We start from the raw sequence: 72,089 nt of genomic DNA on the forward strand, positions 1-72,089 counted from the left end.
CACAGTCATTGAGATCTTATCTGCACCAAACAATCAATATTAAGGTGATCATTCTTAATATCTCAAGTTAAGCACGAACATTCCCAAAATGAGCACTCAGAGACATTCATGCCAAATGTATCTTAAAGATTCCCTAACGGCATGAGACACACAAGTAGAGTATGCAGTAAAGCATAGTCAGTCCACTCCCCAGGCTCTACTGGGAATGAACTGCTCTGATACCAAATTGTAATGACCCAATTTCTAGTACGTCATGGTCATACTAGAAATTGAGCATTACCAACTTGTCTTCCGAATTATTATCTATTATTTATTATATGAGCCTGATTCATTGTTAAAAGCGTAGTTATTTTGCGAGGTACCTTTTTTTTAAATGTTTGGATTAAAAAATAAAATCATTCATAATTAAGTCACAACTGATAACAGATAAAATAGTAATAAACAACCACACATAAATACATCACAAGCAATTGACAATATTCGGTGATCCAGCCTTTATTAGAGTATAGACTTTTAGTTAGAACACCCCTAGATATAGCTTGATAATAACTATATACATATATATACATACAACATCCCAGGCCCTGACTTGTTCAAGAAGTCCCTAAGCTGGCGCCCAGGCTAGCCTAGACTCTATACTTACCTAGTCCCTTTAAACTACTAATGCGAGGAAAAGTACGTTCTAAGTCTTCAAAACTCAAGTCTGGTGGAACGTCATCAAAAGGTAGAACATCATCTACTACTCCTCTGCACGATCAGACATTGCCATATGACATCTCTCTGGTACCTCATCAAGTAGTGACATAACAGGAGTCTCGTGCGCAAGATTTAGTTAAAGTTTGCATACAAACAGGGTGCAGACGTTGGCTGGTCTCACAGTATATACATATAAATAGATAACGGAGTTTACTCTAGACTCAAAAAACTACCTAGAGCAGAATCCTCTTTGCAGAATGATCATCAACGAACTACGGAAACTCTTACTTCCATCTCAAAGGGGGAAAGGACAGAGAAGGGGTAAGAACTGGGGAGTTCTTAGTAGGGCCGGGGTTATTAGTTAAGTTTATTAATTATATGTTGTTCAGCAGACGAAAAGTAAAATACCGAGAAGCAGTAAATAGAAAAAATAGATAATTAGAGAAAACAGAAAGTAGAACACAAATAGAAGAATACAAGAAAATAACACAAACACAGAGAATAGAATACAAACAAAAAAAGCATAGATTCATAGAACGATCATAACAGAGGAAATGCATGATGCACAGAAAACTTGTCTCTCAACAAATCTCCCTTCGGCAAGTGTACCAAAGTTGTCGTCAAGTAAAAACTCACAATAGAGTGAGGTCGAATCCCACAGGGATTGATTGATCAAGCAACTTTAATTAGAAGAATGTTCTAGTTGAGCGAATCCAGGATTTGGGTTGAGAGTTGCAGAAAATAAAATGGCGGGAATGTAAATAACAGAAAAGTAAATGCTAGAATTAAAGGACTGGAAGTAAATGACTGAAAATAAATTGCAGAATTGTAAATGGGAATGGGGGATTTGCTCATAAAAATAAATGGCAGAAATTAAAGAGAATGGGTAAGATCAGAGATGGGGAGTTCATTGGGCTTAGGAGATGTTGCAATTCTCTGGATCAAGTTCATTTTCATCTCTTCCTCAATCAATGCACTCATTGATCTCCTTGGCAATCTTAAGTGATTGAATTACAATTTCTTGCAATTCAATCTCTCAAATCTTGATCAATAGCCAATTCCTTGGTCAATTGCTCATGAGAAGAGATGAAGTATGGTCACTGATTATACCACATGCATTTCCCAAACCAAGTATTGAGAGGGTTATAGTCACATACCCATCCAAACCCAATTTGGTCCAACATGAGTAAGCATTTCTAGCTTGATCTCTTCATTCCTCTTCCAAGGTTCAAAAGAGATCCAAGTTTGAATAGCTTCTCTTCCAAGATAACTACTCAATTGGATGAAGATCGAAAGCTTTCAAGTAAAATCAAGAGGAAAGATAGAAGAAGAATAATGAAGATTAGTATTGATCCATCAAATTACAACAGAGCTCCCTAACCCAATGAAAGGGGTTTAGTTGTTCATAGCTCTTGAAAATGAAAACAAAGATGGAGAATACATCATAAAACTAGAAATTACAAAGAAACTAAAATACAGAGAGTAGTTCTCCTTTTTCCCAGCTTCCAGCCCTTTTTTTACAATTCAAATCTACTCCTATATATACTACTCTTCTCAGCTTCTAGTTTACTCTTTAAGTCTTGGGCCTTTGGATCTTGATTTTGAAGCAGTTCCTTTCTTTATTTGGGCTTGGCTTTACTTGCAGAGAGAAAGTGCGAAGTGGGCAGAGACTTAAGCTCAGGGCATAAGGAGTGTTAATCATTTAGTGAAAGTCTAAGTTCGGGAACGTTAGTGACACTTAACATTGTCACTAACGTTCCAATGCACCCCTTTGCCTCACGTTAAAACCCACGTTAACTAGGTTAACGTGGCTTTTAACGTTGCCTTGTCAACCTTCGAGAACGTTAGTGACACTCAACATTGTCACTAACGTTCCAGTGTGCCCCTTCTTGCTTCACGTTAAAGTTCACGTTAACTAGGTTAACGTGGCTTCTAACGTGGCCTTTGCCATCCTTCGAGAACGTTAGTGACATTCAACATTGTCACTAACGTTCTAATGTGCCCCTAGGTCTCACGTTGGAGTCCACGTTAACTAGGTTAACGTGGCTTCTAACGTGGCCATCTTTTAGCCATCCCAACGTTAGTGACAATGTTGAGTGTCACTAACGTTGGCTCATCCTTCATTTATCATCGTTAGCTTCCACGTTAACCAAGTTAACGTGGAAGTTAACGTGACTCTTGGGGGTTGTGTGGTTGCTTCAACGTTAGTGACAATGTTGAGTGTCACTAACGTTGTCGACAACTCTTCATCCTCTACGTTAGTTCCCACGTTAACCAAGTTAACGTGGGAGTTAACGTGGTACTTTGCACCATAGGCCAACGTTAGTGACAATGTTGAGTGTCACTAACGTTGGCTTCTCTCTCCCCCTTTAACGTTAGAGGCCACGTTAACTAGTTAACGTGGCTTCTAACGTGGCCACTTATGAGTAATTGCCAACGTTATTGACAATGTTGAGTGTCACTAATGTTGGCTCAACTTCTTTTCTCCACGTTAGAGTTCACGTTAACTTGGTTAACGTGACTCTCTAACGTGGGCATTGATGGCTTTTTGAGAGTGTTATTGGCAATCACTTTTCTCATTAATCTTGCAAGTTACCTCCCCTTTTCTTGCTTCCTTTTGGTCCTGAAATCAAGCAACAAAGTGCATCAAAGCTCTAGTCCAAGTCATGAGTAATGCAACATAATATTTGTCACTAAACTTATGCAAAATTCTCATGAAATTATGTAAAATGCACAATGTATGCTTGAGTCAAGGCATAAGTGAATATTTACCCAAAACTAGCTTATTTCCTAAAGAAATGCATGAAACTAACCTAAAAACAGTAAAGAAAAGGTCAGTGAAACTGGCCAAAATGCCCTGGCATCACAACACCAAACTTAAAGCTTGCTTGTCCCTAAGCAAGTACTCGAACAAGAGAATGATGAATGGAATATCCAGAGGAATGAGTCATCCTTGTGGAAGTCATATTACTGATTTTATGGTGGTTTCATGCATAGCAACTTAGGTTCATTCCATTACTGGCTTTCAAACCTATATTCTGTCCTAAAACACCCACTTTGTTCATATTCCATGAGACTTTTATTCATTGATCTTTTTATTGTTATTACAAGGGTTGTTTGTGTTATTTAGGCTAAGTGCTCTGTAAGGGGGCAATTCTTTAAGATAAGCTTTCAGCCAACAGTCCCGAACCAGTTGGTTCAAGGTGCTAGGTGTTGAGACACCCCTAAGGACTTACTCCCTCAAGCCTATCCCCCATACATACACACTACAGGCATTTAGTTTATTTATTTTCTTTTCTTGAGACCTTGGTGTCCAGCACCTCTTTGGGTTACTAAGTATTCTGTAGTGAAGGTTACTCTTGATAGTGGACTTTCAGCTGATAATCCCGAGTTAGTTAACCCAAGTTACCAAGTGATAAGGCACCCCTAAGAGCTTATTCATCCAAGTAGATCCCTCACACAGGAGCACCACAGACACTTGCCTCAAGCTTAAAACCATTGATGCCTAGTCTTATTGCTTACTCTTTTTCTTTTGTTTTTCACTTCCATTGTTCTTTCCCTTTTCTCTTCTTAGGATCTTGTTATTAACTTAGTCTCATGAGTATATCCAAAGCAAAGTATTCAGGATAGATAGTTGTCCTCCTAGCCTTGTGGTTGAACCAACTTAGCTAACTTATGACTACCCCAAAGATTCATGAATGCACTTCCACAATATAAACTCCACTCTGGTCTTTTACAAACATAATCATTCTCTTTTTATTTGATTTAAAAGGGACAAGTTTACAAGTAGGTTAAGTGATGGTACAGTGACATAAAGACCAGTGCACATAGACTCTCTTCAATACCAAAAACTAAAAAAAATAACATGATTTGAAAAAGGTTCAAACATAACATGGAAGCAAGTTCTATTTCATACAAGATCTTCCTTATTTAAAACACAGAGAAAGATGGATCAAAGAAGGAACTCCACCACCTTTTACTGTTGTGGATGTCCACGCTCTTTTCCTTGCTTGTCCTCCTTGTTTCCTCTTGCATTTCCTCACATCCATGCCAATCTTGCTTGCTTCCAATCCTCAAGTGCCTTCCTCACTGACTCATGACTCTTTTCCACCCTTTGTCTTTCCTTTCGTGCTAATTCATCCTTCATTTCATCATACTTGGCTATTCTTGGATGCAATATTGGCAGCTGTCCCACTAAGTAGCCGAGCCTGGCTTGAGTATTTATCTGATGTCCTGTTTGACTCATGTAAACTCTTTCTGCGAATGCCCTTTGCTCGTCCAATAGTTCTGCCTATTCTATTTGTCTTCGATGCATCTCATGTATGTGTGCCCCTTGATGTGCTTGGATGTTGATTAGCCTCTGGATGGATTCTTGTTGCTCGTTTTGCCTTTGTTCCATCCTGTTGAATGCTTCTCCCCATTGTTGTCCTTGGCTTAGTTGCTGTTCCATCATTTGCCTTTGCCACTCATCTTGCTGCCCCATCATCTGTAGTTGAAGCTCTTTCTGTGCTCCTTGGCTTTCCAAATATTGTCTAGATAAGCCATCAATGGCTTCCTGTAATTGGTGCATATCCAAGGTCTGTGGTGCTTGTCCCTCTAAGACTTGTCCGTCAACCACTTGAGGGGCCGTCCTCTTTCTTTGCTTCCATTGAGGCAGGGAGAGTGCTGCAGCATTCATCCTTCGGACCGTTATTGGAATGCCTTCCTTTATCCAAACGGGGTCCTCATCTTCAAAAACTACCCTAGCTTTCTTGCATATTCGGTAAATAGTGCTGGGGTAACCTAATGTTCCTCTTGAGTCACTTTTCTCTGCCATCTTTCTAATTCCTTGAGCTATGATCTCATGAACTTTGATTTTTCCTCCCTTGAGTATACAATGCAACATTGTTGCTCTCTCGAGATTCACCTCCGAGTTGTTTGCAGCTGGGAGAATAGACCTCCTCACTAGCTCGAACCACCCCTTAGCTTCAGGAGTGAGATCTGTTCTCTTAATGAACTTTGGTTTATTTCCTGCACCCCTTTCCCAGTCAGCTCCTGGTACACAAAGGTCTAGTAAAAGCTGGTCATAATTGGGGTTGTTGTCCAATCTTGAGTGGTAACTTTCTTCTTCAAATGGTATAGACCGTAGCTTCAATGCCCTCATTACACTCATGGGACCAAAATCCACCATTGTTCCTCTCACAAAGCTTGTATATGACTCATCTTTCTTATCATACCTGACTGCATTTGCATAAAATTCTCTTATGAGATTTGCATTCACTTTAGTGACCGGGTCAGTGAGGAGCTCCCATCTTCTCCTTTCTACCTTCTCTGTGATTTCGGGGCATTCAATCTTCTTAACTTGAAATCCCAGCTCATAAATGATTTCCTTATCAACCATCCACCCGTATTGCAATGCATGATGCAAGCTTCTAAATCTCTTCTCATCATATGGGTGTTCTTCCATGGGTTCCTTCCCCTCCCTTCTCTTAGAACTTGAAGATGCCATGAATGATTTAATATGTGAAGGTGGTAAGGTTGTGGAGACTTTTGGTTGTTTAGGGTTTTATGGCAATGAGGAGAGTGAGGGGAGGAATGTTTATAATCGGATAGGGGGTGTATTGTACCGAAATGAAGAGTGGTGAAGGTGTGTGATGACAATGAAGGGTGGTATGGACAAGGGTTGTTTATATAGAGAAGTTGTGAGAGAATGGAGGGTGTAGATTGATAAAGTGGTCACTTGATGGACGGTTGGGGTTATGCATGGCTAGAAGACAAGGATCATCACTTTATGATGGGGATTGCTCGGTCTTCTAGGGGTCCTTTTTTTTCAATGTTGCATGGCAACATTTTCCAACGTATTCCCTCTTTAGAACAAGTGTGTAACCCCTCTTCTTTAAGTGGTGAAATCTCCCCCATTTAATTGTCCAATCCATCCCTTTTTATGCTTCTTTTCCTTTCTTATAAAGATTTGAAATAACGAAATTAATATAAAAAACATTAAAACTCTACGGCTAGAATAAAATGAAAGAAAGGATTTGATTGTTTGTTTATGAATTCCAACCAACTAACTAACTATTGGTGGTTCCTTATATACATTTTGGTGGCACCATGGGGTGACACCAAACTTAGTTTGAAGCAATGTGATGAAAAGTTTTGTTCAAGCTCCCAAGACCAGCATGCATCTTGGTTTGCTTTGAACACCAAACTTATTCTTCACTATATACTGCATGATAAAGAATTCACCAAGTGTTTGTCAAGTTTGGGTTGAAATCATAAAGATTGACTTATTCATTATCATCTGAAAGCATATAAAACATGGGTTGCCTCCCATGAAGCGCTTCTTTAGCGTCACTAGCTTGACGTTTTTCTTTCATCATGGTGGTTGGTAGTGCTTAAAGTTCTCCCCTCTTGCTGTGGACTTGTATCCATTGGTTGGATCAATGATCTCCACATGTTCCAGGAAAAGAACTCTGTTGATAGTGAAGACCTTAGGTAATTGAGATGGTACAGTAGGGAGATTAGGAGGAATATCTGGGAAGTAAGATGAGACAACTCTATCCCTTGGAGAGAAATCTTCCGTAGGGATCTTCTTGTTCTTCCATCTCCTTGGTACCTTCTTCTTTGTTTCTTTTGAGGTTGCCTTCCCCTTGGTGACCTCTTTTCTCCAAGGAGTTGTGATGCTGTCTTCACCTGCCTCTAGAGGTTTGGGTTCCTCCAACTTTTCTTTGAGCTGTGGCAATTGCTGTTTTCCTTGTTTATCAATTGAGGGGGTTTCAGAATGAACTGGCTGTGCTTCAGTGCTTGTTTCCTCCTTCAGTGTCTCCTTATCGTTTGTGCTTAGTTCCTTGTCCTCTTGATCTGTTTCTTGTGAGAAGTTGAAGACATTGAAGCTGAGTCGTTCATCATGAATTCTCGATATTAGCTCCCCTTTCTCTACATCGATAAGTGCTCTGGCCGTAGCTAGGAATGGTCTTCCCAATATGATTGGGTGAGTGTGACTCTCTTCCATGTCCAGAATGACAAAATCTGTTGGGAGAAAGTACTTCCCAACCTTTAGCAACACATTTTCCACCACTCCTATTGCTTGTTTTTGAGTTTTGTCAGCCAGTATGATGATTACATCTGTGGGCATTATCTCATTAATCTGCAGCCTCTTCACCAGGGATAAAGGCAGTAAGTTGATGCTGGCCCCCAAATCACATAGTGCTCTATCGAACATAGTCTCACCTATGGCACAAGGGATATGAAAACTTCCTGGGTCTCTTCTTTTTGTAGGCAACTCAGGTTGAATAAGGGCACTACATTCCTTGTTCATCACTATAGTCTGCCCTCCCTTGAGTGAGCTTTTTCTCGGAAGAAGTTCCTTCATATACTTGATGAATGCAGGCATTTGTTGAATTGCCTTGATGAATGGTATGTTCACATGCAGAGATGCAAACAAGTCTAGGAACCTTGAGTATATTCTTTTTCCCACAGCACCATTTAGCAGTTGAGGGAATGGTGCATAGAGCTTCAGCAGCTCTTGTTGTGAGATTTCTGGTTCTTTGTGCTTTCTATCCTCCTCCTTTGTTGAGTTGTCTTCAGGTTGTTTGCGCATTTTGCCTTGCTTGTCTTCAATCTCTTGATCACTTGTAGTGACCATTTTGCAATCTTCCCATGTTACTTTCTTTGCTTCTCCCTTGGGGTTTTTCTCCGTGTCACTTGGGAAGCTATCAGTAGGTTTGGGAATCTTCTCAGCTAAATATCCCACCTGGAATTCCAGCTTCCTAATGGTCTCTCCCTGGTTCTTAATATTGGCTCGCACCTCCTCTTTGAACACCTTATTTTCTTGAATCTCTTGGCATATTCCTTCAAGTAAGGCTTCAATCTTAGAGAGCTTGTCATCAATTGATGAGTGGTTCGGAGTAGCTGTGCTGTTTTGGTTTTGATAAGTATGTGGAGAAGTGTTGTTTTGGGGGTGTTGAGATGTCCTCTGGGTGAATTGCTGGTGAGCTGCATTGTTGTTGGAGTTGTAACGTCTCTGGTCTGGGTTTTGATCTTGCTCACTTCCCCACCCAAAGTTCGGGTAATTTCTCCATCCAGGATTGTAAGTCTTGGAGTATGGGTCATAGTTTTTCCTTGGTGAATTCCCAATGTAGTTGGCTTGCTCTTGACTCCCCTCTGCTTCTTCGTTTACTCCTTCTTGTGTTGTTGATGAAGTGGAGATTGCTGCTACTTGGTTCCTCTCCATCTTCTTGGTGAGGTCAGCCAGCTGCTGGGTAATGAGCTTGTTTTGGGCCAACAGAGCATCTACATTGTTTAGCTCCATCACTCCTCTTGTGTTCCCTCTTTCATAGAAGTAGTCATTTTCTGCTACTATTTCAATAACATCTATGGCTTCCTCAATGGTCTTCTTCTTGTTCAAGGATCCTCCAGATGAATGGTCTACTGCCTTCTTTGACTCATAAGAGAGCCCTTCATAGAAAATGTGCAGCTGGACCCATTCATTGAACATGTAAGGTGGACACCTCCTTGTTAAGTCTTTGAACCTCTCCCATGCTTCATACAGAGTCTCACCATCTTGTTGCTTGAAGGTTTGAACCTCAGCTCTCAGCCTATTGATTCATTGAGGAGGGTAGAATCTTGCTAAGAATTTGTTCACCACATCCTCCCAAGTTGTCAAGCTCTCCCTTGGGAAGGATTCCAGCCACTTGGCTGCCTTGTCTCTGAGTGAGAAGGGAAATAAGAGCAGTCTATAGGCGTCAGGATGAACACCATTAGATTTCACTGTGTCACATATTCTCAGGAAGGTGGTCAAATGTTGATTGGGGTCTTCTTGAACACCTCCTCCAAACGAACAGTTGTTCTGAACAAGGGTGATGAGCTGTGGTTTAAGTTCAAAGTTGTTGGCATGGATTGTTGGCTTTTGGATGCTACTTCCACAATTGCCTGGGTTTGGATTAATGTAAGAGCCCAAAACTCTTCTATCCTCCCCAGCATGATTTGCTCCACCTCCTCTGCCATGGTTGTGAGTCTCTTCTTCATGATGATTTTCCATGTTTTCTTCCATGTTTGGTTCAAAGTATTCCTCAAACTGTTCCTCCTCTTCTTCAGCACCAACTACTCGTTTTTCTTTTGCCTCCCTCCTTAGTCTAAGGAAGGTTCTCTCCGGTTCAGAATCAAAGGAAGTTGAAGCCCCGCTTCTTCTCCCTGTCATACAACCAACAAGTACAAGCAGAGAAAATAGGTGCAAACAGTATTTGTGTCAGAATTGCTGTTAGTTGTGGGTGATGCAATATATCAAACAGTTAGTGGGTTAGCAAACAGAATTGAAAATAACAAAGAAAAACAAAAGAGTAGGGGAAGAAGGGAAGAAGTTTAACTAAAACAAAAAGTAAATCACTCAAACAGAAAATGAAATTCACAAAATAAAATGCTCAATCTAGTGATCTTCCAATCTAATCATTGTTGATGCACAATCAATCCCCGGCAACGGTGCCATAAACTTGATGCACGGAAAACTTGTCTCTCAACAAATCTCCCTTCGGCAAGTGTACCAAAGTTGTCGTCAAGTAAAAACTCACAATAGAGTGAGGTCGAATCCCACAGGAATTGATTGATCAAGCAACTTTAATTAGAAGAATGTTCTAGTTGAGCGAATCTAGGATTTGGGTTGAGAGTTACAGAAAATAAAATGGCGGGAATGTAAATAACAGAAAAGTAAATGCTAGAATTAAAGGACTGGAAGTAAATGACTGAAAATAAATTGCAGAATTGTAAATGGGAGTGGGGGATTTGCTCATAAAAGTAAATGGCAAAAATTAAAGAGAATGGGTAAGATCAGAGATGGGGAGTTCATTGGGCTTAGGAGATGTTGCAATTCTCCGGATCAAGTTCATTTTCATCTCTTCCTCAATCAATGCACTCATTGATCTCCTTGGCAATCTTAAGTGATTGAATTACAATTTCTTGCAATTCAATCTCTCAAATCTTGATCAATAGCCAATTCCTTGGTCAATTGCTCATGAGAAGAGATGAAGTATGGTCACTGATTATACCACATGCATTTCCCAAACCAAGTATTGAGAGGGTTATAGTCACATACCCATCCAAACCCAATTTGGTCCAGCATGAGAAAGCATTTCTAGCTTGATCTCTTCATTCCTCTTCCAAGGTTCAAAAGAGATCCAAGTTTGAATAGCTTCTCTTCCAAGATAACTACTCAATTGGATGAAGATCGAAAGCTTTCAAGTAAAATCAAGAGGAAAGATAGAAGAAGAATAATGAAGATTAGTATTGATCCATCAAATTACAACAGAGCTCCCTAACCCAATGAAAGGGGTTTAGTTGTTCATAGCTCTTGAAAATGAAAACAAAGATGGAGAATACATCATAAAACTAGAAATTACAAAGAAAGTAAAATACAGAGAGTAGTTCTCCTATTTCCCAGCTTCCAGCCCTTTTTTTACAATTCAAAGCTACTCCTATATATACTACTCTTCTCAGCTTCTAGTTTACTCTTCAAGTCTTGGGCCTTTGGATCTTGAGTTTGAAGCAGTTTCTTTCTTTATTTGGGCTTGGCTTTACTTGCAGAGAGAAAGTGCGAAGTGGGCAGAGACTTAAGCTCAGGGCGTAAGGAGTGTTAATCATTTAGTGAAAGTCTAAGTTCGGGAACGTTAGTGACACTTAACATTGTCACTAACGTTCCAATGCACCCCTTTGCCTCACGTTAAAACCCACGTTAACTAGGTTAACGTGGCTTTTAACGTTGCCTTGTCAACCTTCGAGAACATTAGTGACACTCAACATTGTCACTAACGTTCCAGTGTGCCCCTTCTTGCTTCACGTTAAAGTTTACGTTAACTAGGTTAACGTGGCTTCTAACGTGGCCTTTGCCATCCTTCGAGAACATTAGTGACATTCAACATTGTCACTAACGTTCCAATGTGCCCCTAGGTCTCACGTTGGAGTCCACGTTAACTAGGTTAACGTGGCTTCTAACGTGGCCATCTTTTAGCCATCCCAACGTTAGTGACAATGTTGAGTGTCACTAACGTTGGCTCATCCTTCATTTCTCATCGTTAGCTTCCACGTTAACCAAGTTAACGTGGAAGTTAACGTGACTCTTGGGGGTTGTGTGGTTGCTTCAACGTTAGTGACAATGTTGAGTGTCACTAACGTTGTCGACAACTCTTCATCCTCTACGTTAGTTCCCACGTTAACCAAGTTAACGTGGGAGTTAACGTGGTACTTTGCACCATAGGCCAACGTTAGTGACAATGTTGAGTGTCACTAACGTTGGCTTCTCTCTCCCCCTTTAACGTTAGAGGCCACGTTAACTAGGTTAACGTGGCCACTTATGAGTAATTGCCAACGTTAGTGACAATGTTGAGTGTCACTAACGTTGGCTCAACTTCTTTTCTCCACGTTAGAGTTCACGTTAACTTGGTTAACGTGACTCTCTAACGTGGGCATTGATGGCTTTTTGAGAGTGTTATTGGCAATCACTTTTCTCATTAATCTTGCAAGTTACCTCCCCTTTTCTTGCTTCCTTTTGGTCCTGAAATAAAGCAACAAAGTGCATCAAAGCTCTAGTCCAAGTCATGAGTAATGCAACATAATATTTGTCACTAAACTTATGCAAAATCCTCATGAAATTATGTAAAATTCACAATGTATGCTTGAGTCAAGGCATAAGTGAATATTTACCCAAAACTAGCTTATTTCCTAAAGAAATGCATGAAACTAACCTAAAAACAGTAAAGAAAAGGTTAGTGAAACTGGCCAAAATGCCCTGGCATCAATGCACAACCAAGTGTGATGCATGTCTGTCCTATGTAGGCCATGAGCTCATGTGTCGGTTGTCTACCCGAATCCCAACATTATCCAATCATGAATCCACGTTATTCCAGAAATAATTTTCTAACCCGTGTACAAATAAATAGCTACTCTTCTGTGGTAGCCTCTGCTCTACTATGGCAGTATCTGCTCTACTGTGGCAAGATCAAACAAACAGGCAATATTTGCTCTACTGTGGCAGACTAAGAACTTTCTGCTCTACTGTGGCAGAAATCAAGCAAATAGGCAATATCTGCTCGAATGTGGTAGACAAAGAACTTTCTACTCTACTGTGGCAGAAATCAAACTAATATCACTCTGCTCTTTTGTGGTAGACCAATAACTTTCTTTATAAACATATTCTTTAATTGATACATTATCTTTGTTGTTACTACTGCTTAAGCATCACTCCTTCATTCTTCTCTTAATTACATCTTTACTTTTTGTCTCTTTATTCAACTCTGATTACTCTTTTCACTTTATCTCTTTACTTTGCTCTGGTTCCCCTTTCTCTTTGTCTCTTTACTCCACTCTGTTTCCTTTTTCTCTTTGTCTCATTATTCTGCTCTGAGTACTCTTTTCTCTTTGTCTCTTTACTTTGCTCTGCTTTCTCTGTTTAACGTATGTATTTATAACTTATGTAAATTTCGGTATGAATAGTTATCCTGTCCCAAATATAGGTCCATTAAGTCTATACTGAAACAATTTAACTTTTCATATTATACCTAACCCTAGGTGTAACTTAAGAACTAACTATGTTGCTCCTAGTTCGTTCGCTAATCTCTATTCGATTCTGTCATTAAAACTTTACAGACTTGTTCCTCGATTTTCATCTCTTCTTTAAATTTTTAACTTTCCTTTATCTTTGCCTCACTAATATATTATTACCACTCCCTAAGTGTTTTATGAAGGTAACTATGAGATTCTATGCTTAAAGTTGTCTTTCTAAAGCTTTTACGAAAAAATGCCTTTTCTGTAATATTTTATTATTTATAATAAAATATTATTATTTAATATTTTATTATTATTTAATATTTTATTAATATATTTTCAAAAATTACCCCTTTTTACCTTTTAATCTTTAAAATTTACTTTTTACCACCTGTAACTTTTAATATTTCTACTTTAACCACCCTAATTTTTAGAAATTACAAAATAACCCTCCAAACACCAAAATATTTACTTCTTTCCCCTTTTATGGATCAAAAAGGTGTTCTTGATTGTTCTTCACCACACTAAAAGTGTTCTTCATATTCTTCGTAAACTCTTTAGATTCTTTCTTTGTTTTTACCTGGTTTTCAATCTTTTCAGTAACCGATTTTTACCATAATTCATAATAAATTAGCAGCCACTAAAACCCCATCTTTTTCACTTGATTTCAACACAAAATAAACCCCAATTTAAAGGTTAGGGTTTAAAATTCCAGCAGCCACAAGAACATGCATTCATAGCTTGAATATCATCAAATTTTATCAAATTTTCACCAAAATTTCAACAAGAATCACTCATTTAAACAATCAATTTCAAGCATAACCAAACCATATCATAATCACACAACTCAAACACAATTAATCAAGATTAAAATTTTACCAAACCCTACCTTGATTTGCTGCCTCAAATCTGGTTATGCTTTTAGGTGTTCTTTTTGCACGTTTTCCTCCTAAAATACATCAAGAACAACTTTGAATCCATAAAATCTCAACTGACCAAACCTTAGTCAACATGTTAGGAATTAAATATTCTTGGCTCACAAGTCAAGCTAAGCAAGTGATCTAAGGAAGAACATCAAGAAAACACATGTTTAGCATGGTTTTCCTTGAAAACTGAATTGAAGAGGGAGGGAGACAGCCATCTTATCTTATTTCCTGCCTTGATATGTTATATGGTTATGTAGAGAAAGAAGGGATGATCATTTTGATTGGATTGGAATTTTGATTTGAGTTTTAGTTTTGAAGAAATCAAGCTTTGAAGATTTGGAACTAGGAACTTTTCTCTCTTTTTCTCTCTATCTATTTTTGGCCACAAGGATCAAATGAGATAGCCTTGGAGGTCCTGGGGGTGTGGGGTGAGTTGAGATTTGTTTGCTTGGACGTGGATTAAAATAATATTAAAATATCTCAAGTGTATAACTACTAAAACTAGATGTATCGGAACATTCTTAAAAATATCTCTAAAAATTCTTTTCTATTCTACTAGTATAAATGACACTAGTAACATATTTAATATGAGAATAGAACATGTATGATGAGGCATTAGCATTGCTAAAGTCATTAGAGAGTGTTGGTGCTAAGCTGCACCAGTAAACTGTGAACCCGGTTAAACCGATTTCCTGTTTTTAACTAAAACAAACCAGGTAACCTTATAATATCATTCAAGCATCTTCTAATAATAATATAATGATAATATTATACTATTATCTCTCTTCTCTCATGAATCAAGTCCAGTTCATCAAACAAAGACTATTTACGAAAACTAGAATAAAAATTCCTAACCGATACAGTTTAAAAACTAGGTTCTTCGTGATTGCGTTATCGAGCTTGCCTCAGAGGAGCTTCTGGCTTAAGGATGACATAATGATAATGAGGATTGAGATGCTTGATGATACATCAGAGGTGTTCCCTTTAGTGATCTTCCGGAGAAATCCGTGCCTTCAGAAAAGATCTTGCGTACTCAAAAAATGGGGTTGTTACATTCAATGCCAGGAATTCTTCTTAATGGGAGTTGGATGCCTAGAGTGATCCTTCTCTGGCGTTCAACACCAGTTCTTCTCTCCTTATTAGGCATTGAACACCCAGCTTCCTCCTTGCCTGGTGTTCAACGCTAGCAAGGGGTTCTCCCCAGGGTGTTTCGTTTTCAATTCTCAATATCTCTGTCTCTATTCTAAGTGATGCGCATGATCACAAACATTAAAAAGCAAAAGAAAACTATGAAAATTAATAGGAAATGAACTGAAAATGAATTTGAATGAGAATAAATAAAAAAATAAAATAGTAATACACTACTTATGGTTGGGTTTCCTCCCAAGAAGCGCTTCTTTATCGTCAATAGCTTGACTTGACTGCTATCATGTCAGCAGCAATATAGACATATCTTGCTCAAGATTATCCCCTAGGTAATGCTTGACTCTCTGTCTATTCACTGTAAATCTTTTATCAGAGTGTTTGTCTTGGAGCTCTATATGACCATAAGGTGATACATTAGTGACCTCAAAAGGTCCCGTCTATCATGACTTCAGCTTTCCAGGGAAGAGCTTGAGTTTGGAATTGAAGAGTAAAACCTTCTGGCCAGGCTCGAAGACTCTCGAAGAGATCTTTTTATCGTGCAATTTCTTGGCCCTCTCCTTGTAAAGGTTAGAATTGTTAAATACAGCTTGTCGAATTCATCCAACTTATTTAGCTGGAGTAGCCTTTTTTCTCCGGTAGCCTTGGCATCGAAGTTGAGGAATCGGGTTTTCTAGTAGGCCCTGTGTTCGAGTTCCACCGGTAAATGACATTCTTTGCCATAGACCAGTTGGTAGGGTGACATCCTAATAGGGGTCTTGAAAGCTGTTCTATACGCCCAAAGTGCATCATCATGCTTTCTTGCCCAGTTCTTCCTGGAGGTTCTCACTGTTCTTTCCAAAATTCTTTTGAGCTCCCTGTTAGAGACTTCAGCTTGTCCATTTATCTATGGATGATAGGGAGTTGCCACTCTGTGGCGAGCGCCATAACGGTGTAGGATGGAGTCGAGTTGCTTATTACATAAATGACTGCTTCTATCACTAATCAATGCCGTTGGGACTCTGAATCTGATGAATATGTATTTTTGGAGGAATTTCATCACCACTCGAGTGTCATTAGTGGGTGATGAAGCCTTTAATGATAGCTGTGGGAGCAACATAGGAGGGTACAAGCCTTAATATACACATATCCGAGGATTAATGATAGTTGTGGGAGCAACATAGTAAGGCCTGCTATTGAGGCTAATGATTTTGAGTTGAAGCCTTACCTCATCCAGTTGGCACAGCATGACCAATTCAATGGCAATCTGCAAGAGGATCCGAATGTGCACATATCTAGTTTCTTGCAAATATGTGACTCGGTCAAGAGCAATGTGGTTTCTCAAGAAGCTATAAGGTTGAGGTTGTTCCCATTCGACCTAAGGAATAGAGCCAAACAATGGCTCCACTCAACCCTTGGGGAGTATAGCAACTTAGGATAACATGGTGAACAAGTTCCTGACAAAGTACTTCCCCCCTCAAAAGCTAGCAAGATTGAAGAATGAAATTTATACATTCACTCAGAAGGAGGAAAAGTCTCTTTATGAAGCATGAAAAATATATAAGGAGATACTTTAAAAAAATGCCCTTATCATGCATTTCCTGAGTGGCTACAACTCCAAACATTCTATGATGGAATGTCTCAAGCCTCTAAGACCTTAATTGATTCCTCAACTGGAGGATCCTTGCATCAGAAGACAACCAAAGAGGCTTTAGAATTAATAGAGACAGTGTCTAATAACCACTACATATATAGCAGTGAAAGGACAATAAAGAAACGGGTTATGGAGCTAGACACTTTCGATACTCTACTGGCTCAGAATAAAGCCATGTCTCAACAACTTAGTTCACTTACTAAGTAAATTGGTAGTATGCAAGTTTCAGCCATAAGGGCACAAGCCACTACATGTAACTTGTATGGAGGAGGCCATCAAGATAAAGAATGTGAACTAATCAACAATGACCAAGCTTCCTAGGAGCAAGTAAATTTCATAGGCAACTTCTCAAAGAATCCATAAAATGATCCTTTCTCTAAAACATATAATCCAGGTTGGAGGAACCATTCATATTTTGGTTGGAAAAATAAAGGACAGAGGAATTTCAATACTCCATACCAACAAGGAGCATCGTCAACACAAGCAAAAGGCCATCAAAAGTCCTCTGCTGAAGTTTCCTTGGAAAATTTGGCTAAGTCAACATTCACGTTCGCTCAACAAACTAAGGAGTTTATGATGGAGACAAAGGCTAATTTCAAGAATCAGGAGGCCTCAATAAAAAATTTGGAAGTACAAGTGGGACAAATAGCAAAACAAATGGCAAAAAGACCCCCAAATGCCTTACCAAGTGATACAATTCCTAATTCTAAAGAGGAGTACAAGGTCATTAATCTGATGAGTGAAAAGGTAGTTAGCAAGGAACTCACAATAAGCAAGGGAGATGAAGAGCCATCAAAGAAAGAGAACAAGCACCAAGAAAAAGTTCACACTCCCCCACCTCAAGCCCCAAGAGAAGTCAATAGGGAAAGGACATATGCTCCTAGGATTCCATTCCCACAAAGGGTGCAAAAAGAGGCTCAACAACAATAATATTTCAAGTTCTATGGAGATATTTAAGAAATTACAAATCAACATTCCATTAGCAGAGGCCTTGGAACAAATGCCTTTTTATGCAAAATTTATGAAGGACTTACTAACCAAGAAGACTCTCAAGGAAGATGAAACTGTAGTCCTCACTAAGGAATGTAGTGTCATTATTGAAAGGAAGTTACCTCAGAAATTAAAGGATCTAGGGAGTTTCCAAATCCCATGCACTATTAGAGACATCACTATTAGGAAAGTACTATGTGACCTAGGAGCAAGCATCAACCTAATGCCACTATCCATGATGAAGAAAATGTAAATAGAGGAAGTCAAACCCATAAGAATATCTCCCCAACTAGCTGACCAGTCAATAAAGCTCCCTCATGGAGTGGTGGAGAATATGATAGTTAAAGTAGGAGATTTTATCTTCCCTGCAGATTTTGTTATTCTTGACATGGAAGAGAGTATTGGTGCCTCTATCATTCTAGGGAGACCTTTCCTAGCCACTGGATGCGCACTCATAAATATTCAAAAGGGAGAGTTAACACTAAGGGTCCATGATGAAAAATTGAGCTTCAATGTCTTCAAGACCATGCAATATCCTAGTGAGATGGAGAATTGCATGAAAGTTGATATAATTGATGTGTTAGTGGAAGAAACCATCAAAGAAGGGTTACTCACTGACATTCTTGAAGATCATCAACCCGTGGAAATAGAGAATAATGAAAAGCCCATATAAGAGAAGGTCACATAGGGACAAGCATGGAAGGAGGTGATGCAGGCTAAATGTCAGTTATAAATTTTACAAGTTATTAAAATCAAATTTCGTTGCAAGTATAGTTCCAAACCAACAAATGGCCCAAATCAAAGTTTAGAAAAATTGTCATAACTCAAATTAAATAACCAGGAGTTTTAAATCCCGGGTTGTCCCTCAAAGGAATTGCAGTGAGGTGTGTATATCATTGGTTATGAGAAAAAGGGGGTTTGAAGATCAATAACCAAGAACTTAAATAATAAGAAATTAAAGAAGCAATGTAATAAGCAAAAGACAAAGGGACTTAAACTAAAAGTAATTAAGGAAATTAACTAAGAAAGATCTTGGTAAGAGATAATGGTTAAGGATCACTATTCTCGTCACTAACCATAACATGATAATTACAAAGAGCAAACCCAATTTGTCAACTTTTTAAACAGTGAGGAAAGTCAATCAGGCTTAATTAATTTTAATCCATAAGTCCTAATCAACTTTCTGATTGAATTAGCAAAAGATTAACTAAAATCTCTAAATTATCAATCAAGTTGGATATTAGTAACTCAAGGTCATCTAAGTTACCACCCCAAGCCAAGAATGCAAAATTCTACTCAAAAATTAAAAGAGACATTTTATCAAACACTTGGTAGGCATAAAAAAAGTATTATCAATTGCATAAATTAATAAAATTTACAACTACTCAATGCAAGAAAAATAATAATAACAACTCAAACAAGCATCAATAAAGAAAAATAAAGAGAATAATTGAAAATTCAACAAGAGTTCAAAACTAAAGAGTAGCAAAATAGAGAAATTAACAAGAGAAATTAGGCAAAATAAGATAATAAAACAAGAAAACATAAAGAAGACTAAACTAAAATAAGATTAAAACCTAAAACTAAGGAGAAATTAAACTAAGAAATCCTAAAAATCCTAAAATACTAGAGAGAAGTTGGAGCTTCTCTCTCTAGAATCACCTAAACTATAATCTAAGATTAAAACTATACTAGTTGATTGATCCCTTCATGATCCATGCTTCAAATGCTCCAGAAATGAGTTGGATTGGGCCCAAAATTGGCCTGAAATCGTGAGTCATGTGCCATTTTAAGTGAGGTTCGAGATTGGGGTCATGCGTACACATCTACCATGCGTACGTGTGAATTTTGAATGATGCGTACACAAGACCCATGCGTACTGATGAGCGGATATTTTATACGCTTTTTGGGGTTAATTTCATATAGTTTTGAGTATGTTTTAGTTGGTTTTTAGTCTATTCTCATTAGTTTTTAGGAAAAATTCATATTTCTGGACTTTACTATGAGTTGTGTGTTTTTCTGTAATTTCAGGTATTTTTCTGGCTGAAATTGAAGGAGCTGAGCAAAAATCTGATTCAGGCTGAAAAAGGACTGCTGATGCTGTTGGATTCTGACCTCCCTGCACTCAAAGTGGAATTTCTGGAGCTACAGAACTCGAAATGGCATGCTTCCAATTGCGTTGGAAGGTAGACATCCAGGGCTTTCCATCAATATATAATAGTTCATACTTTGCACAAGGATAGACGACGTAAACTGGCGTTCAACGCCAGTTCTCTGCCCAATTCTGGCGTCCAGCGCCAGAATAGGATCAAAAGCTGGAGTTGAACGCCCAAACTGGCACAAAAACTGGCGTTCAACTCCACAAATGGCCTCTGCACGTGAATGACTTAAGTCTCAGCCCAGCACACACCAAGTGGGCCCCAGAAGTGGATCTCTGCATCATCCATCATAGTTTACTCATATTTTGTAACCCTAGGCTACTAGTTTAGTATTTAAACAACTTTTAGAGACTTATTTTGTAGCTCATGACATTTTAGATCTAAACTTTGTATTCTCTGACGGAATGAGTCTCTAAACCCCATTGTTGGGGGGTGAGAAGCTCTGCTGTGTCTCGATGAATTAATGCAAGTATTTCTGTTTTCCATTCAAACACGCTTGTTCCTATCTAAGATGTTCATTCGCGCTTAACTGTGATGGAGGTGATGATCTGTGACACTCATCACCTTCCTCAAATCACGAACGTGTGCCTGACAACCACCTCCGTTCTATATCCGATTGAATGAGTATCTCTTAGATTCCTTAATCAGAATCTCCGTGGTATAAGCTAGAACTGATGGCGGCATTCATGAGAATCCGGAAAGTCTAAACCTTGTCTGTGGTATTCCAAGTAGGATTCAAGGATTGAATGACTGTGACGAGCTTCAAACTCCTGAAGGCTGGGCGTTAGTGACAGACGCAAAAGGATAGTAAATCCTATTCCAACCGGATCGAGAACCAACCGGTGATTAGCCGTGCTGTGACAGAGCACGTGAGCGTAGTTTTCACTGGAAGGATGGAAGGTATCCATTGACAACAGTGATCCACCAACACACAGCTTGCCATAGGAGGATGTGCGTGCGTGAACAAGAAGACAGAGGAAAGCAGAGATTTAGAAGACAAAGCATCTCCAAAACTCCAACATATTCTCCATTACTGCACAACAAGTAACCTTTAATTTATGCTCTCTTGGTTATTCGCAATTCAACTGATAAACATAATTAACTTCCTGACTAAGATTTACAAGATAACCATAGATTGCTTCAAACCAACAATCTCTGTGGGATTCGACCCTTACTCACGTGAGGTATTACTTGGACGACCCAGTGCACTTGCTGGTCAGTGGTACGAGTTGTGAAAAGTGTGATTCACAATTCGTGCACCAAGTTTTTGGCGCCGTTGCCGGGGATTGTTCGTGTTTGAACAACTGACGGATTATTTTGTTGCTTAGATTAGGAAAAAAATCTTTCTTTTTGGTTTAGAGTCTTTTATTATTTATCCCTTGTTAAAACACTTTAAATTTATAGCTCTGTTAGTTAGAACGTGGTGTTTATGTTCATGGTAATTGGCTATCATATTTTTTAAAAACCTTTTTCAAAAATAATTTTTCTATTAAATCCTGTGCCAAACTTTAAGTTTGGTGTTTTCTTGTTGATTTTTCTTAAAATTTTCGAAAATTTCCATAACTCATTTGGCTAGAGCGTTAATCTGTGTTCTTGGTAATTGGGTTAAAGTCTTTTATATTCTTTTCAAAACCTTCTTTTCCATAAATAATATTTTCTCTATTAAATTTTGTGCCAAACTTTAAGTTTGGTGTTTTCTTGTTGATTTCCCTTTGGTTTTCGAAAATTTTGGTGGTTTTCTAAAAATTTTAAGTTTGGTGTTCCTTGGTGTTTTCCCTCCAAAATTTCCGAAAACAAGGAGCATTAGATCTAAAAATTTTAAATCTTGTGTCTTTTTTTGTGTTTTTCTCTTTCATAAAAAAAAATAATAATAAAAATATAATAATAAATAAATAAATAAATAGATAAAAAGGTAAATCAATCCAAGTTATATCCCTTTATCTATCATGGACATAAGTGGAAATGAACAGTTCAGGAGGACTCTGGGGTCATATTCTAACCCCTCTACTGCTTCATATGGGAGTAGCATCTGCATACCCTCCATTGGAGTCAGTAGCTTTGAGTTGAATCCTCAGCTCATTATCATGGTGTAGCAAAGCTGCCAATATTCCGGTCTTCCACAGGAAGAACCTACAGAGTTTCTGGCACAATTTTTACAAATTGCTGACACAGTACATGATAAGGAAATAGATCAGGATGTCTACAGACTATTACTGTTTCCATTTGCTGTAAAAGATCAAGCTAAGAGGTGGTAATATACATATGGACGAACAGTTTAAGCAAACAAAGCAGCAGCTATCAAGGCAAATAGCAGAAGAATGCCAAACAGTTCAATTAAGGAGTGGGAAAACATTAAAAACCCCACCTCAAGGCATCAAAAATTCAAGAAATGAGCAACCCACCAAAGATTCACCTGAGGACAGTAAGAGCCCAGGGAAAAATAATTCTGGCGCTAAAACGCCAGAAAATGGGTGGGAGGCTGGCGCTGAACGCCCAGACCATGCCCAAAACTGGCGTTCAACGCCAGAAACAAGGCAGAATTGGCGTTCAACGCCAGAAATGGGCAAGAATCTGGCGTTGAACGCCCAAATGGGGCCGAATCCAGCGTTGAACGCCCAAAATGGGCACATTTCTGGCGTTCAGGCGCCAGGAACAGACAGTGAGCTGGCGTCTAACGTCGCTCCAGCTTCTGACTCTGGCACTCAATTGCCAGTGAGGGATCAGACACACACAAGTGCTGATAACAACCCCTCTAAAAAGGCTTCTTTAACCACTAAGGTTGAGGAATATAAAGCCAAGATACCTTATCCTCAAAAACTCCGGAAGGAAGAGCAGGATAAGCAATTTGCTCGCTTTGCAGATTATCTAAGGACTCTTGAAATAAAGATTCCATTTGCAGAGGCACTTGAGCAAATACCTTCTTATGCCAAGTTCATGAAAGAAATCTTGAGTCATAAAAAGGAGTGGAGAGAAACAGAAAGAGTTCTCCTCACTGAAGAATGCAGTGCAGTCATTCTGAAAAGCTTTCCTGAAAAGCTTAAAGACCCTGGGAGTTTTCTGATACCATGCATATTAGAAGGTGATTGCACCAAGACAGCTTTATGCGATCTTGGGGCAAGCATCAACCTAATACCTGCATCCACTATCAGAAAGCTTGGTTTAACTGAAGAAGTTAAACCAACCCGGATATGTCTTCAACTTGCTGATGGCTCCACTAAATACCCATCAGGTGTGATTGAAGACATGATTGTCAGGGTTGGGCCATTCTCCTTTCCCACTGACTTTGTTGTGCTGAAAATGGAGGAACACAAGAGTGCTACTCTCATTCTAGGAAGACCCTTCCTAGCAACTGGACGATCCCTTATTGACGTCCAACAGGGGGAAATAACCCTGAGAGTCAATGATGATGAGTTCAAATTGAACGCTGTCAAAGCCATGCAGCACCCAGACACATCAACAGACTGCATGAAAGTTGATCTCATTGACTCCTTGGTAGAAGAGATCAACATGGCTGAGAGTCTCGAATCAGAGTTGGAAGACATCTTTAAAGATGTTCAACCTGATTTAGAGGATACAGAGGACATAAAAGAGCCTCTGAAATTTCTTCTAAAAGAGGAAAAACCTCCTAAACCCGAGCTCAAGCCATTACCACCATCCTTGAAATATGCATTTCTGGGAGAAGGTGACACTTTTCCAGTGATCATAAGCTCTGCTTTAAATTCACAGGAAGAGGAAGCACTTATTCAAGTGCTAAGGACACACAAGACAGCTCTTGGGTGGTCCATAGGTGACCTTAAGGGCATAAGCCCAACTAGATGTATGCACAAAATCCTATTGGAAGATAATGCCAAACCAGTGGTTCAACCACAGTGGCGGCTAAATCCAGCCATGAAGGAAGTGGTGCAGAAAGAGGTCACCAAATTACTAGAGGCTGGGATTATTTATCCCATTTCTGATAGCCCCTGGGTGAGCCTTGTTCAAGTCGTCCCAAAAAAAGGAGGCATGACAGTGATTCATAATGAAAAAAATGAACTGGTTCCCACAAGAACAGTTACAGGGTGGCGCATGTGTATTGACTACAGAAGGCTCAATACAGCCACCAGAAAGGATCATTTTCCTTTACCATTCATAGACCAGATGCTAGAAAGACTAGCAGGTCATGATTATTACTGCTTTCTGGATGGCTACTCAGGCTACAACCAGATTGCAGTGGATCCCCAGGATCAAGAGAAAACAGCATTCACATGTCCATCTGGAGTGTTTGCTTATAGAAGGATGCCATTTGGGCTATGTAATGCGCTTGCAACCTTCCAGAGATGCATGCTCTCTATTTTCTCTGACATGGTGGAAAAATTTCTGGAAGTCTTCATGGATGACTTCTCAGTATATGGAGACTCATTCAGCTCCTGTCTTGATCACCTGAAACTTGTTCTGAAAAGATGCCAAGAGACCAACCTAGTTTTAAACTGGGAAAAGTGTCACTTCATGGTGACTGAAGGAATTGTTCTTAGGCATAAAATCTCAAACAAGGGAATAGAGGTGGATCAAGCAAAAATAGAGGTAATTGAAAAATTACCACCACCTGCCAATGTTAAGGCAATCAGAAGCTTTCTGGGGCATGCAGGATTCTATAAGAGGTTTATGAAGGATTTTTCAAAAATCGCAAAACCTCTAAGCAATCTGCTAGCTGCTGACACGCCATTTGTGTTTGACACAAAGTGCCTGCAGGCGTTTGAAACGCTGAAAGCTAAGCTGGTCACAGCACCAGTCATTTCTGCACCAGACTGGACATTACCATTTGAGCTAATGTGTGATGCCAGTGATCATGCCATTGGTGCAGTATTGGGACAGAGGCATGACAAGCTTCTGCATGTCATTTATTATGCCAGTCGCGTTCTAAATGATGCCCAGAAAAATTACACAACCACAGAAAAAGAACTACTTGCAGTGGTTTACGCCATTGACAAGTTCAGAGCATACTTAGTAGGATCAAAAGTGATTGTGTATACTGACCATGCTGCTCTTAAATATCTACTCACAAAGCAGGATTCAAAACCCAGGCTCATCAGATGGGTATTGCTTCTGCAAGAGTTTGATATAGAAATAAGAGACAGAAAAGGAACAGAGAACCAAGTAGCTGATCATCTGTCCCGGATAGAGCCAGTGGAAGGGACGTCCCTCCCTTCTCTTGAGATCTCTGAGACGTTTCCTGATGAGCATTTATTCGCCATTCAGGAAGCCCCATGGTTTGCCGATATTGCAAACTATAAAGCTGCAAGGTTCATACCCAAGGAGTACAACAGAATACAAAAGAAGAAATTAATTACTGATGCAAAGTACTGCTTGTGGGATGAACCTTATCTCTTTAAGAGATGTGCAGACGGAATTATCCGTAGGTGTGTGCCTAGAGAAGAAGCACAGAGGATCCTGTGGCATTGCCACGGATCTCAATATGGAGGCCATTTCGGAGGTGAGCGAACAGCCACCAAGGTCCTCCAATGTGGCTTCTATTGGCCCACACTCTATAAAGATTCCCGAGAGTTTGTACGTAATTGTGACAGTTGCCAAAGAGCTGGTAATCTGCCTCATGGTTACGCCATGCCTCAACAAGGAATCTTAGAGGTTGAGTTGTTTGACGTATGGGGAATTGACTTCATGGGACCCTTCCCACCATCATATTCAAACACTTATATTCTGGTGGCAGTTGATTATGTATCAAAATGGGTTGAGGCCATTGCCACACCCACCAATAATACTAAGACAGTGCTGAAATTCCTCCAGAAACATATCTTTAGCAGATTTGGTGTCCCTAGAGTACTAATCAGTGATGGAGGCACTCACTTCTGCAATAAACAGCTTTACTCTGCCATGGTTCGGTATGGAATTCGCCACAAGGTGGCCACTCCATATCATCCACAAACCAATGGGCAAGCTGAAGTCTCTAATAGAGAATTGAAGAGAATCCTGGAACGGACAGTAAATACCCGTAGAAAGGATTGGGCACGGAGCTTGGATGATGCTCTGTGGGCTTACAGGACAGCATTCAAGACCCCTATAGGGACCTCTCCATACCAACTCGTGTATGGTAAGGCATGTCACCTGCCCGTGGAACTGGAACATAAGGCCTACTGGGCAACCAGATTCCTAAACCTTGATGCCAAACTAGCAGGAGAAAAATGATTGCTCCAGCTAAATGAGCTAGAGGAATTCAGATTCACAGCTTTCGAAAATGCCAAGCTTTATAAAGAAAAATCAAAGAAGTGGCATGACAAAAAGCTGTCATCTAGAATCTTTAAACCAGGACAGAAGGTCCTGTTGTTTAACTCTAGACTCAGGCTATTCCCGGGAAACTGAAATCCCGGTGGAGGGGACCATACGTGATTACAAGTGTGTCACCATATGGTTATGTGGAGCTTCAAGATATTGATTCTGATAAGAAGTTCATTGTCAATGGACAGAGAATCAAGCATTATCTTGAAGGCAACATTGAGCAAGAATGCTCAAGGCTGAAGCTAGATTAAAAGCTCAGCCAGGTCCAGCTAAAGACAATAAAGAAGCGCTTGCTGGGAGGCAACCCAGCCATGGGGCAACAATCCTCTGAGCATTTTGCCCTATTTCTATTTCTATTTTTATTTGTTTATATAAAGTTCATTGACACTAAGGTACAGAATCATTTTCATAAGTTTACAGGGTTACAGAAGGAATCTGCACACAAAACAGAGATAGGGAGCTCAATGGCAAGAAAACGCCAGTAAAGGGGCATTTTGGGCGTTCAGCGCCCAAAATGGGCATCCACTGGGCGCTGAACGCCAGTAAGGGCAGCAATCTGGGTGTTCAACGCCAGAAACAGGCAACCACTGGGCGTTGAACGCCAGTAATGGCAGCAACTGGGCGCTGAACGCCCAGGAGATCAGCATTTGGGCGCTGAACGCCCAAAACAGGCAGTGTTTGGGCGTTCAAATGCCAGGAAGACAGGGAGGAGCCAAATCCATTTTCCCACATGTATTTCCATTTTAATTTCAAATTTTATGCTTCAATGCATGATTTTTACATGAACATGTCAAGAACCCTGATTTCTAAAATCCTTAATTTCTAAAAATCCATCTTTCCAAATTCAATCCAACTCTTTTCAAAATCTTTTCTGAAAACAAATCTATCTTTTTCACTCAAAAATATTTTCAACTAATCCATATCTTTTTCAAATCTCCATATTATCTTTTTCAAAATTCAGAGTTATCTTTTTCAAAAATCTATCATATCTTTTCAAAATTAAACTCTATCTTCTATATTATCTTTTTCAACTCAATCTTTTTATCTTATCTTTTCCAATTTTTCGAAAACCCACCCCCATCCCTTTAAAATTGGGTTCGGCCCCCCCTCCTCCATCCACAATTGCACCTAGCTCTCCTTCTATCCCTCTCCTTTCTTTTCTTTTGCTTGAGGACAAGCAAACCTCTAAGTTTGGTGTGTTTATCCGAGATCACTAAGATCATGGCTCCCAAAGGAAAACAACCCACTCCAAGAGGCAAGAAAGAGAGCGTTCCAAAACCACTTTGGAATCAAGGGAAGTTCTTATCTAAAGAACATTCAGACCATTATCTTAAAGTAATGGGTCTGAGATCAGTGATCCCGGAAGTTAGATTCGATCTGAAAGAAGATGAATATCCGAAGATCCAGGAGCAAATTCGAATCAGGAACTGGGAAGTCCTAGCTAATCCTGAAACGAAAGTAGGAAGGAACATGGTCCAGGAGTTCTATGCTAATATGTGGGAGATCTTAAAGCTACCTCAACTAAAGGATGATCCAGACTCCTTCAACAGGAGGATGATGAGAGCAGACACTGACCTGGATAAGATTCTAGAGGACATATGTATCCCTGGAGCCAGGTGGACCACCAACACAAAGGGTGTCCCAAATCAACTCAAGAGAGAGGATCTCAAACCAATCGCCAGAGGATGGCATAAAAAAAGTATTATCAATTGCATAAATTAATAAAATTTACAACTACTCAATGCAAGAAAAATAATAATAACAACTCAAACAAGCATCAATAAAGAAAAATAAAGAGAATAATTGAAAATTCAACAAGAGTTCAAAACTAAAGAGTAGCAAAATAGAGAAATTAACAAGAGAAATTAGGCAAAATAAGATAATAAAACAAGAAAACATAAAGAAGACTAAACTAAAATAAGGTTAAAACCTAAAACTAAGGAGAAATTAAACTAAGAAATCCTAAAAATCCTAAAATACTAGAGAGAAGTTGGAGCTTCTCTCTCTAGAATCACCTAAACTATAATCTAAGATTAAAACTATACTAGTTGATTGATCCCTTCATGATCCATGCTTCAAATGCTCTAGAAATGAGTTGGATTGGGCCCAAAATTGGCCTGAAATCGTGAGTCATGTGCCATTTTAAGTGCGGTTCGAGATTGGGGTCATGCGTACACATCTACCATGCGTACGTGTGAATTTTGAATGATGCGTACACAAGACCCATGCGTACTGATGAGCGCATATTTTATACGCTTTTTGGGGTTAATTTCATATAGTTTTGAGTATGTTTTAGTTGGTTTTTAGTCTATTCTCATTAGTTTTTAGGAAAAATTTATATTTCTGGACTTTACTATGAGTTGTGTGTTTTTCTGTAATTTCAGGTATTTTTCTGGCTGAAATTGAAGGAGCTGAGCAAAAATCTGATTCAGGCTGAAAAAGGACTGCTGATGTTGTTGGATTCTGACCTCCCTGCACTCAAAGTGGAATTTCTGGAGCTACAGAACTCGAAATGGCATGCTTCCAATTGCGTTGGAAAGTAGACATCCAGGGCTTTCCATCAATATATAATAGTTCATACTTTGCACAAGGATAGACGACGTAAACTGGCGTTCAACGCCAGTTCTCTGCCCAATTCTGGCGTCCAGCGCCAGAATAGGATCAAAAGCTGGAGTTGAACGCCCAAACTGGCACAAAAACTGGCGTTCAACTCCACAAATGGCCTCTGCACGTGAATGACTTAAGTCTCAGCCCAGCACACACCAAGTGGGCCCCAGAAGTGGATCTCTGCATCATCCATCATAGTTTACTCATATTTTGTAACCCTAGGCTACTAGTTTAGTATTTAAACAACTTTTAGAGACTTATTTTGTAGCTCATGACATTTTAGATCTAAACTTTGTATTCTCTGACGGAATGAGTCTCTAAACCCCATTGTTGGGGGTGAGGAGCTCTGCTGTGTCTCGATGAATTAATGCAAGTATTTCTGTTTTCCATTCAAACACGCTTGTTCCTATCTAAGATGTTCATTCGCGCTTAACTGTGATGGAGGTGATGATCTGTGACACTCATCACCTTCCTCAAATCACGAACGTGTGCCTGACAACCACCTCCGTTCTATATCCGATTGAATGAGTATCTCTTAGATTCCTTAATCAGAATCTCCGTGGTATAAGCTAGAACTGATGGCGGCATTCATGAGAATCCGGAAAGTCTAAACCTTGTCTGTGGTATTCCAAGTAGGATTCAAGGATTGAATGACTGTGACGAGCTTCAAACTCCTGAAGGCTAGGCGTTAGTGACAGACGCAAAAGGATAGTAAATCCTATTCCAACCAGATCAAGAACCAACCGGTGATTAGCCGTGCTGTGACAGAGCACGTGAGCGTAGTTTTCACTGGAAGGATGGAAGGTAGCCATTGACAACGGTGATCCACCAACACACAGCTTGCCATAGGAGGACGTGCGTGCGTGAACAAGAAGACAGAGGAAAGCAGAGATTTAGAAGACAAAGCATCTCCAAAACTCCAACATATTCTCCATTACTGCACAACAAGTAACCTTTAATTTATGCTCTCTTGGTTATTCGCAATTCAACTGATAAACATAATTAACTTCCTGACTAAGATTTACAAGATAACCATAGATTGCTTCAAACCAACAATCTCTGTGGGATTCGACCCTTACTCACGTGAGGTATTACTTGGACGACCCAGTGCACTTGCTGGTCAGTGGTACGAGTTGTGAAAAGTGTGATTCACAATTCGTGCACCACGTACGTACAAATAGGAAAATATGTGTATGCATAAGGCATGCATATGCTCAACCCAGAAATAATCCAATCTTCATTTCTTCATGAGTTCTCCATTTTTGCATGCTTTTTCTCCATTTTATCAAGTCATTCTTGCCTTCTAAACCTTAAATTATTCAAATAAACACATCAAGACATCGAATGGGAGAAAAGTGGATTAAATTTGGCAAATTTAAGCATAAAAAACATGGTTTTCATAATTAAGCATAATTAGGGAGAGATTCACAAAAACATGCAATTTCAAGGAATAAATCCAGGGTAAATTGATAAAATCCATTCTTTTCAAGCCAAAAATAATCGTAAAATATGGATTTATTAGGAGGCCATAGACTTCATTCAACAAGAGGGTGAAAGACTTCATGACTCCTAGGAATGATACAAGAAGATACTCCAGAAGAATCTTCAACGTGACATACCCAAGGGATTCCAAATTTTTTTCTTCTATGATGGTGTCTTTGTGGACTACAAAGTAATACTTGATGGATGGGCTTAGGGCTTATTAAAGAAACAAACAGTAGAGGAAGCTTAAACTTTGATAGAAGAATCGGCAACTTGCATCAAGAAGAGAATTGGCATGAGGGTAATGGATGCATGCATCAACATGGATGGTACTGAGGTACGATGTGAAGCTCCTCAAGCTTCCCAAGCCCCAACCTAGCGGAAGAAACATTAAGGTAGTGACGATAAAAGAGTGCTTGTTGGGAGACAACCTACCCGTGGTTAGTCAATCTTAGTTCTTTCAATTTAATTTTGCTAGTATTTGCATCATTCTTTTCTTTGGACTTTTCTTTCATACATCTACTCGTACATCATGCATGTCTCTTGTCTTTGCGTTATCCATACTTGCTACTATGCTTACCCTTCGAGCTTTCTAAACTTCATGAAGAAAGAGTTGCTTGGTGGAGGAAATATTAAATCTAATGGATAAAATCCCTCTTGTGAAAAGTGGTGGTCCATAACTGTGTGATTATATTCTATGGAATGTGGTTAAAAGGTTAATAATCTTGGAGGAAAGGAGAGGATGATTCTTCATGAGTAGAGGCTTAAAAAAGTATTATGAGATATCAAAACAAATAAAATAGAATATCTTTGAGTTGAATTAAGAATAAAAAGAAAAAGAGAGAAAAGAAACCGGAAAGAGAAAAAAGAAAAATGAAAAGATTAAAAGAAAATCAAAGTTGCAAAGCTCTGAGCATCAATGGTTAAAGAGCCTAGTTATATGTCTGTGGTGTTGATTGTCTAAGGATAGGGCTCGAGTAATTAGATCCGAGGGGTGCTTCATCACTCGATAACTTGGGCCAACTGGTCTGGGATTATCAATTGAAAGCCCACAATCAAGAGTTTTCTTGAGACAACATTTAGAAGTCCAAAGAGGCTCTGGACATCAATGCCTAGGAATTTAAAGTCTTTAGCTATATGCTTGTGGTGCGACTGTGTCAAGGAGAGGCTTGGGTAACTAGATTTGAGGGGTGCTTTATCACCAAGTAACTTGGGCCAATTGACTTGGGATTTTCAATCAAAAGCCCACTATCAAGAGTTGCCTAGAGACGGAATACTTAGAGTTGTCAATCGAAAAGCTTTCTCTGTTATAAATAAAGGATTCAAGGATCACTCAAAGCTTAAAAGAAAAGGTCTCATAAAATCATCCAAGCCTCAGTTCTAAAGGATTCTTCACTCTCAAGACCTCAAGATTCATTAAGAAAGACGAGAATATGATTATAATCATATGGTTTGCTAAACCCCACTCTTAAGAGGGACATGAGTTTTAAGAAGATTCAATTCTTCTTCATTCATTCAATTCCTTTCTTTTCTTTTCTTTTTGCTTGAGTACAAGTAAAGTTTTAAGTTTGATGTTGTGATACACTCGCCTCATTAGTTGTTTTTCTTTCTTTAATTCATTGTTTTCCTAGGTTTAATTACATTTTTATCTTCTAATCTTGTCACTTTTAAGTATCTTGTGCTACTAAGGAGTTTGCTAAGTGTTTTCAAGGAATAATGATCAAAAGCGAGGTAAATCAAGTAGCAAATTGAAGGTTGATCAAGGAGCAAGCTTAGCATAAAGAATGGAGAGCCAAGCACGTGCGGGGGGGGGGGGGGTGAAGCCATGCAAGCCATGCACCAATGCAAGAAGCAGCGCATGTCGTGCCCTGGAAGAGAAGAGAAGGGGACGTGCCACACCCCAACATCATTAAGCTTGGCGTGACACACCTGGGCAGGGGCGTTGCACACCCACATGAGGAGGAGCCAGGGCATGTCACATGCATGCCACGCCATGGAACAGATGACTTGGCATACCACACAACCTCAAGGGCATGCCACACTCTAACACTTTTAACAAGGGCATGCCATGCCAAGCCTCAGGCATGCCACGCCTCAGCACCACCAAGGAGGGGCGTGCCATGCCAAGCCTCAAGCGTGCCATGACTTGTCAAAGTCACTCTCCTGGGAGAAACTCAAGAAGAGGGCATGCCACGCCAAGACTTGAGTGTGCCACGTCTTAACCCAATTCAACTCCTGTTAGTGTTGTCCGCTTCAGGTGTGCTATGAGGAAGATTGGGCATGCCACACTAGCCCATAATTGCCTTGTCCAGCGTTGATTCATCACAAGCCCAAGCTTGAAGATTTGATTTTGAAATGAAAATTAACGAAGATTCTGTAATTAATTAATTTTAAATTCCTTTTAATTCTATTTTGAAATTTAATATTTAAATTAGTTAGAGATTATCTTAATTATACTGATTAAGATGAGATTATGATTTGAATTGGAATTAGAAAAACCTATGTATAATAAGTGAATTAGATTCAAAGAGGAGGGCATCCGGCTTCCTCCGTAGACTGTTCACCTTTGAGTTTTTTTATTCTCTATGAGTCACTAATTCCTTGTCAAATGGTTAGAGGCTCTATTTTTATTTTCTATGAATTATTAATCTAAGTTTCCTTCTATTTTAAAGCTCGCATTGATCCATTTTTTATTGAATATTTTGTTCTTCATCCCTAAAGGATTAATAGTGACTCGACAGAGCTTATATCCAAATTGTGCTTGAAAACTCTTCCACGTGGCTTTCTAAATTTACTAGACATAGCGTTTTCAAAGCGTGTGACACAACGCACAATTTTTTATTACCCTAGTTTTGAATACGTGACATATAATTCGGATTAGGACAATTTTCGAAAATTATGTTTTCGCATAAGATTCAATTGGAGAGGACTAGTTTGGATACGTGACATATAATCTGACCTGTGGACTACTCTTGAATCTTATGTGGAATTGAATTGGTTTTTAGACTTAACCTTTTCTGTTAGTCAATTGAATGAGACATTGGTTGTTGATTAATTAAGGAGAAACCGAGGAGCCAAGGAATTGAAAATTGGTTAATTAAGATTCGTCGTGAACGATCCTTGCTTGCTTTGAATAGAGAAAATAAAGTTTAATTCTTCTAAAGAAATAAGCATCCCCAAAGCCCTTGACTTCTCCATCATATATATTTTCCTCCAACAATCACACGTACTGCCTCAAGCAATTTAAAGCCATGTCCTTCAAGTTCCTTCAAGCTGTTACTTTTCTTATAAGTCATCAAGATTTTAACACTAAACAATTCTAAGTTTTATTTATCTAATTAGTAGTTTAATTTGATATTTACGTGCTTAATCTATTAATCCTTGTGGGAATGATATTCACTCACCATGGTATTACTCGAACAAACCGGTGCACTTGCTGGTATTCGTGAGCTTTAGTTTTTGCTCATCAATTAACAAAAGAATCACCAAACACAGAGAAATCATCCAAAAAAAAACTTCGATGAACTTTTCAGCCGTATCTAAAAAAATAGATAGCATATACCTTTGAAATGTGACAGGAGCATTGCACAATCCAAAAGGCATGTTCCGAGAAGAAAATACACCAAATGCGCATGTGAATGCCATTTTCTCTTTATCTTGAGGATCCACTGTGATTTGATTATATCTAGAATAACCATCTAGGAAGGTAGAAGGCATGCCCAGCTAGTCTTTCAAGCATTTGGTCAATGAAGGGCAATGGAAACTGGTCCTACCTTGTAGAATTATTCAACCTCTTATAATCAATACACATTCGTCATCCAGTGACAGTTCTTGTTGGGATAAGCTCGTTCTTTTCATTGGCTACCATTGTGACTCCCCCTTTCTTAGAAACCACCTGAACTGGGATTACCCAAGGGCTGTCAGAGATTGGATAAATAATCCCAGCATCCCACAACTTCATCACTTCTTTTTGCACTACTTTCTTCACATTGGGTTAAGTCTTCTTTGTCCTTGGACTGCTGGTTTTGAATTTTCTTCATGTAGAATCTTGTGCATGCACATGGTTGAACATATCCCCTTAAGGTCATTGATAGTCCATCCTAGAGCTATCTTGGGAGATTGGAACACTTTGATCAATTCTTCTTCCTCCAACTCACTCAATGAAGAACTCATGATCACTAGAAAAGTGTCATTTGAACCAAGAAAGGCATATTTGAGAGTTAGAGGGAGGGTCTTTCATTCAAGTTTGGGTGGTGCTTCCAAGTTCTCCTTCCCAGGGGATTGCACGCATGGGTTTGAAAGAGCTTGCATAGCTCCCTTCTTCGGTTTCATTTCTTCTCCCTCTTTTATGCATGGGAGTTGAGAGCCTTCCAATTCACTGGAGAGTGGTTCTTCTTCACGAATTTCATGCACTAAGGGGTCAATCAAGTCAATCTTCATGCAATCATCAGAGTCACTTGGATGTTGCATGGCTTTGAATATATTAAATACCATTTGTTCATCATGGACTCTTAAGGTTAGTTTACCCTTTTATACATCAATTAATGCTTTTTCAGTGGCTAAAAATAGTCTTCCCAATATTATTGAAGCATTAGGGTCCTCCTCCATGTCTAAAATAACAAAATCAGCAAGGAATATAAATTTTTTCACCTTCACCAACAAATTCTCAACCACTCCATGAGGGAATTTCAGTGAATAATCAACTAGTTGGAGAGAAATTCTTATTGGCTTCACCTCCTCAATTTGCATCTTTTTTTTATCAAGAAGAGTAGAATCAAATTAATGCTAGCCCCCAAGTCATAGAGGGCTCTCTCAATGGTGATCTCACCAATTATGCATGGAATTAGGAAACTTCCAAGATCCTTCAACTTTTGAGATAAATTCTTCTAGATAACTGCACTGTACTTCTTGGTAAGGACCGCGATTTTATCTTCCTTCTAATTCCTCTTCTTAGCCAATAACTCCTTCATGAACTTTGCATAGAGTGGCATTTGCTCTAAAGCCTCAATAAAAGAATGTTGATTTTTAGCTTTCTAAATACTTTCAAGAACTTAGAGAATTGCTTGTCTTTGTTATCCTTTTGTAGCCTTTGAGGATTGGAACTTCTTGGTTTGTATTCTGCCACTTTTGGCTTCTCTACTAGTTTTTCTTGTGGGATTTCAGTTAAAGGTGCAGGGACATGGTCTTCTTGATGAAGGGCATCCTCCATGACTTCTTCAAGTTGTTTATTTTTTCTTGGGGTTCCTTCACTTAAAACCTTACCGTTTCTCAAGGTGATGGCTTTGCACTCCTCTCTTGGGTTTGTGATAGTGTCACTGAAAAAGGTATTCATAGGTTTCTCAGCAAATTATTTAGCAAGTTGGCCCACTTGCACTTCTAAATATCTTATGGATACTTCTTGGTTCTTGAAGTTAGCTCTGGTTTCCTGCATGAAGTTTGTGGTTGATTGGACAAATGTGGTTATGTATTGGGAAAGCTTTTCCAAGACAAATTTTTAAGTGGAGAAGGTTTCTGAGGGTTTTGAGGTGGTTGAGGTGGTTGTTATGGGTGATGGTTATTGAAGTTACCGAAATTGTTATTTTTCTGCCCTTGGTTGTCCTATCCAAAATTGGGGTGGTTCCTCTATCCATGGTTGTAGGTTTTTGAGAAATGGTCATTTTGTAGTGGTGTGGAGGAGTTTTCCATGTAGTTCACTTATTCCACAAGGGACTGGTTAAGATAGAATAGTTCACAACCTTCACTAAAAGAGGCTCATCCACCCATGTCATAGGAAAGGCCATGTATTCCTACTGCTGAGACTTGCATATGTCCAAGTTGCTTAATGAGTGTACTAATTTGTTGGGACAGAGAGTTTTTTTTGTGCCAAAATGGTGTCCAATTTATCCAGCTCCATGATCCCTCTCTTCATGCTTCTTTTAGAGGAATACAAATATTGATTGTTAGCAATAATCTCTATTAATTCTGAAGCTTCACCAGTAGTCTTCATGTGTAAAGATCCTCTAGATAAATTGTCTAATGAATTCCTTGAATTGGGATTGATTCTATCATAGAAAATTTGAAGTTGCACCTAATCCGCAAACATGTCAGGGGGCATCTTATAAGCATTTCCTTGTATCTCTCCCAAACTTCATAAAGAGATTCTCCATCTTGTTGTCTGAATGTTTGGACATCCGTTCTTAGCTTGATCAACCTTTGTGGTGGAAAAAATTTGGTTAGGAACTTGCTAACCAAATCCTCCCATGTTGCTATGTTCTCCTTTGGTTGAGTTTCAAGCCATTGTTTAGCTCCATATCTCACAGAAAATGGGAACAACATCAACCTGTAGGCTTCGGTAGGCACTCTATTAGTTTTAACTATGTTACATATTTGGATGAAACTGGAAATGTGTTGATTAGGATCCTGTTGAGGGCTCACTCTAAATTGATAATTCTATTGCACCAATGAGATAAGTTGTGGCTTTAGATAGAAATTGTTGGCAATGTTACAACGTTACTCCCACAATTCCCAAGATTAGGAGTAGTGTATGATCCAAGAGTTCTCCTAGCATGAGCATTAAAGGAAACGTTGGCATTGACATTGTTGTTGTTGTCTAGTGCGTGAAATTAGAACTCATACAACTTCACCGGTGGTGCGCAGAAATCGTGACGGTTCCATTCCTTGGTAACGGCGCCGAAAACTTTATATGCACGTTCATAATCTTAATTCTTTGTCACAACTTCGCACAACTGACCAGCAAGTGCACTGGGTCGTCCAAGTAATAAACCTTACGTGAGTAAGGGTCGATCCCATGGAGATTGTCGGCTTGAAGCAAGCTATGGTCACCTTGTAAATCTCAGTCAGGCGGATTCAAATGGATATAGAGTTTTAATAATTAAAAGATAAATAAAACATAAACTAGGATAGAGATACTTATGTAATTTATTAGTGAGAATTTCAGATAAGCGTATAGAGATGCTTTCATTCTTCTGAACCTCTGCTTTCCTGCTGTCTTCATCCAACCATTCCTACTCCTTTCCATGGCAAGCTTTATGTAGGGCATCACCGTTGTCAATGGCTACATCCCATCCTCTCTGTGAAAATGGTCCAATGCTGTCACTGCATGGGTAATCATCTGTCAGTTCTCGATCATACTGGAATAGGAATTACTATCCTTTTGCGTCTGTCACTACGCCCAGCACTCGCGAGTTTGAAGCTCGTCACAGCCATCCCTTCCCAGATCCTACTCGGAATACCACAGACAAGGTTTAGACTTTCCACATCTAAAGAATGGCCATCCATGGGTTCTAACTTATACCACGAAAATTCTAATATCTCGGACTCGGTCCCCTGTATTAGATATCTAAGAGATATTCATTCTAGCTTGTTTGCATGTAGAACAAAAGTGTTTGTCAGGCACGCATTCATAAGTGAGAATGATGATGAGTGAAAGGATATCTTAGAATAGGAATAAGCTTGAATTGAATAGAAAAACAGTAGTACTTTGTATTAATTCATGAGGAACAGCAGAGCTCCACACCTTAATCTATGGTGGGTAGAAACTCTACCGTTTGAAAATACATAAGTGATAATGGTCCAGGCATGGTCGAATGGCCAGCCCCCATGAAAGTCTAAGAACTAAACATTCAGAGATCCCTTACAAAGATAGCAAAAAGTCCTATTTATACTAAACTAGTTACTAGGGTTTACAAAAATGAGTAAATGATGCAGAAATCCACTTCTGGGGCCCACTTGGTGTGTGCTTGGGCTGAGCATTGAGCTTTACACATGTAGAGGTCTTTCTTGGAGTTGAACGCCAGTGTGTAACCTGTTTCTGGTGTTTGACTCCAGAATGCAGCATGGAACAGGCGTTCAACGCCAGTTTACGTCGTCTATCCTTAATCAAAGTATGGACTATTATATATTGATGGAAATCCCTATATGTCTACTTTCCAACGCAATTGAGAGCGTGCCATTTCGAGTTCTGTAGCTCCAGAAAATCTACTTTGAATACAGGGAGGTCAGAATCCAACAACATCTGCAGTCCTTCTTCAACCTCTAAATCTGATTTTTGCTCAGGTCCCTCAATTTCAGCCAGAAAATACCTGAAATCACAGAAAAACACACAAACTCATAGTAAAGTCCAAAAATGTAATTTTTATTTAAAAACTAATAAAAATATACTAAAAAGTAACTAAGTCATACTGAAAACTATGTAAAAACAATGCCAAAAAGCGTATAAATTATCCGCTCATCACAACACCAAACTTAAATTGTTGCTTGTCCCCAAGCAAATGAAAATCAAATAGGATAAAAAGAAGAGAATATACTATAAATTCCAAAATATCAATGAAACTTAGCTCCAATCAGATGAGCGGGACTTGTAGCTTTTTGCCTCTTGAATAGTTTTGGTATCTCACTTTATCCATTGAGGTTCAGAATGATTGGCATCTATAGGAACTTAGAATTCAGATAGTGTTATTGATTCTCCTAGTTCAATATGTTGATTCTTGAACACATCTACTTTATGAGTCTTGGCCGTGGCCCTAAGCACTTTGTTTTCCAGTATTACCACCGGATACATAAATGCCACAGACACATAACTGGGTGAACCTTTTCGGATTGTGACTCAGCTTTGCTAAAGTTCCCAATTAGAGGTGTCCAGGGTTCTTAAGTACACTCTTCTTTTTGCTTTGGACCTTGACTTTAACCGCTCAGTCTCAAGTTTTCACTTGACACCTTCACGCCACAAGCACATGGTTAGGGACAGCTTGTTTTAGCCGCTTAGGCCAGGATTTTATTCCTTTAAGCCCTCTTATCCACTGATGCTCAAAGTCTTGGATCCTTTTTATTACCCTTGCCTTTTGGTTTTAAGGGCTATTGGCTTTTTGCTCTTGCCTTTTTCTTTTTCTCTCTTTTTTTTTTGCCATTTTTTTTTCTGCAAGCTTTTGTATTCACTGATTTTTCTTGCTTCAAGAATCATTTTTATAATTTTTTAGATTATCAAATAACATTTCTCCTTTTTCCTTATTCTTCAAGAGCCAACATATTTAACATTCATAAACATCAAATTCAAAAGATATATGCACTGTTCAAGCATACATTCAGAAAATAAAAAGTATTGCCACCACATCAAAATAATTAAACTAGTTTCAAGGATGAATTCGAAACCATGTACTTCTTGTTCTTTTGTTTTTAAAACATTTTCCATTCAAGAGAGGTGATGGATTCATATTCATAACTTTAAGGCATAGATACTTTGATGAGCGGATATTTTATACGCTTTTTGGGGTTAATTTCATATAGATTTTAGTATGTTTTAGTTGGTTTTTAGTTTATTTTCATTAGTTTCTAGGAAAAATCCACATTTCTAGACTTTACTATGAGTTTGTGTGTTTTTCTGTAATTTCAGGTATTTTCTGATTGAAATTGAGGGAGCTGAGCAAAAATCTGATTCAGGCTGAAAAAGGACTGCTGATGCTGTTGGATTCTGACCTCCCTGCACTCAAAATGAATTTTCTGGAGCTACAAGACTCCAAATGGCGTGCTTTTAATTGCGTTGAAAAGTAGACATCCAGGGCTTTCCAGCAATATATAATATTCCATACTTTGCTCAAGGATAGACAACGTAAACTGGCGTTCAACACCACCTCTCTGCCCAATTCTGGTGTCCAGCGCCAAAAACAAGTTGCAAGTTGGAGTTCAACGCCAGAAAAATATCCAAAGCTGGCGTTGAATGCCCAAAACAGCCCCAGGCACGTGAGAAGCTTTAGTCTCAGCCCCAGCACATACCAAGTGGGCCCCAGAAGTGGATTTCTGCACTATCTGTTATAGTTTACTCATTTTCTGTAAACCTAGGTTACTAGTTTAGTATTTAAACAACTTTTAGAGATTTTTTAGATCAAAACTTTATACTCTTTGACGGCATGAGTCTCTAAACTCCATTGTTGGGGGTGAGGAGCTCTGCTGTGTCTCGATGAATTAATGCAAGTATTTCTGTTTTCCATTCAAACATGCGTGTTCCTATCTAAGATATCCATTCGCGCCTAACTATGGAGAAGATTGAATGAATATCTCTTAGATTCCCTAATCAGAATCTCCGTGGTATAAGCTAGATTGATGGCGGCATTCATGAGAATCCGGAAAGTCAAAACCTTGTCTGTGGTATTTCGAGTAGGATTCTGGGATTGGATGGCTGTGACGGACTTCAAACTCACGAGTGCTGGGCGTAGTGACAGACGCAAAAGGATAGTAAATCCTATTCCGGTACGACTGAGAACCTGCAGATGATTAGCCGTGCAGTGACAGCGCACCTGGACCCTTTTCACTGGAAGGATGGATGGTAGCCATTGACAACGGTGATCCACCTACACACAGCTTGCCATAGGAGGACGTGCGTGCATGAATCAGAGGACAGAGGAAAGCAGAGATTCTGAAGACAAAGCATCTCCAAAACTCCAACATATTATCCATTACTGTATAACAAGTAACCTTTAATCCATGCTCTCTTGTTTATTCGCAACTCAACTGATAAATATAATTGACTTCCTGACTAAGAAATGCAAGATAGCCATAGATTGCTTCAAACCAACAATCTCTGTGGGATTCGACCCTTACTCACGTAAGGTATTACTTAGACGACCCTGTGCACTTGCTGATTAGTGGTACGAGTGTGAAAAGTGTGATTCACAATTCGTGCACCAAGTTTTTGGTGCCGTTGCCGGGGATTGTTCGTGTTTGAACAACTGACGGTTTATTTTGTTGCTTAGATTAGGAAAATTTTTATTTTTGGTTTAGAGTCCCTTATTATTGTTCTTGGTTAAAATTTTAGACTTCTTCAAAACAAGTGTTACATTTACTGCCCAATTGGCTAGAGCGTTGGTCTAGGTCCGTGGCAGTTTGGTATACTCTTTTTAAAAATCTTTTTCAAAAATAATAATTTCTCTATTAAATTTTGTGCCAAACTTTAAGTTTCGTGTTTTCTTGTTGATTTCCCTTTTGGTTTTCGAAAATTTTAGTTTAATCTTCTAAAAAATTTTAAGTTTGGTGTTCCTTGGTGTTTTCCCTCCAAAATTTTCAAAAGCAAGGAGCATCAGATCTAAAAATCCTAAATCTTGTGCCATCTTATTGTTTTTCTCTCTCCTCTTTAAATTCAAAAATATCTTTTCTCTCTATTTTAAAGCAAATTTTCGAAATTTACCTTTAAAAATTCAGATTTTTTTAAAAATTTAAAACCTTTTTCAAAAATCATCATATCCTTTTTAAAACTTCCTAACCACTTTCTCTCTCCTCATTTTTTCGAAAAATTTCAACCATTTTTGTTTATTTTATTTTAATTTATTTCATTTTTGAATTAAATAAATAAATAAATAAATAAAAATAAATTTTTTATTTGACATCATCTCCCTTTCTCCATTATGGATCTATGTGGAAATGAACAGTCCAGGAGGACTCTAGGGTCATATGCTAACCCCTCTACTGCTTCATATGGGAGTAGTATCTGCATACCCTCCATTGGAGTCAGTAGCTTTGAGTTGAATCCTCAGCTCATTATCATGGTGCAGCAAAGTTGCCAGTATTCCGGTCTTCCACAGGAAGAACCTACAAAGTTTCTGGCACAATTTTTACAAATTACTGACACAGTACATGATAAGGAAATAGATCAGGATGTCTACAGACTATTACTATTTCCATTTGCTGTAAAAGATCAAGCTAAGAGGTGGTTAAATAACCAACCTAAGGCCAGCATAAGGACATGGAAATAGCTGACAGAAAAATTCCTGAATCAATACTTTCCCCCAAAACGGATGACACAGCTAAGGCTGGACATCCAAGGATTTAAACAAGGAGATAAGGAATTTCTTTATGATGCCTGGGAGAGATACAGAGAGATGCTACGAAAATGCCCCTCTGAAATGTTTTCAGAGTGGGTTCAGTTAGACATCTTCTATTATGGGCTTGCAGAAGGAGCTCAGATGTCTCTAGATTACTCAGCTGGTGGATCTATCCACATGATAAAGACAATTGAAGATGCTCAAGAGCTCATTGATACAGTTGCCAGGAATCAGCATCTGTACCTAAGCAGTGACCCTTCCATGAAAGAAGAGGTTAAAATAGTAACTGCTGAACTCAGCCCTATAAAAGAAGCTGCTGAATTCAATCAGCAATTGGACTTTCTAACAAAGCAGTTAGCCGAATTCAAGGATAAACTACAAGAGACAAGGATGGCTAATATAAATATGGAAGAACAATTGAAGTAAACAAAGCAGCAGCTGTCAAGACAAATAACAGAAGAATGCCAAGCAGTTCAATTAAGAAGTGGGAAAACATTAAATACCCCACCTCAAGGCAGCAAAGAGCCAAGGAATGAGCAAACCACCCAAAATTCACCTGAGGACAGTAAGAGCCCAGGGAAAAGTAATTCTGGCATTAAAACGCCAGCAATCTGGTGGAAGGCTGGCGCTGAACGCCCAGACCATGCCCAAGACTGGCGTTCAACGCCAGTAACAAGCAAGGACTGGCATTCAACGCCAGAAACAAGCAAGGATCTGGCATTGAACGCCCAAAATGGGCAGGATCTGGCGTTGAACGCCCAAAATGGGCACAGTTCTGGCGTTCAGACGCCAGGAACAAACAAGGAGTTGGCGTCTAACGTCACTCCAGCTTCTAACTCTAGCACTCAATTACCAGTGAGGGATCAGACACACACAAGTACTGATGACAACCCCTCTAAAAAGTCTTCTTCAACCACTTCTGTAGGCAATAAACCTACAGCAACTAAGGTTGAGGAATATAAAGCCAAGATACCTTATCCTCAAAAACTCCGGAAAGAGGAGCAGGATAAGCAATTTGCTCACTTTGCAGATTATCTCAGGACTCTTGAAATAAAGATTCCATTTGCAGAGGCACTTGAGCAAATACCTTCTTATGACAAGTTCATGAAAGAGATCCTGAGTCATAAAAAGGATTGGAGAGAAACAGAAAGAGTTCTCCTCACTGAAGAATGCAGTGCAGTCATTCTAAAAAGCTTTCCTGAAAAGCTTAAAGACCTTGGGAGTTTTCTGATACCATGCATATTAGAAGGTAATTGCACCAAGCTAGCTTTATGCGATCTTGGGGCAAGCATCAACCTAATACCTGCATCCACTATCAGAAAGCTTGGCTTGACTGAAGAAGTTAAACCAACCCGGATATGTCTCCAACTTGCTGATGGCTCCATTAAATACCCATCAGGCATGATTGAAGACATGATTGTCAGAGTTGGGCCATTCGCCTTTCCCACTGACTTTGTAGTGCTGGAAATGGAGGAGCACAAGAGTGCTACTCTCATTCTAGGAAGACCCTTCTTAGCAACTGGACGAACCCTCATTGATGTCCAACAAGGAGAAATAACCCTGAGAGTCAATGATGATGAGTTTAAGTTGAATGCTGTCAAAGCCATGCAGCATCCAGACACATCAAAAGACTACATGAAAGTTGATCTTATTGACTCTTTGGTAGAAGAGATCAACATGGCTGAGAGTCTCGAATCAGAGTTGGAAGACATCTTTAAAGATGTTCAGCCTGATTTGGAGGATTCAGACGAGATGAAAGAGCCTCTGAAATTTCCTCTGGAAGAGGAAAAACCTCCTAAACCCGAGCTCAAACCATTACCACCATCCCTGAAATATGTATTTCTGGGAGAAGGTGACACTTTTCTAATGATCATAAGCTCTGCTTTAAATCCACAAGAAGAGGAAGCACTTATTCAAGTGCTAAGGACACACAAAACAGCTCTTGGGTGGTCCATAGGTGACCTTAAGGGCATAAGCCCAGCTAGATGCATGCACAAAATCTTATTGGAAGATAATGCTAAACCAGTGGTTCAACCACAGAGGCGGCTAAATCCAGCCATGAAAGAAGTAGTGCAGAAAGAGGTCACCAAATTACTAGAGGCTGGGATTATTATCCTATTTCTGATAGCTCCTGGGTGAGCCCTGTCCAAGTCGTCCCAAAAAAGGGAGGCATGACAGTGATTCATAATGAAAAAAATGAACTGGTTCCTACAAGAACAGTTATAGGGTGGCGCATGTGTATTGACTACAGAGGGCTCAATACAGCCACCAGAAAGGATTATTTTCCTTTACCATTCATAGACCAGATGCTAGAAAGACTGGCAAGTCATGATTATTACTGATTTTTGGATGGCTACTCAGGCTATAACCAGATTGCAGTAGATCCCCAGGATCAAGAGAAAACAGCATTCACATGTCCATCTGGAGTGTTTGCTTATAGAAGGATGCCATTTTGGCTGTGTAATGCGCCTGCAACCTTCCAGAGATGCATGCTCTCTATTTTCCCTGATATGGTGGAAAAATTTCTGGAAGTCTTCATGGATGACTTCTCAGTATATGGAGACTCATTCAGCTCCTGTCTTGATCACCTGAAACTTGTCCTGAAGAGATGCCAAGAGACCAACCTAGTCTTAAACTGGGAAAAATGTCACTTCATGGTGACTGAAGGGATTGTCCTTGGGCATAAAATCTCAAACAAGGGAATAGAGGTGGATCAAGCAAAAATAGAGGTAATTGAAAAATTACCACCACCTGCCAATGTTAAGGCAATCAGAAGCTTTCTGGGGCATGCAGAATTCTATAAGAGGTTTATAAAGGATTTTTCAAAAATCGCAAAACCTCTAAGAAATCTGCTAGCTGCTAACACGCCATTTGTGTTTGACACAGAGTGTCTGCAGGCGTTTGAAACGCTGAAAGCTAAGCTAGTCACAGCACCAGTTATTTTTGCACCAGACTGGACATTACCATTTGAGCTAATGTGTGATGCCACTAATCATGCCATTGGTGCAGTATTGGGACAGAGGCATGACAAGCTTCTGCATGTCATTTATTATGCTAGTCGCGTTTTAAATGATGCCCAGAAAAATTACACAACCACAGAAAAAGAATTACTTGCAGTGGTTTATGCCATTGACAAGTTCAGATCATACTTAGTAGGATCAAAAGTGATTGTGTATACTGACCATGCTGCTCTTAAATATCTACTCACAAAGCAGGATTCAAAACCCAGGCTCATCAGATGGGTGTTGCTTCTGCAAGAGTTTGATATAGAAATAAGAGACAGAAAAAGGACAGAGAACCAAGTGGTTGATCATCTGTCCCGGATAGAGCCAGTAGAAGGGACGTCCCTCCCCTCTCTTGAGATCTCTGAGACTTTTCCGGATGAGGATTTATTTGCCATCCAGGAAACACCATGGCTTGCCGATATTGCAAACTATAAAGCTGCAAGGTTCATACCCAAGGAGTACAACAGACAAGAAAAGAAAAAATTAATCACTGATGCAAAGTACTACTTATGGGATGAACCCTATCTCTTTAAGAGATGTGCAGACGGAATAATCTGTAGGTGTGTTCCTAGAGAAAAAGCGCAGAAGATCCTATGGCATTGCCATGGATCTCAATATAGAGGCCATTTCGGGGGTGAGCGAACAGCCACCAAGGTCCTCCAATGTGGCTTCTATTGGCCCACACTCTATAGAGATTCCCGAGAGTTTGTACGTAACTCTGACAGTTGCCAAAGAGCTGGTAATCTGCCCCATGGTTACGCCATGCCTCAACAAGGAATCTTGGAGATTGAGTTGTTTGACGTATGGGGAATTGACTTCATGAGACCTTTCCCACCATCATTCTCAAAAACTTATATTCTGGTGGCAGTTGACTATGTATCAAAATGGGTTGAGGCCATTGCCACACCCACCAATGATACTAAAACAATGCTGAAGTTCCTCCAGAAACATATCTTTAGCAGGTTTGGTGTCCCTAGAGTACTGATCAGTGATGGGGCACTCACTTCTGCAACAAACAGCTTTACTCTGCCATGGTTCGGTATGGGATTCGCCACAAGGTAGCTACTCCATATCATCCACAAACTAATGGGCAAGCTGAAGTCTCTAACAGAGAATTAAAGAGAATCCTAGGATGGACAGTAAGTACCCGTAGAAAGGATTGGGCACGGAGCTTGGATGATGCTCTGTGGGCTTACAGAACAGCATTCAAGACCCCTATAGGGACCTCTCCATACCAACCTGTGTATGGTAAGGCATGTCACCTGCCCGTGGAACTGGAACATAAAGCCTACTGGGCAACCAGATTCCTAAACTTTGATGCCAAATTAGCAGGAGAAAAAAGATTGCTCCAGCTAAATGAGCTAGAGGAATTCAGATTCACTGCTTTCGAAAATGCTAAGCTTTATAAAGAGAAATCAAAAAAAGTGGCATGATAGAAAGCTGTCATCTAGAATCTTTGAACCAGGACAGAAGGTTCTGCTGTTTAACTCTAGACTCAGGCTATTCCCCGAGAAACTGAAATCCCGGTGGAGGGGACCATATGTGATTACAAGTGTATCACCATATGGTTATGTGGAGCTTCAAGATATTGATTCTGATAAGAAGTTCATTGTCAATGGACAGAGAATCAAGCACTATCTTGAAGGCAACGTTGAGCAAGAGTGCTCAAGGCTGAAGCTAGATTAAAAGCTCAGCAAGGTCCAGCTAAAGACAATAAAGAAGCGCTTGCTGGGAGGCAACCCAGCCATGGGGCATCAATCCTCTAAGCATTTTGCCCTATTTTTATTTTTATTTATTTATATAAAGTTCATTAATAACAAGGTAAAAAAATCAATTGCATAAGTTCACAGGGTTACAAAAGGAATCTACACAAAATAGAGAAAAAGAGCTCACTGGTAAGAAAACGCCAGTAAGAGCCTGTTTTGGGCGTTCAGCGCCCAAAAGAGGCATCCAGTGGGTGCTGAACGCCAGTAAGGATAGCTATCTGGCGTTCAACGCCAGAAAAGGGCAACAACTGGGCGTTGAACGCCCAGGAGAGCAGCATTTGGGCGTTGAACGCCCAAAACAGGCAGCGTTTGGGCGTTCAAACGCCAGGATGATGGGAAGGAGGTAAATTCGTTTCTTCTTCATATTTTTCATTCTAATTTTAAATTTTCAAAATCTAGATTTATCTTTTTCAAAAATTTTTCATATCTTTTAAATTTTAAACTATATCCTCTCTTATCATATCTTCTATCTTATCTTTTCCAAATCAATCTTTTTTATCATATCTTTTCTAAATTTTCGAACCCACCCCCTCCCTTTAAATATGGGTTCGGCCTCCCCCCCCTCCATCAACAATTGCACCTAGCTCTCCTTCTATCCCTCTCCTTTCTTTTCTTTTGCTTGAGGACAAGCAAACCTCTAAGTTTGGTGTGTTTATCCGTGATCACTAAGATCATGGCTCCTAAGGGAAAACAACCCACTTCAAGAGGCAAGAAAGAGAGCGTTCCCAAACCACTTTGGAATCAAGGGAAGTTCTTATCTAAAGAACATTCAGACCATTATTACAAAATAATGGGTCTAAGATCAGTGATCCCGGAAGTTAGATTCGATCTGAAAGAAGACGAATATCCGGAGATCCAGGAGCAAATTCGAATCAGGAACTGGGAGGTCCTAGCTAATCCTGAGACGAAAGTGGGAAGGAATATGGTCCAGGAGTTCTATGCTAACATGTGGCAGACAGACAAGCAAAAACTATCTAGAACTGCTTTCTATGAATATCGGACCGTGGTCAGAGGAAAGATTGTTCATACCAACCCTGACAAGATCAGGGAGATCTTAAAGCTACCCCAGCTGAAAGATGATCCAGACTCTTTCAACAGGAGAATGATGAGAACAGACAAGGGCCTGGATAAGATTCTAGAGGATATATGTATCCCTGGAGCCAGGTGGACCACCAGCACGAAGGGTGTCCCAAATCAACTCAAAAGAGAAGATCTCAAACCAGTTGCCAGAGAATGGCTGGACTTCATTGGGCATTCTCTGCTGCCCACCAGCAACCTTTCTGAAGTCACTGTTAAAAGAGCAGTGATGATCCATTGCATCATGATGGGAAAAGAAGTGGAAGTTCATCAACTGATTTCAACTGAATTCTACAAAATTGCTAATAAAAATTCTAAAGAGGCCAGGTTGGCTTACCCAAGCTTGATTTATCTGTTCTGCAAGGACGCTGGAGTAAGGATGGGAATAACTGAGTATATCTCAATTGAGAAACCAATCACCAAAGCATCAATGGAAAAACAACAAGCACAGGATGACCCCATCAAGAAGAAAACACAGGAATTTCTCCCAGAAATCTCTCAATCTGAATATTGGGAGTATCTTGAAACATCAGTTACCAAGATGCAAGAAGCTATGGAACAAATAATAAAGGATCAGAAGGAACAAAGTCAAATTCTTTGCTATTTGATTAAAGAACAGGAAGAGCAAGGGCGTAACTTGAGGGAATTGAAGCGCCAGAAGTTATCTCTTGAAGGACCAAGCACCCCACAGATCCGAGGAACATCCACTTCCCAGAACAAAGGTTGTTAAATTCTAATTTCTACTTTAACTCTGTGATAGTAGTAATTAGTGTCTATTTTGATTTTACCTCCAATTAAGTTATAGTCTATTTTTCTCATCATCAGCAAACATGAATAAAATAGTAGATCTTTTGAATAAGAGGCAATAAACTTTGAGTTTTTACTAAGAAAAAATTCTAATTAGTAACATGTGGTGGCAATGCTTTCTGTCTTCTGAATGAATGCTTGAACAGTGCATATGTCTTTTGAATTTGTTGTTTAAGACTGTTAAATATGTTGGCTCTTGAAAGAATGATGAACATGAGACATGTTATTGATAATCTGAAAAATCATAAAAATGATTCTTGAAGCAAGAAAAAGCAGCAAAGAATAAAGCTTGTAGAAAAAAAAAAGAGAGAAAGAGAAAGCAAGCAGAAAAAGCCAAAGCTCTTAAAACCAAAAGGCAAGGGTAATAGAAAGGATCCCAAGGCTTTGAGCATCAGTGGATAGGAGGGCCTAAAGGAATAAAATCTTGGCCTAAGCGGCTAAACCAAGCTGTCCCTAGCCATGTGCTTGTGGCGTGAAGGTGTCAAGTGAAAACTTGAGACTGAGCGGTTAAAGTCAAGGTCCAAAGCAAAAAGAAGAGTGTGCTTAAGAACCCTGGACACCTCTAATTGGGGACTTTAGCAAAGCTGAGTCACAATCTAAAAGGGTTCACCCAATTATGTGTCTGTGGCATTTATGTATCCGGTGGTAATACTGGAAAACAAAGTGCTTAGGGCCACGGCCAAGACTCATAACGTAGCTGTGTTCAAGAATCATCATACTGAAATAGGAGAATCAATAACACTATCTGAATTCTAAGTTCCTATAGATGCCAATCACTCTGAGCTTCAATGGATAAAGTGAGATGCCAAAACTGTTCGGAAACAAAAAGCTACTAGTCCCGCTTATCTAATTAGAATCTGAGCTTCACTCAAAAACTCTGAGATATTATTGCTTCTTGACTTATTAGTCTTCTATTTTATTTGTCTAGTTGCTTGAGGACAAGCAACAGTTCAAGTTTGGTATTGTGATGAGCGGATATTTTAGACGCTTTTTGGGGTTAATTTCATATAGATTTTAGTATGTTTTAGTTGGTTTTTAGTTTATTTTCATTAGTTTCTAGGAAAAATCCACATATCTGGACTCTACTATGAGTTTGTGTGTTTTTCTGTAATTTCAGGTATTTTCTGGCTGAAATTGAGGGAGCTGAGCAAAAATCTGATTCAGGCTGAAAAGGACTGCTGATGCTGTTGGATTCTGACCTCCCTGCACTCAAAATGGATTTTCTGGAGCAACAGGACTCAAAATGGCGTGCTTCCAATTGCAATATATAATAGTCCATACTTTGCTCAAGGATAGACGACGTAAATTGGCGTTCAACGCCACCTCTCTGCCCAATTCTGGAGTCTAGTGCCAGAAACAAGTTGCAAGTTAGAGTTCAATGCCAGAAAAGGATCCAAAGCTGGTGTTGAACGCCCAAAACAGCCCCAGGCACGTGAGAAGCTTTAGTCTCAGCCCCAGCACACACCAAGTGGGCCCCAGAAGTGGATTTCTGTACAATCTGTTATAGTTTACTCATTTTCTGTAAATCTAGGTTACTAGTTTAGTATTTAAACAACTTTTAGAGATTTATTTTGTATTCCATGACATTTTTTAGATCAAAACTTTATACTCTTTGACGGCATGAGTCTCTAAACTCTATTGTTGGGGGTGAGGAGCTCTGCTATGTCTCGATGAATTAATGCAAGTATTTCTGTTTTCCATTCAAACATGCGTGTTCCTATCTAAGATATCCATTCGCGCCTAACTATGGAGAAGATTGAATGAATATCTCTTAGATTCCCTAATCAGAATCTCCGTGGTATAAGCTAGATTGATGGCGGCATTCATGAGAATCTGGAAAGTCTAAACCTTGTTTGTGGTATTCCGAGTAGGATTCTGGGATTGGATGGCTGTGACGGACTTCAAACTCGCGAGTGATGGGCGTAGTGACAGATGCAAAAGGATAGTAAATCCTATTCCGGTACGACTGAGAACCTGCAGATGATTAGCCGTGCGGTGACAGCGCACCTGGACCCTTTTCACTGGAAGGATGGATGGTAGCCATTGACAACGGTGATCCACCTACACACAGCTTGCCATAGGAGGACGTGCGTGCATGAATCAGAGGACAGAGGAAAGCAGAGATTCTGAAGACAAAGCATCTCCAAAACTCCAACATATTATCCATTACTGCATAACAACTAACCTTTAATACATGGTCTCTTGTTTATTCGCAACTCAACTGATAAATATAATTGACTTCCTGACTAAGAATAGCAAGATAGCCATAGATTGCTTCAAACCAACAATCTCCGTGGGATTCGACCCTTACTCACGTAAGGTATTACTTGGACGACCCAGTGCACTTGCTGGTTAGTGGTACGAGTGTGAAAAGTGTGATTCACAATTCGTGCACCACACTTAGACACTAATGATCATGTAATAAGACACAAATATAAATAAACATAAAGCTTAAAAATCGAAAAACAGGAAAATAAATAAACAAGGAGATTAAGGAATGAGCCCACCTTAGTGAGGGTGGCGTCTTCCTCTTCTTGAAGAACCAATGGTGCTCTTGAGCTCCTCTATGTCTCTTCCTTGTCTTTCTTGCTCCTCCCTCATAGCTCTTTGATCTTCTCTAATTTCATGGAGGATGATGGAGTGCTCTTGGTGCTCCACCCTTAGTTGTCCCATGTTGGAACTTAATTCTCCTAGGGAAGTGTTGATTTGTTCCCAATAGTTTTGTGGAGGGAAGCATCTCAGGGATTTCATGGTGAGGAATCTCCTCATGCTCATGTTGAGGTCCATAATCTCTTGTTTGCTCCATCCTTTTCTTAGTGATGGGCTTGTCCTCTTCAATGAGGATATCTCTGGCCTTAGGTGCCATAGATGGTTATGGAAAAACAAAAAGTAATGTTTTTACCACACCAAACTTAGAAGGTTTGCTCGTCCTCTAGCAAAAGAAGAAAGAAATGAGTAGAAGAAGAAGAAAATAGAGGAGATGGAGGTGTGTGAATGGTTCGGTCAAAGGGGTTTTAGGTGGTTATGATGTGTGAAAAGGAAGAAGTGATGGTTTGAATTTAAGTGGGTGGGTGTAGGTGGGTTGTATGATGGTTTTGGAGGAGTAATGGAGGTGATTGGTGGAGGTTAATTGAGGAAGAATGTTATGAAAAGGTGTGAAGATGAGAGAAGAAGTGGTAGGGATCCTGTGGGGATCCTGTGGGGTCCACAGATCAAGTGGGGTCAAGGACTTGACATCCCAGCCCCAATTAGGCGTGTAAAACGCCCTTGCTGTGCAATCCTGGCGTTTAACGCCAGACTGCTGCCTGTTTCTGGCGTTAAACACCCAAATGTAGCTTGTTTCTGGCATTTAACGCCAGGTAGATGCTTGGTTCTGGCGTTAAACGCCAGCTTGGTGCTTGTTTCTGGCATTAAACGCCAGACAGATGCTTGTTTCTGGCGTTTAAACGCCAGACTGCTCTCCTCCAGGGTGTGCTGTTTTTAATGCTATTTTTCATTCTGTTTTTGATTTTTTAGTAGTTTTTGTGACTTCACATGATCATCAACCTAAAGAAAACATAAAATAACAATAGAAAATAAATAAATATAATTAGATAACTGATGAGCGGATAATTTATACACTTTTTGGCATTGTTTTTACATAGATTTTTGTATATTTTTATTAGTTTTTAATTAAAAATTACATTTCTGAATTTTACTGAGTTTGTGTGTTTTTCTGTGATTTTAGGTAATTTCTGACTGAAATTGAGGGACTTGAGCAAAAATCAGATTCAGAGGTTGAAGAAGGACTGCAGATGCTGTTGGATTCTGACCTCCCTGCACTCAAAGTGGATTTTCTGGAGCTACAGAACTCCAAATGGCACGCTCTCAATTGAGTTGGAAAATAGACATCCAGGGCTTTCCAGCAATATATAATAGTCTATGCTTTGATTAAGGATAGAAGGATGTAAACTGGCGTTGAACGCCAGTTCCATGCTGCATTCTGGAGTCAAACGCCAGAAACAGGTTACAAAGTGGAGTTAAACGCCAGAAACAGGTTACAAACTGGCATTCAACTCCAAGAAAGACCTCTACACATGTAAAGCTCAATGCTCAGCCCAAGCACACACCAAGTGGGCCCCAGAAGTGGATTTCTGCATCATTTACTCAATTCTGCAAATCCTAGTAACTAGTTTAGTATAAATAGGACTTTTTACTATCTTTGTAGAGATCTTTGATCAGTTTTATGCTATCTTAGACTTTTGTGAGGGCTGGCCATTCAGCCATGCCTGAACTTTATCACTTATGTATTTTCAACGGTAGAGTTTCTACACACCGTAGATTAAGGTGTGGAGCTCTGCTGTTCCTCAAAGATTAATGCAAAGTACTACTGTTTTTCTATTCAATTCAACTTATTCCGCTTCTAAGATATTCATTCGCACTTCAATATGATAGATGTGATGATCGTGACAGTCATCATCATTCTCAACTTATGAACGCGTGACTGACAACCACTTCCGTTCTACCTTAGATTGAATGGACATCTCTTGGATATCTAATACAGGGGACCGAGTCCGAGATATTAGAGTCTTCGTGGTATAAGTTAGAACCCATGGATGGCCATTCCTGAGATACAAAAAGTCTAAACCTTGTCTGTGGTATTCCGAGTAGGATCTGGGAAGGGATGGTTGTGACGAGCTTAAAACTCGCGAGTGCTGGGCGTAGTGACAGACGCAAAAGGATCAATGGATCCTATTCCAATATGATCGAGAACTGACAGATGAATAGCCGTGTCGTGACAGAGCATCTTGGACCATTTTCACTGAGAGGACGGGAAGTAGCCATTGACAACGGTGATGCCCAACATACAGCTTGCCATGGAAAGGAGTAGGAAGGATTGGATGAAGACAGCAGGAAAGCAGAGGTTCAGAGGGTCGAAAGCATCTCTATACGCTTATCTGAAATTCTCACCAATGAATTACATAAGTATCTCTATCCTATTTTAATTATCTTTTAGTATACTATAATCTCTTAATACATTTGAATCCGCCTGACTGAGATTTACAAGGTGACCATAGCTTGCTTCAAGCCGACAATCTCCGTGGGATCGACCCTTACTCACGTAAGGTTTATTACTTGGACGACCCAGTGCACTTGCTGGTTAGTTGTACGAAGTTGTGAAACAGAATTAAGAACATGAACGTGCGTATTGAGTTTTTAGCGCCGTTACCAAGGAAGGAATGATCACGATTTCGCACACCAAGTTTTTGGCGCCGTTGCCGGGGATTGTTCGAGTTTGGACAACTGACGGTTCATCTTGTTGCTCAGATTAGGTAATTTTATTTTAATTTTAAGCTTTTTATTTCTTATTTTCGAAAAATAAAAAAAATTATAATTTTTTCTTTTTTGTTTTTCCCAATTAATTTTCAAAAAATAAAAAAAATTTATAAAATCATAAAATCAAAAATATTTTTTGTGTTTCTTGTTTGAGTTTAGAGTCAAGTTTTAAGTTTGGTGTCAATTGCATCTTTTTAATTTTCTAAAAATTATTTTCGAAAATTTCATGCATTGCATTCTTCATGATCTTCAAGTTGTTCTTGGCCAGTCTTCTTGTTTGATCTTTATATTTTCTTGTTTTGTGTCTTTTCTTGTTTTTCATATGCATTCTTGAATTCTTAGTGTCTAAAAATTAAAAATCTTAAGTTTGGTATCTTGCATGTTTTTCTTTTCTTAAAAATTTTCAAAAATAAGTTCTTGGTGTTCATCTTGATATTCAAAGTGTTCTTGGTGTTCATCTTGACATTCAAAGTGTTCTTGCATGCATTAGGTGTTTTGATCCATAATTTTCATGATTTGTTTCAATTTTGTGTTTTTCTCTTTCATCATTAAAAATTCAAAAATAAAAAAAAATATATTTCCCTTATTATCTCATAAATTTTCGAAAATTTGACTTGACTTTTTCAAAAATTTTTAAAATCTAGTTGTTTCTTATGAGTCAAATCAAATTTTCACTTTAAAAATTTCATCTTTTTCAAATCTTTTTCAAAAATCAAATCTTTTTCATTTTTCTTTCATAATTTTCAAAAATTCCAAAATAATTTTCAAAAATCTTTTTCTTATTTATATTTCAAATTTTCAAAATTAATACTAACAATTAATGTGATTGATTCAAAAATGTTAAGTTTGTTACTTGCCTAGTAAGAAAGGTTCAATCTTTAAATTTTAAAATCATATCTTTTTAGTTTCTTGTTAGTCAAGTAATCAACTTTAATTTTCAAAATCAAATCTTTTTAATTTCCTTTTCAAATCCTTTTCAAAATGATTTTCAATCATATCTCTCAATCATATCTTTTTCAAAATCAATTTCAAAATCTTTTCTAACTTCTTATCTTTTTCAAAAATAATTTTCAAATCTTTTTCAATCAATCTTATCTTTTTGTTTCAATCATATCTTTTTCAAAACTACCTAACTAACTCTCTCCTTCTAATTTTTGAAAATTCCTTCCCTCTTTTTCAAAATTCTTTCTTTTTATTAACTAATTGTTTTAATTTTTAATTTAATTTGATTTCAATTTTAATTTTTGAAATTTAACTTTAAATTTTATTTTTAATTTAATTAATTTTCGAAATTCCCTCTCTCTCATCTCCTTCTAATTATTTATTTATTTACTAACACTTCTCTTCACCTCAAAATTCGAACCCTCACTTCCTCTTGGTGCTCGAATTTCTCTTCTTTTGTTCTTCTACTCATATAAAAAGGAACCTCTCTACTGAGGCAAAGAGGATCCCTATTATTTTCTGTTCTCTTCTTTTTCATATGAGCAGGAACAAGGATAAGAACATTCTTGTTGAAGCTGATCCTGAACTTGAAAGAACTCTGAAGAGGAAGCTAAGGGAAGCTAAAGCACAACTCTCGGGAGAAAATCTGACAGAAGTTTTCTAAAAAGAAGACAACATGGCCGAAAACAATAACAATGCAAGGAAGATGCTTGGTGACTTTACTGCACCAAATTCCAATTTACATGGAAGAAGCATCTCAATTCCTGCCATTGGAGCAAACAACTTTGAGCTTAAACCTCAATTAGTTTTTCTGATGCAACAGAACTGCAAATTTCATGGAGTTCCATCTGAAGATCCTTTACGGTTCTTGACTGAATTCTTGCAGATCTGTGATACTGTTAAGACCAATGGGGTTGATCTCGAGGTCTACAGGCTTATGCTTTTCCCGTTTGCTGTAAGAGACAAAGCTAGAGTATGGTTGGACTCTCAACCTAAAGATAGCCTGAACTCTTGGGATAAGCTGGTCACGGCTTTCTTAGCCAAGTTCTTTCCTCCTCAAAAGCTTAGTAAGCTTAGAGTGGATGTTCAAACCTTCAGACAAAAAGAAGGTGAATCCCTCTATGAAACTTGGGAGAGATATAAGCAACTGACCAAAAAGTGTCCTTCAGACATGCTTCCAGAATGGACCATTCTGGATATATTCTATGATGGTCTGTCTGAGCTATCAAAGATGTCACTGGACCACTTTGCAGGTGGATCCATTCACCTAAAGAAAACGCCTGCAGAAGCTCAAGAACTCATTGACATGGTTGCAAATAACCAGTTTATGTAAACTTCTGAGAGGAATCCTGTAAGTAATGGGACGCCTCAGAAGAAGAGAGTTCTTGAAATTGATACTCTGAATGCTATATTGGCTCAGAACAAAATATTGACTCAACAAGTCAATACGATTTCTCAGAGTCTGAATGGAATGCAAGCTGCATCCAACAGTACTCAAGAGGCATCTTCTGAAGAAGAAGCTTATGATCTTGAGAACCCTGCAATAGCAGAGGTGAATTACATGGGTGAACCCTATGGAAACACTTATAATCCCTCATGGAGAAATCACCCAAATCTCTCATGGAAGAATCAACAAAAGCCTCAACAAGGCTTTAATAATGGTGGAAGAAACAGGTTTAGCAATAGCAAGCCTTTTCCATCATCCATTCAACAATAGACAGAGAGTTCTGAGCAGAATCTATCTAGCTTAGCAAATATAGTCTCTGATCTATCTAAGGCCACTGTAAGTTTCATGAATGAAACAAGGTCCTCCATTAGAAATCTGGAAGCACAAGTGGGCCAGCTGAGTAAAAGGATCACTGAAACCCCTTCTAGTACTCTCCCAAGCAATACAGAAGAAAATCCAAAATGAGAGTGCAAGGCCATTGAATTGATCATCATGGCCGAACCTGCAAGGGAGGGAGAGGACGTGAACCCCAGTAATGAAGACCTCCTAGGACGTCCAGATATCAATAAGGAGTTTCCCTCTGAGGAACCAAAGGAATCTGAGGCTCATCTAGAGACCATAGAGATTCCATTGAACCTCCTTATGCGATTCATGAGCTCTGATGAATATTCTTCTTCTGAAGAAAATGAAGATGTTACTGAAGAGCAAGTTGCCAAGTACCTTGGTGCAATCATGAAGTTGAATGCCAAATTATTTGGTAATGAGACTTGGGAAGATGAACCTCCCTTGCTCACCAATGAACTGAGTGATCTGGATCAACTGAGATTGCCTCAGAAGAAACAGGATCCTGGAAAGTTCTTAATACCTTGTACCATAGGCACCATAACCTTTGAGAAGGCTCTATGTGACCTTGGGTCAGGGATAAACCTCATGCCCCTCTCTGTATTGGAGAAACTGGGAATCTTTGAGGTGCAAGCTGCCAGAATCTCATTAGAGATGGCAGACAACTCAAGAAAATAGGCTTATGGACAAGTAGAGGACGTGCTAGTAAAGGTTAAAGGCCTTTACATCCCTGCTGATTTCATAATCCTAGACACTGGGAAGGATGAGGATGAATCCATCATCCTTGGAAGACCCTTCCTAGCCACAACAAGAGTTGTGATTGATGTGGACAGAGGAGAATTAATCCTTCAACTGAATGAGGACAACCTTGTGTTTAAAACTCAAGGATCTCCTTCTGTAACCATGGAAAGGAAGCATGAAAAGCTTCTCTCACTGCAGAATCAACCAGAGCCCCCACAGTCAAACTCTAAGTTTGGTGTTGGGAGGCCACAACCAAACTTTAAGTTTGGTGTTGAACCCCCACATTCAAACTCTAAGTTTGGTGTTGGGAGGTTCCAACAATGCTCTGAACATATGTGAGGCTCCATGAGAGCTCACTGTCAAGCTATTGACATTAAAGAAGCGCTTGTTAGGAGGCAACCCAATGTTATCTAATTATATTTATTTATTTTCCATTGTTATTTTATGTTTTCTTTAGGTTGATGATCATGTGAAGTCACAAAAACTACTGAAAAATCAAAAACAGAATGAAAAATAGAATAAAAAACAGCACACCCTAGAGGAGAGCAGTCTGGCGTTTAAATGCTAGAAATAAGCATCTGTCTGGCGTTTAACGCCAGAAACAGGCACCAAGCTAGCGTTAAACGCCAGAAACAAGCTACATTTGGGCGTTTAACGCCAGAAACAGGCAGCATTATGGCATTAAACGCCAGGATTGCATAGCAAGGGCGTTTTACACGCCTAATTGGAGCAGGGATGTTAAGTCCTTGGCCCCACTGGATCTGTGGACCCCACAGGATCCTTACCACTTCTTCTCTCATCTTCACACCTTTTCATAACATTCTTCCTCAATTAACCTCCACCAATCACCTCCATTACTCCTCCAAAACCATCATACAACCCACCTACACCCACCCAATTAAATTCAAACCATCACTCCTTCCTTTTCACACATCATAACCACCTAAAACCCCCTTGACAGAACCATTCACGCACCTCCATCTCCTCCATTTTCTTCTTCTTCTACTACTTTCTTTCTTCTCTTGCTCGGAGACGAGCAAACATTTTAAGTTTGGTGTGGTAAAAGCATTGCTTTTTGTTTTTCCATAACCATCTATGGCACCAAAGGCCAGAGACATGATGCACGGAAAACTTGTCTCTTAACAAATTTCCTTTGGCAAGTGTACCGAATTTGTCGTCAAGTAAAAACTCACAATAGAGTGAGGTCGAATCCCACAAGGATTGATTGATCAAGCAACTTTAATTAGAGGAATGTTCTAGTTGAGCGAATCCAGGATTTGAGTTTAGAATTACAGAAAATAAAATGGCGGTAAGGTAAATGACAGAAAAAGTAAATGCTAGAATTAAAGAACTAAAAGTGAATTACTGAAGTAAATTGCAGAATTGTAAATGGGAATGGGGGAATTGCTCATAAGAGTAAATAATAGAAATTAAAGAGAATGGGTAAGATCAGAAATGGGGAGTTCATTGGGTTTAGGAGATGTTTCATTCTCCAGATCAATTTTATTTTCATCTCTTCCTCAATCAATGCACTCATTGATCTCCTTGGCAATCTTAAGTGATTGAATTACAATTTCTTGTAATTCAATCTCTCAAATCTTGATCAATAGCCAATTCCTTGGTCAATTGCTCATGAGAAGAGATGAAGTATGGTCACTGATTATACCACATGCATTTCCCAAATCAAGTGTTGAGAGGATTATAGTCACATATCCATCCAAACCCAATTTGGTCCAGCATGAGAAAGCATTTCTAGCTTGATCTCTTCATTCCTCTTTCAAGGTTCAGAAGAGATCCAAGTATGAATAGCTTCTTTTCCAAGATAACTACCCAATTGGATGAAGATCGAAAGCTTTCAAGTAAAATCAAGAGAAAAGATAGAAGAAGAATAATGAAAACTTGTATTGATCCATCAAATTACATTAGAGCTCCCTAACCCAATGAAAGGGGTTTAGTTGTTCATAGCTCTGGTAAATGAAAACAAAGATGGAGAATACATCATGAAAACTAGAAGTGCAGAGAAAGTAAATACAGAGAGTAATTCTATGCCCAGAGGCTCCCTATATTTTCCAACTCTCTTAATTAATTCAAAACTACTCCTATATATACTACTCTTCTACTCTTCTAGTTGGTTCTTCAAGTCTTGGGTCTGGGCCTTTGGATCTTGAGTTTGAAGCAGTTATCTTCTTCATTGGGCTTGGCTTTACTTGCAGAGAGAAAGTGTGAAGTGGGCAGAGACTTTTGCTCAGGACGTTAGTGGTGTTAACGTTAAGTGAAAATATGGGTTCGAGAACGTTAGTAACATTCAACTTTTTCACTAACGTTCCTTACCCAAGTAAGAGCCACGTTAACCTCAACGTTAGTGGCACAAACGTTGCCACTAACGTTGCCTCTTTGTCCTTCGCGCACGTTATTGGGACTCAACTTTCCCAATAACATTGAGAAGCCTCCCCCTTCCTTACGTTAGAGTCCACGTTAACTTAGTTAACGTGGCTCTTTTAATTGAGGCTTGCCAACCTTCGAGAACGTTAGTGACACTTAACATTGTCACTAACGTTCTAATGTGCCCCTTAGCTCCCACGTTAGAGTCCACGTTAACTAGGTTAACGTGGCTTTTAACGTGGCCATGCTAGCCATCTCCAATGTTAGTGACAAAGTTGAGTGTCACTAACGTTGGCTCAACATTCCCTTATCCACGTTAGCTTCCACGTTAACTAAGTTAACATGGGAGTTAACGTGGCTCATGGTGGCATGTGTGGACTCCTTCCAATGTTAGTGATAATGTTGGGTGTCACTAGCGTTGGCGTCACCTCCCTTCTTCACGTTAACTTCCACGTTAACTAAGTTAATGTGGGAGTTAACGTGGCTCATTGGGGCTTGTGTGGGTTCCTTCCAACGTTAGTGACAATGTTTAGTGGCACTAACGTTGTCGACCACCTTGTTTCCTCACGTTAGCTTCCACGTTAACTAGGTTAACGTGGGAGTTAACGTGGCCTAGTGTGACTTGGCCAACGTTAGTGATAATGTTGAATATCACTAACGTTAGCTTCCCCCCTTTCTTCTTAACGTTAGAGTCCACGTTAACTAAGTTAAAGTGGTGACTAACGTGGCCACTCATGAGCTTGGTCCAACGTTAGTGATAATGTTAAGTGTCACTAACGTTGGCTCCATTTCCTTTTTTCCACGTTAGAGTTCACGTTAACTTAGTTAACATGACTCTTATCGTGGGAAATGATAGCTTCGAGAGCGTTATTGGCAATCACTTTTCTCATTAACTTTGCAAGTTACTCCCATTCCACGTTAGTGTTAACGTTAGTGTAACTAACGTAGCCACTAATGTGGTTCTTCTTTGCTTCCTTTGTCCTGAAATCAAGCAATAAAGTGCATCAAAGTTCTAGTCCAAGTCATGGGAAATGCAACATCCAATTTGTCCTTAAATTCATGCAAAATCCTCATGAAATCATGTAAAGTGCACAATGTATGCTTGAATCAAGATGTAAGTGAATATCTACCCAAAACTAGCTTATTTCCTAAGGAAATGCATGAAACTACCCTAAAAACAGTAAAGAAAAGGTCAGTGAAACTGGCCAAAATGCCCTGGCATCACAACACCAAACTTAAAGCTTGCTTGTCCCTAAGTAAGTACTGGAACAAGAGAATGATGAATGGAATGACAAGAGAAATGAGTCATTCTTGTGGAAGTCATGTCCTTGGTTTTATGGTGGTTTCATGCATAGCAACTTAGGTTCATTCCTGGCTTTCAGACTTTTATCATGTCCTAGAATACTCACTGTGATTGCATCCCATGAAACTTTTATTTATTCATCCTTTTGTTGTTATTTCAGGGCTTATTTGTATTCTTAGGCTAAGTGTTCTGTAAGGGGGCAACTCTTTAAAATAAGCTTTCAGCCAACACTCCCGAACCAGTTGGTTCAAGGTGCTAGGTGTTGAAGCACCCCTAAAGACTTACTTGCTCAAGTCTTTCCCCCATACATACACACCACAGGCATATAGTTTATTTATTTTCTTTTCTTGAGACCTTGGTGTCGAGCACCTCTTTGGGTTACTAAATGCTCTGTAGTGAGGGTTACTCTTGATAGTGGACTTTCAGCTGATAATCCCGAGTTAGTTAACCCAAGTTACCAAGTGATAAGGCACCCCTAAGAGCTTATTCATCCAAGTAGATCCCTCACACAGGAACACCACAGACACATGCCTCAAGATTAAAACCATTGGTGCCTAGCCTTATTGCTTACTCTTTTTCTTTTATTCCTCAACTTTGATTGTTCTTTCCCTTTTTCTTATTAGGATCTTCTTATTTAGCTAGTCTCATGGGGTGTGTTTCAAGCATAGCATTCCTGACAGATAGTTGTCTTCCCACCTTATGGTTGAACCAACTTAGCTAACTTATGACCATACCACAAACTCATGAACTTACTCCATAGTATGAGCTCCTCTCTGGTCTTTAAAAACACTCATTCTCTTTTCATTTAATTTAAAGGGACAGGCATACAAGTAAGTAAGGTAAGGATGCAGTGACATAGAGACCAGCAAACATAGACTTTCTTCAACACCAAAAACTTAAAAGACAGAATTGAAAAAGGTTCCAACTACGAGTAACTATTAATCAAAAGTGCATTCGGACTTCCAATTTTCAACAATTCTGAGTATAATGGAATTAAGTGACAATACAACCTTCGGGTGATGATTTCTAGTTGCCCTCCTTCTTTGTCATCATCCTAGTCCTTGCTACTTCACTTCCTTGGGTGAAGGTGCACTATTTCCTCATAAGATTCCTGCAAAGTTATTGGAAGTTGCTTGTTCCCAAAGCACTTGAGACATAGTTAGCTTGCATGTGTGCTTGTGGCTTTTGAACTTAATTTGGTGTGTGAACACCAAACTTAGTTCCTTGCCCAGTACAAAACATTGCATATATGCAGAGAACCTCGTATCTTGTTGTTAACACAACAATTATTACTAAAGTCTAACTACATCTAAGTGGTTTCCCTTGATTGGTTGGAGCTAGCAATGTGTTTTGGGAGTGGGGTGTAATTCTAACTAATGTCTTTGGTGGAACATCAAACTTAGAATCACACTTTCACTCTTGACTTGTTTTGGTGTAGAACACCAAACTTAGCTCCTCACAATACAGGGGGAAACAACTTGTGATCCTTATTGAAATACAGATGAAAAGGAAACTACCTGAGGTTGGGTTGCCTCCCAACAGAGCGCTCTTTTATCGTCGCTAGCTCGACGGTTCCTCCTTTACTTGAGATGGTAATTTACTCTGGGGTTTTCCCCCATGTTGCCCAGATAATGCTTGAATCTTTATCCATTCACTGTGAAAGTCCTCTCTGAACCTTCATCCATGATTTCGATGTGTCCATATGGCGAAACTTTTGTGACAAGAAAAGGTCCGGACCACCTTGATTTGAGTTTTCCTGGGAATAGTCTCAATTTGGAATTGTAAAGGAGTACTTGCTGCCCCTTTTCGAAACTCCTGGGTGCAAGATGCAGGTCATGTCTTCTCTTTGCCTTCTCTTTATACATCTTGGTATTTTCATAGGCTTGTGATCTGAATTCCTCCATCTCTTGCAGTTGCAAGATCCTCTTTGCACCAGCCGCAAAGATGTAAAATTTAGTATCTTGATAGCCCAGAGAGCTTTGTGTTCCAGCTCCAGTGGTAAATGACAAGCTTTCCCATACACTAGTTGATATGGGGACATTCCAAGTGGTGTTTTGAATGCTGTTCTGTATGCCTAAAGAGCATCATCCAGCTTCTTCGACCAATCCTTTCTTGATGCGCCCACAGTCTTTTGCAGAATCCTCTTTAGCTCTTTGTTGGATATCTCAGTCTGTCCACTTGTTTGGGGATGGTAAGGTGTGGCTAACTTGTGTTTTACCCCATATCGTAGGAGAAGAGCTTCTAGTGGTTTGTTACAAAAATGGCTCCCTCCATCACTGATAAGTGCTCGTGGGACTCCAAACCGGCTAAAGATATTCTTCCTGAGGAAGTTCATGACTACCCTGTTATCATTCGTTGGGGTTGCAATAGCCTCTACCCATTTGGAAACATAATCGACTGCTACCAAGATGTATTTGTTTGCATATGAGGTTGGGAATGGTCCCATGAAATCAATTCCCCACACATCAAACAATTCCAGTTCCAAGATGAAATTTTGTGGCATCTCATTTCTTTTGGGCAAGTTTCCAGATCTTTGGCATTCGTTGCAGCTTTTTACTAGTTCTTTGGCATCCTTGAAAAGGGTGGGCCAAAAGAATCCGCTTTGCAACACCTTAGCTGCAGTTTTATCCCCTCCAAAGTGGCCTCCATAGCATGAGCCGTGGCAATTCCATAGGACCTCTCGTCCTTCTTCTTCCGAAACACATCTTCTAAGGATTCCATCTGAACACTTCTTGAATAGATATGGCTCATCCCAGACAAAGTACTTCGCATCATTCATGAGCTTCCTTTTTGATGTTTATTGATCTCTGGAGGCAATGCCCCAGTTGCCTTGAAGTTGGCAATGTCTGCGAACCATGGTGCTTTGTGAACTATCATCAACTACTCATCAGGGAAGAACTCGTTCACACTTGTATCAGGTGTTCCACCTTTATCATGAGGAATCCTGGATAGGTGATCTGCCACTTTGTTCTCCACTCCTTTCTTGTCTCTGATTTCAATATTGAATTTCTGCAGCAATAAGATCCATCTTATTAGTCTTGGTTTTGATTCTTTCTTGGCAAACAAATATTTAAGTGCTGTGTGATCTGTAAAAACAATCACTTTAGCACCAATGAGGTATGATCTAAATTTGTCAAATGCAAAAACTATTGCTAGTAACTCCTTTTCAGTAGTGGTATAATTTCTTTGAGTATCATTAAGGACTTTGCTAGCATAGTATATCACATGGACTAAGTTGTCTTTCCTCTGTCCTAACACTGCCTCAACTGCAAAATCAGATGCATCACACATCAATTCAAACGGTAAATTCCAATCAGGTGGGGAAATGATAGGAGCAGAGGACAACCTCATTTTCAAATTTTCAAAGGCTAACATGCATGTTTCATCAAAGATAAATGGTGTATCAGATACAAGGAGATTGCTTAAGGGCTTGGCTATTTTTGAAAAATCTTTAATAAACCTTCTGTAAAAATCAGCATGCCCCAAAAAGCTCCTAATTGCCCTGACATCACTAGGTGGAGGCAGTTTTTCAATAAGTTCTACTTTGGCTCTGTCAACCTCAATGCCTTGGTTAGAAACTTTGTGACCAAGGACTATTCCTCCAGTCACCATAAAGTGACATTTCTCCCAATTCAAGACCAGATTGGTCTCTTGGCATCTTTTCAATACCAAGGCGAGGTGATGTAGGCAACTAGGAAAGGAATCTCCGAATACCGAGAAATCATCCATAAAAACTTCAATGAATTTTTCTATCATATCTGAAAAGATAGAAAGCATGCAGCGTTGGAACGTCGCAGGTGCATTACATAGCCCAAATGGCATGCGCCTGTAGGCAAACACTCCATATGGGCAAGTGAAAGAGGTTTTTTCTTGATCTCTGGGATCAACCACTATTTGGTTATATCCTGAATAACCGTCGAGAAAACAATAATAAGCATGCCCTGTGAGTCTTTCCAACATTTGATCCATGAATGGAAGGGGGAAATGGTCTTTTCGTGTAGCCTCATTGAGCTTCCTGTAGTCTATGCACATCCGCCATCCTGTGACTGTCCTTGTAGGAATTAGTTCGTTCTTCTCATTGGGAACCACGGTAATTCCTCCCTTTTTGGGACAACATGCACGGGGCTAACCCAGGGGCTGTCTGAGATCGGGTAAATTACCCCTCCCTGCCATAACTTCATAACTTCTTTCTGTACCACTTCTTTCATGATTGGGTTCAACCTCCTTTGGGATTGGATGGATGGTTTGGCATCATCTTCCAGCAGTATCTTGTGCATACATATGGCCGAACTTATCCCCTTTAGGTCAGCAAGTGTCCAACCAATGGCATCCTTGTGCTGTTGCAGTACTTTGATCAGTTCATCCTCTTGATCTTTGCTGAGGCATGAGCTTATGATCACTGGGTAATTTTCATTTTCTCCTAAGTATGCATATTTGAGAGTGGGTGGCAGTGCTTTGAGTTCAAGTTTGGGTGCTTCTGACTTTTCGTTCTCTTCCTTTGGTGCACCTGGTATGCCAATTTCTGTTGTTGCAACCTCTTCACTTGATGTACACTCTTCTTCTATTATTCTTTCGGGCTCTTCAGACTCTTCTTCTTCAAAGCTCTCCTGCACCTCCTCTTCAAGTGAGTCCAACCTCATACATTCCCCCAGTTGTTCTTGTGGGTAACTCATGGCCTTGAACACATTGATTGTCATCTTTTTATTGTGTAATCTCAGGGTGAGATCACCTTTTTGGACATCAATGACTGCTCCAGCAGTGGCCAAGAACGGCCTTCCCAAGATAATGGAGGTCTTGGCTTCCTCCTGCATGTCCAGCACTACGAAGTCTTCCAGGAATATGAAGTCTCCCACTTTCACCAGCAAATCTTCTACCACGCCATGAGGGAAATTGAACGATCTGTCTACCAACTGTAAGGCCATTTTTGTTGGTTTAGCCTCCTCTATCTTCATCTTCCTCATCATAGCTACTGACATCAAGTTGATGCTGGCTCCTAAGTCACAAAGAGCCTTTTTCACTGTGATTTCCCCTATAATACAAGGGATCTGAAAACTCCCAGGATCTTTCAATTTCTGGGGCAGTTTGTGCTGAATGATAGCACTACATTCTTCGGTTAATATCACAGTTTCGTTGTTCTGCCAACTTCTCTTCTTAGTCATAAGCTCCTTCAAGAACTTCGCGTAGAGTGGCATTTGTTCTATTGCTTCAACAAAGGGTATGTTGATTTACAGTTTCTTGAAGATTTCTAAAAATCTCGAAAACTGATTGTCATCTCCCTTCTTCTTTAATTGCTGAGGGTATGGGACTCTTGGGGTGTCTGGCTTCAGCACTTTTTCCCCTTTTTGTGAACTCAAAGTGGGAACTCGAGCTTCGTCCTGCTCTTCTTTCTCTTTATTTGAGTCCTCTTCTTGTGGTTTTTGGGGAATTTCGTTCAGTTCTTTCCCACTCCTAAGGGTGATAGCTTGACACTCCTCCCGTTGTGTTGAGCTAGTTTTGCTGCGAAGGTTGTGGCTGGAAATTTGCTTGAATAAGTAGCTAATTTGTGTCTCAAGTTTCTTGATGGCAGCATCCTGATTCTGTATATTGGACATCATCTCTTCTCGGAACGCTTTACTATCTCGAATCTATTTGCTTATGCCTTCGAGTAGATTCTCAATCTTTGAGATTCTGTTATTTAATGATGATAGGTTAGGCTGAGGAGGGTTATTCTAGTCTTGATATGAATGTGGGGAGGTGTTGTTATGGGGTGTTGATCTGGTCTAGATGTGAAGTGCTGGTGGGCTGCATTGTTTGGATTTGGGCGTCTTTGATCAAGGCTTTGGTCTTATTGATTTCCCTACCCAAAGTTTGGGTGATTCCTCCATCCAGGGTTGTAGGTCTTGGAGTATGGATCATGGTTTTGCCTAGGTGAATTCCCAATGTAGTTAGCTTGCTCCTGACTACCCTCTGCTTCTTCATTCACTCCTTCTTGGGTTGTTGATGAAGTGGAGATTGCTGCTACTTGGTTCCTCTCCATCTTCTTGGTGAGGTCAGCCAGCTGCTGGGTAATGAGCTTGTTTTGGGCCAGCAGAGCATCTACATTGTTTAGCTCCATTACTCCCCTTGTGTTCCCTCTTTCGGAAGCATAGAAGTAGTCGTTCTCTGCTACTGTTTCAATGACATCTATGGCCTCCTCAATGGTCTTCTTCTTGTTCAAAGATCCTCCGGATGAATGGTCTACGGCCTTCTTCGACTCATAAGAGAGCCCTTCATAGAAAATGTGCAGCTGCACCCATTCATTGAACATATCGGGTGGGCACCTCCTTGTTAGGTCTTTAAACCTCTCCCATGCTTCATATAGAGTCTCACCATCTTGTTGCCTGAAAGTTTGGACCTCAGCTCTTAGCCTATTGATTCATTGAGAAGGGTAAAATCTTGCTAAGAATTTGTTCACCACATCTTCCCAAGTTGTCAAGCTCTCCCTTGGGAAAGATTCCAGCCACTTGGCTGCCTTATCCTTGAGTGAGAATGGAAATAAGAGCAGTCTATAGGCGTCAGGATGAACACCATTAGACTTCACTGTGTCACATATTCTCAGGAAGGTGGTTAGATGTTGATTGGGGTCCTCTTGGACACTTCCTCCGAACGAACAGTTGTTCTGAACAAGGGTGATGAGCTGTGGTTTTAGTTCAAAATTGTTGGCATGGATGGTTGGCTTTTGAATGCTACTTCTACAGTTTCCTGGGTTTGGATTGATGTAAGAGCCTAAAACTCTTCTATCCTCCCCAGCATGATTTGCTCGACCTCTTCTGCCATGGTTGTGAGTCTCTTCTTCGTGATGGTTTTCCATGTTTTCTTCCGTGTTTGGTTCAAAGTATTCCTCAAAGTGTTCCTCCTCTTCTTCAGCACCAACTACATATTTTTCTCTTGCCTCCCTCCTTAGTCTAAGGAAGGTTCTCTCAGGTTCAGAATCAAAGGAAGTTGAAGCCCCGCTTCTTGTCCCTGTCATACAACCAACAAGTACAAGCAAAGAGAATAGGTGCAGAAAGTATATCTGTCAGAATTACTGTTAGTGTGAGTGATGCAATATATCAAATAGTTAGTGGGTTAGTGAGATGAATGGTAAATAACAAAGAAAAAGTAGGGGGAAGGGAAGAAATTAGCTAAAACAGGAAGTAAATGACTCAAACAGAAAATTAAATCAAACAAAAATAAATGCTCAATCTAGTTATCCTCCAATCTATACATTGTTGATGCACAATCAATCCCCGGCAACGACGCCATAAACTTGATGCATGGAAAACTTGTCTCTTAACAAATTTCCTTCGGCAAGTGTACCAAATTTGTCGTCAAGTAAAAACTCACAATAGAGTGAGGTCGAATCCCACAAGGATTGATTGATCAAGCAACCTTAATTAGAGGAATGTTCTAGTTGAGCAAATCCAGGATTTGAGTTTAGAATTGCAGAAAATAAAATGGCGGGAAGGTAAATGACAGAAAAAGTAAATGCTAGAATTAAAGAACTGAAAGTGAATTACTGAAGTAAATTGCAGAATTATAAATGGGAATGGGGGAATTGCTCATAAGAGTAAATAACAGAAATTAAAGAGAATGGGTAAGATCAGAAATGGGGAGTTCATTGGGTTTAGGAGATGTTGCATTCTCCGGATCAATTTCATTTTCATCTCTTCCTCAATCAATGCACTCATTGATCTCCTTGGCAATCTTAAGTGATTGAATTACAATTTCTTGTAATTCAATCTCTCAAATTTTGATCAATAGCCAATTCCTTGGTCAATTGCTCATGAGAAGAGATGAAGTATGGTCACTGATTATACCACATGCATTTCCCAAATCAAGTGTTGAGAGGATTATAGTCACATATCCATCCAAACCCAATTTCGTCCAGCATGAGAAAGCATTTCTAGCTTGATCTCTTCATTCCTCTTTCAAGGTTCAGAAGAGATCCAAGTATGAATAGCTTCTTTTCCAAGATAACTACCCAATTGGATGAAGATCGAAAGCTTTCAAGTAAAATCAAGAGAAAAGATAGAAGAAGAATAATGAAAACTAGTATTGATCCATCAAAATACAACAGAGCTCCCTAACCCAATGAAAGGGGTTTAGTTGTTCATAGCTCTGGAAAATGAAAACAAAGATGGAGAATACATCATAAAAACTAGAAGTGCAGAGAAAGTAAATACAGAGAGTAATTCTATGCCCAGAGGCTCCCTATATTTTCCAACTCTCTTAATTAATTCAAAGCTACTCCTATATATACTACTCTTCTACTCTTCTAGTTGGTTCTTCAAGTCTTGGGTCTGGGCCTTTGGATCTTGAGTTTGAAGCAGTTATCTTCTTCATTGGGCTTGGCTTTACTTGCAGAGAAAAAGTGTGAAGTGGGCAGAGACTTTTGCTCAGGACGTTAGTGGTGTTAACGTTCAGTGAAAATATGGCTTCGAGAACGTTAGTGACATTCAACTTTTTCACTAACGTTCCTTACCCAAGTAAGAGCCACGTTAACCTCAACGTTAGTGGCACAAACGTTGCCACTAATGTTGCCTCTTTGTCCTTCGCGCACGTTATTGGGACTCAACTTTCCCAATAATGTTGAGAAGCCTCCCCCTTCCCTACGTTAGAGTCCACGTTAACTTAGTTAACGTGGCTCTTTTAACGTAGGCTTGCCAACCTTCGAGAACGTTAATAACACTTAACATTGTCACTAACGTTCTAATGTGCCCCTTAGCTCCCACGTTAGAGTCCACGTTAACTAGGTTAACGTGGTTTCTAACGTGGCCATGCTAGCCATCTCCAACGTTAGTGACAAAGTTGAGTGTCACTAACGTTGGCTCAACATTCCCTTATCCACGTTAGCTTCCACGTTAACTAAGTTAACGTGGGAGTTAACGTGGCTCATGGTGGCATGTGTGGGCTCCTTCCAACGTTAGTGATAATATTGGGTGTCACTAACGTTGGCGTCACCTCCCTTCTTCATGTTAACTTCCACGTTAACTAAGTTAACGTGGGAGTTAACGTGGCTCATTGGGGCTTGTGTGGGTTCCTTCCAACGTTAGTGACAATGTTTAGTGTCACTAACATTGTCGACCACCTTGTTTCCTCACGTTAGCTTCCACGTTAACTAGGTTAATGTGGGAGTTAACGTGGCCTAGTGTGACTTGGCCAACGTTTGTGATAATGTTGAATATCACTAACGTTGGCTTCCCCCCTTTCTTCTTAACGTTAGAGACCACGTTAACTAAGTTAACGTGGTGACTAACGTGGCCACTCATGAGCTTGGTCCAACGTTAGTGATAATGTTAAGTGTCACTAACGTTGGCTCCATTTCCTTTCTTCCACGTTAGAGTTCACGTTAACTTAGTTAACGTGACTCTTATCGTGGGCAATGATGGCTTCGAGAGCGTTATTGGCAATCACTTTTCTCATTAACTTTGCAAGTTACTCCTATTCCACGTTAGTGTAACTAACGTAAACACTAATGTGGTTCTTCTTTGCTTCCTTTGTCCTGAAATCAAGCAATAAAGTGCATCAAAGTTCTAGTCCAAGTCATGGGAAATGCAACATCCAATTTGTCCTTAAATTCATGCAAAATCCTCATGAAATCATGTAAAGTGCACAATGTATGCTTGAATCAAGATGTAAGTGAATATCTATCCAAAACTAGCTTATTTCCTAAGGAAATTCATGAAACTACCCTAAAAATAGTAAAGAAAAGGTCAGTGAAACTGGCCAAAATGCCCTGGCATCAAGACATCTTCATTGAAGAGGACAAGCCCATCACTAAGAAAAGGATTGAGCAAATAAGAGATCATGGACCTCAACATGAGCATGAGAAAATTCCTCACCATGAAATCCCTGAGATGCCTCAAGGGATGCACTTTCCTCCACAGAATTATTGGGAGCAAATCAACACTACCCTTGGAGAATTAAGTTCCAACATGGGACAACTAAGGATGGAGCACCAAGAGCATTCCATCATCCTCCATAAAATTAGAGAAGATCAAAGAGCACTGAGGAAGGAACAACAAAGACAAGAAAGAGACATAGAGGAGCTCAAGAGCACCATTGGTTCTTCAAGAAGAGGAAGCCGCCACCCTCACTAAGGTGGACTCATTCCTTAATCTCCTTGTTTAATTATTTTCCTGTTTTTTGATTTTTAAGCTTTATGTTTTATTTATATTTGTGTCTTATTACATGATCATTAGTGTCTAAGTGTCTATGCCTTAAAGTTATGAATATGAATCCATCACCTCTCTTAAATGAAAACTGTTTTAATTACAAAAGACCAAGAAGTACATGATTTCGAATTCATCATTGAAACTAGTTTAATTATTTTGATGTGGTGACAAAACTTTTTGTTTTCTGAATGAATGCTTGAACAGTGCATATGTCTTTTAAAGTTGATGTTTACTGAATGTTAAATATGTTGGCTCTTGAAGAATAAAGAAAAAGGAAAAATGTTATTTGATAATTTGAAAAATCATAAAATTGATTCTTGAAGCAAGAAAAAGCAGTGCATACAAAAGCTTGCAGAAAAAAAATATGCGAAAAAAAAATGCAAAAAAAAAGAGAGAATAAGAAAAAGAAAAAGCAAGCAGAAAGAGCCAAAAGCTCTTTAAACCAAAAGGCAAGAGCAAAAAGCCAATAGCCCTTAAAACCAAAAGGCAAGGGTAAATAAAAAGGATCCAAGGCTTTGAGCATCAGTGGATAGGAGGGCCTAAAGGAATAAAATCCTGGC

At 39.4% G+C, this 72,089-nt stretch overlaps 3 non-coding genes across 3 annotated transcripts; 2 read left to right on the plus strand and 1 right to left on the minus strand.

Moving 5' to 3' along the window:
- The first annotated feature begins 9,170 nt into the window (after positions 1-9,170).
- On the plus strand, positions 9,171-9,274 carry LOC112731863 (small nucleolar RNA R71). The gene has a single exon (XR_003167617.1). It is a non-coding gene; the product is annotated as a small nucleolar RNA R71 (small nucleolar RNA).
- A 7,470-nt stretch (positions 9,275-16,744) lies between these two features.
- LOC112731730 (small nucleolar RNA R71) lies at positions 16,745-16,853 on the minus strand. The gene has a single exon (XR_003167494.1). It is a non-coding gene; the product is annotated as a small nucleolar RNA R71 (small nucleolar RNA).
- Positions 16,854-67,635: 50,782 nt separating this feature from the next.
- Positions 67,636-67,742, plus strand: LOC112731111 (small nucleolar RNA R71). The gene has a single exon (XR_003166903.1). It is a non-coding gene; the product is annotated as a small nucleolar RNA R71 (small nucleolar RNA).
- The last annotated feature ends 4,347 nt before the right edge of the window (positions 67,743-72,089 follow it).

Source organism: Arachis hypogaea, chromosome 12 (genome assembly GCF_003086295.3).
Source record: "Arachis hypogaea cultivar Tifrunner chromosome 12, arahy.Tifrunner.gnm2.J5K5, whole genome shotgun sequence".
Classification (NCBI taxonomy): domain Eukaryota; kingdom Viridiplantae; phylum Streptophyta; class Magnoliopsida; order Fabales; family Fabaceae; genus Arachis; species Arachis hypogaea.